General features: G+C 40.2%; 1 protein-coding gene across 1 annotated transcript; it reads right to left on the bottom strand.

The window, feature by feature from the left end:
* Positions 1–23,182: 23,182 nt before the first annotated feature.
* On the bottom strand, positions 23,183–58,613 carry RAP2A (RAP2A, member of RAS oncogene family). The gene is made up of 2 exons (XM_059377741.1): positions 58,210–58,613; positions 23,183–27,059 (listed from the first exon to the last, which is right to left on the bottom strand). Exons 1-2 carry the CDS (start codon positions 58,521–58,523, stop codon positions 26,822–26,824), a joined length of 552 nt encoding a protein of 183 aa, XP_059233724.1. The 5' UTR covers positions 58,524–58,613; the 3' UTR covers positions 23,183–26,821.
* Between the last annotated feature and the right edge of the window lie 13,476 nt (positions 58,614–72,089).

Here is a 72,089-nt window from a genome sequence, read left to right as displayed (position 1 = left end):
ACCATGATATGACCTTAAGCAAAATGGCTTAACTATCACCAGTCTGTTTCCTCATCTCTGTAATAGGGGCTGCTGTAAGAATTAAATTGGTCAATATTTGCAAAATATTTGAAATAGTACCTGATACATAGTAAGTTCTATGGCATTAACTATTATTGTTATTGAATGAGAACCTTTCCTTACCATCTTTTGTGTTGAAATCTTCTTGGTTATGCTTGGAAGACCTCTTACTCCCAGATGAACCCTCCTTTTTTTTTTTTTTTTTTTTTTTTTTTAATTAAAGGACCACTAGGTCCTTTATGGCATCAAAACCTGGTATGCTCTGCAGAGATTTTCATATTGTGTCATAATTCCTGGTTTAATTCGACTGTCAGTCAGCAAGGGTAGAAAGTGCCCATACTCACTCTGTGTCTTATGCTAGAGAAGGCAGCTGTGAACAAGAAAGGCCTAGTACTGACCTTCATGAGAATGGAAAAACACAGCTTGAGCTGGAAGTCAAATGTCTTCACAACTACATTTAATTTACAATCAAGCCACTTGAGAAAATTCAGCTGTAAGCTTGGCCTTCTTTTATCAACCTGAGCACAGGGCAGCTAGCTTCAATCAAGCTGTGACTAACTCAGACTTTTCCCATCAAGACCCTTATGTTCTCTCTGTAGGTTCCCTTGATATGAGAGTAAATAAACTATCACAGGTCCTTAGCACCTCTACTCTGGGAGAGTCTTCTAGAATGAATGTGTTTAATGTGCTTAGAATCAGGAGAAAAAGACTTTGGATTACTTTTTCTATAATGAGCATATACTGGTTTTCTTGGGAGAGCTAAAGATTTTTTGATTTAAAACAAGTTTACAGTTGCGATAGAGAGCATCCTTAGTTGACACTAATCACACTCAAATAATGTGCCAAAAAACAAGTGGGAAAATACTTCCAGGTCCATGCTTTCTTTTTCAACTTTGAGAACTCAGAGCCCCAGGATGAAGGCGTAGACAACTGAAGGTCATTCAGGCAGGTACAGGTGAGAAGTAAGAACATGTACAAGGAAGTTGAAGATGTCAGCAAAAATACTTTGACCATAAACCAAACCATAAGATCTGGGGAAAAAAAAGCATTTATAATGGCACAACATTTCTTCACTTGCTTGGTTTGGAACACCTTGTAGAAAGTTGAAGTCAACACTTAAAATCTAACTAAACCCATCCATGCCCCTTCCACTCTCATTCTCTAGCAGAAAAGAAGGTACCTGCTTCTACCAAAAGGATCAATGGAGGGTAATGCTTGATTTACCTGGGTCTCCCACATCAGCCTTTTTTTCTCTTGTCTGAAGTCTGGAAAACAGAGTCTGTATTCTACTTAATTTTTATGTCCAGAGAGCCGTGCATGTGTCTTTACATAGTCATTGTGAAATAAGTGATGGGTAAATGGGTAGATGATAAAATTTGGGATGAAGGAGGCACCAACTTACAAGTAAGCCACAGAGGTGAAAAATACAGCATAGGGAATAGAGTTGATAATATTATAATAACGTTCTAAGGTGACTGCACTTACTGCGGTGAACACTGAGTAATGTAGAGTATTGTCAAATACTGTTGAACATCTGAAACTCATATGACATTGTATGTCAACAATACTTCAATAATAAAAATCCAAAAGCCACTAATTATGCAATATGTTACAGGAATTTAGAGATAAAGCTCAAAATTTATTTATTTTTTTATTTTAAAAATTTGAGATTAAGGAATAGAGTTAAGACAACTGAAAGAATGCTTTCACTATTATTTACAATAAAAGGTATAAGAAAAGGAACACATTTTCTGTACCTAAGTGAGCTCTATTTAGGACATAAAGCTTTTGAGGCTCAGGGGGAACATCTATGGGTCCTGGGCAGTTATAAACTTTTGGGCTCATGGGTAAAACTGAGGGTTTGGACTAGGTGACCTCAGGTTACCTTCAAGTTCTGTGATACTAAGCATAATGATTAAGGATGAAGCAGACTAGAATTTACCAAGGTCCAACAATAGTTTAAAATCTGGGAATGCTCAGTGTGCCGGGTAGCTCAGTGAATTAGGCGTGGGACTCCTAACCTCAGCTCGGGTCTTGATCTCAGAGTCCTGAGTTCGAGTCCTGAACTGGGATACATGCTGGGCAAGGAGACTTCTTAAAACAAAACGTGGGAATGGTCAGTCATCAACAAGCAAGAAGGCAACTGGGTTTTGATTTATTAAAATATCTAGTTTTCTGATGCCTTCTTCCACTCTTACAAAATGGTGTGTGCCATTTATGCTTAAATTGAAGTGAATAAATTGATTTATCTTTAGCAGATTGGTCTTTCGATTCTTGTCCAACACATTGCAAAACTGAGCTGGACGTTATTCTTTTAGTATCTGCAGCTGGATTCTAAGAGAGCCTGGGAATGACTATCAAGAAATTTTTCAACGAGGGCAGGCCTGGTGGATTGATGACCTCATTTACCTCTAAGAGATAAACAAGATTTCTCAAGTCTCTTTCAACCCTTGGATTCTTTGGTGTTTTAGTTTCCGCCTTCCACCTTTGAGCCAATGTTTCCACTGTCCAGGCCCTCCACTTTGCAAACTCTATAGCTCTCTGTGCCAAAACCAAATGCTATCATTTTCCTCCCCCTGGACGATTAACTCCCACAATCTTGGACCAAAATATACATCTAGATGCCAGCAGTGAATGCTTTAGCTCCTCCTTTATCAACATTGTCCCTCTGCCCAGGGCTTAAAAAAAAAAAAAAAAAAAGTCAGAAAGATCAGTGCCAAATAATACTGAGCTTTCCATATTGGTTCTTCTTCTTAAAATTAATTTTGTTACAGACTTATGAATATTTTATGTGTATTGTCTCCTTTTTTTCTTCCCCTAGAGTTCCCTAACTACTTTCTATCTTCTCTAACCCTGTAAAGACAAAGGGTGTGAATTTAGGATTTGTTCTGCCATATCCTATTTATTTGCCCAAGCCCAGGAGATTTCTGACTTTCTAAAGGTCAGTGTGTACATTTACAACACAAATACCCAAAATAAAAACACCACAAAATTTGATTTTTATTCACTTTTCAAGGCAACTGTTCAAAACAGGCTCATTTAAAATATCCAAGTCCTTTTGTATATCCACATAGTCACTGTGCCCCGCAAAATCTGCCCCAATTTTTTTCTGATCTGGTACAGAAGATTCCCGAAGTATTGTAATTTATGTTTCTTCAATAGCTGTCATTATAACATTTGTTGTCACGAAGTCTTCTCCAAAAGGATACAGAGAGCCATAAAATGAAAACGACCGGGCTTTCATTCACTGTTTAATGCCAGCTGTTAATGCCAGTGTTCAGTGGACAAGCTGAGACACCGTGAGACCTTGAGCTACCACCATTGGAATCTACAGAGATTCAGATACGGTCTATGATTCACAATCTGAGATTACGTTCAGAGCACTTTCAGAGAAGGAACGTTTTATTAAGAGATTTGAGTTAGTTGGGAGATGTGTCCACTGTCTTTGGTATTTATGGTAATATTGGTGTATCAGAATATCCAGTTTACCAGAAAACTCCATTTCTCACTCTCCTGGGGAGGAAGGAGGAATGTGGTGGGGCCAGCAGGGCAGGGCAGGAAAACCTTAAAGGAGCCAAACCAGCAAGTCAAGCTTTGAATACACTCCCTGGTCTGTAAATTCCAATTTTAGCCATTTGGGGTTTTTTTGGTTTGTTTGTTTGTTTTTGTGTGTGTTTGTTTTTTTTTTAAGATTTTGTTTATTTATTTGACAGAGAGAGAGAGAGAGCGCGGGTGCGCGCGCCCGAGAGAGGGAACACAGCAGGGGGAGTGGGAAAGAGAGAAGCAGGCTTGCTGGGGAACAGGGAACCTGATGTGGGGCTCAATCCCAGGACCCCGGGATCATGACCTGAGTTGAAGGCAGACACTTAAGGACTGAGCCACCCAGGCACCCCTCGCTATTTGTTTTTTCTCTAACTCTATCATTAACCTAGTTTTATTTGTGCAGCTGCGAGAGTATATTTTATATTCTAAATATGACACATCTTTAAATTGCACATTGCTTTCTATCTTTCCAAAATTTGGTCCCCGAAATTTAGTTCTCTGGGGGCAAAGCCTGGGTTTTCCATTGCTAGCCACAGGTATTCCAGGAATTACTCAAAACAACTCTTAACAATTGTCCTCATTGTTTAGTTGAGATAACCAAGGTTGGTAGAGGTGAATTAATGTGGACAAAGTCAAGATCTACAGTTACCAAGTGAGTAAATTGGATTTTTCACCAAAATCTGACATGTTCTGAGGGACATATTCAATGCCTTAGTAGTATAGGAAATTATTATATACAGGTACTCTCTAATTTTCATTTGATAGAATTTTCATTAACAGGAATCCAGATAACTGTGACTCCCAATTATTTTTTTAATTGAATTTCTTTTTTAAGAGAGAAAGAAAAATTACAGGAGTGATGACTTTGTTAATAGCAATTAAAACATAAACATGTATATATACAATTTCAGGGAATATTCTTTCATTCCCCAGAAACATATTAGATCTAACATTCTATTCTCTAATATTATAAGTATTATAGAATGATTAATATTTTCAGAGATAACCCAAGGCTTTTAAATAATTCAAATCAATGTCAAAACATTAATTAAACTAAATAATATTAACACAGGGAAGTAATCTTTTCTATTTCAATTCATTTAAAGAAGGTTGAGATTTCATGCTTTTCTTTAATTTCTTGATTTTTAGACTAATTGTTAGTCTATAAATGTTACTTTTGTAACATTTTCTATTGTAAACAAATAATTACTTGTAGACTATTTAGAAAACATAGAGAACAGAAATTCAACAAACCACAGATACATTTATGTTTTCTTCTTGTCATAAATAGATATAGGTACCTACATGATTTTAACTTACAAAATTGAGATTATACAGTATATATATTCTTTATTCTACTGTGATTATTTTATCATGTCATTTGTAATTCTTCACTTGCATGAGTATAGATAGCCTAAAAATTCTCATGTGGGTAATTTTACTTAGTAGTTTCTTTTTTTTAATATTTGAGTTGATAACAACTGTGATAACACAGCAATTAATATATTTATTTCTATTTTTTTTTCTAGGTTAGATTCCTAAAAAGAGAATTATCGAGTCAGAGACAGAAGCTTTTTTTGAGGTTCCCCATGGGGAGAGTAATCCCCAGGGGGATTACTCCTCAGTAATGTTGCATCATTCTTCACTCCAGGATCTACCTCACCACACCATTACTGGCAATGGGTATTACCGTAGTCTGTGAAGAGTCACAGTCTGGCTTTGTTGTAAATTATTTGCTTTATCATGTTTGAAAAGCGATTCTTTTTTGGTTCATGGAATATTTCCCTAAAGGTTCTGTCGTCTAATGTAATAACAGGGAACATGTGGTAGCTATTGTGCTAAGAGATAAAATAATCTCTTAATTCTAACCACACTTTGTGTGTGTGTGTGTACATACAATATATATATATACATATATACAAATATAAAATAATAATATAATATTATATTATAATATTATATATTTATAATTATATTATATATTGTATATATAGATATATAAAATATATTATATGAAAATACAAAATATAATTATAATATAGTTTATGTTATAAATAATAATATAATAATACTTGTATACATATGTATACATACACATATAAATAATAATTTTGAATATGAAAAAGATTATCTCAGAAAAGTTAAGCCACTTGTCCAAGATAACCCAGCTAGTAGTTGGTACAGTTTCAACCAGGTCTGAGTCCAAAACATATAACATTTTATTTATGTATTTTTCATCCGATTCTTTAAGATCAGGTACCCAAGATTCACACCTTCCAACATTTCTCTTCATTATTAAAAGGTTCTGATCTCTTCCTTTCCAATTGTTTTCCAGATGAACTATATCATCATCTTATGAATTCCTTCAACCTTGGCATTTGACTGATGTTGCGTTAAGAGCATACATTACATTTAAGAAGCATGACGTCTGCATAGTACTGGCTTTTTCAGCAATGTCATGTCAAGACATCTCTCAGTCACCTTATTTAGTTTGTGACTTCCTTCTGCATATCTTTATGACCGTCCCTGTTTAGGTGCTTTGCTTTGCTTGCTTTTATTTTTTCACCCCAATAATGAGTGGGATCTTTTCTTTGTTGTATTTTGATTGACTATAGTTAACATTGAATTGTGTACATTTGTGTTCCTTTTTATTATAATTAGTTATAATAGTTTTCTAATTAATTTTCTAAGGTTTCCAAATAGATGATGTGCACTTGCAATGTTTTTTTTTCTAGGTTCTATTTCTTTCTTTCTTCTTTGATTTTAAAAATGTATTTATTTTGAGGGGGAAGCAGCAGAGGGAGAGGGAGAGAGAATTTCAAGCAGCCTCCGAGCCAAGTGCAGAGCTGGTCACAAGGCTTGATCTCACGACCCTGAGATCATGACTTGAGCTGAAATCAAGAGTCAGAAGCTTAACTGATAAAGCCACCCAGGCACCCCCTCCTAATTTCTCTTTCTCATCTATCTTTCTCTATGTCATTGAATAAAACTTCCAGAACAGTATTAAATATTGATGATACAGTAATTAAAAGAAACTTCTTTTTTTTTTTCCTTTACTGCCATGGAATTATTTCTAGTATTTTGCCTTCAGGTAGGTGTGTGTGTGTGTGTGTGTGTATGTGTGTGTGTTTAACTGTGGTAAAACATAGAGATAATGCAGTTGGTAGAAATCCCACTTTGACTTTGGCACTTTTTTTCTTAATTTTTAATTTTATTTATTTGACTTTGGCACTTTGTCAGTTTTAGTTTTCAGTATTTTCATGGCCAATTTAAAGGGGAATTAAAAACAGGTATATGGACCTAAAAACTTGCTGCTATTGTAACTCTGAAATTGAACACATAAATTTTAGAAAGATTCTCAGCAAATGATACAATATATTATTGCCTAATTAACTTAAAAATTCAATTCACTTTTCTAAGCATCTCAGTCTTCTGAGGTAAAATTATAATTGGCTTTTCCTAATTAAATTTATCCCACACTCCATTATTTTTCATTATACATGCTATTTCCATCTCCCACTAGAATGTGTAGTTTTCTAGACCTGGACTAGAGGAAGTCAGGTTTGGAGTTAATCAGAAAAAATGTCTTGAACTGAAAGCCCACCATCTATCTCACTCCAGTGCCTTAGAGAACCCACTGATTTCTGCTATACAGCAAGAGGAATTGGTTCTGGCTGTTGTTGTATCCTGAGCTTTTAATGACATCATGGTAAAGTCAAGCCACAGGACTATAAGGAACCATGATAATATATATATATACATATATATATATTTCTATATCATATATCATATTTATATAGTTTAATATATTTATTTATTTAATATATAGATTATATCATATATTAAAATATATATTGTTTAAAAATTTTTTAAAGAGCATTTATTTGCCAGAGAGAGAGAGAGAGAGGAAGAGCACAATTAGGGAGAGGGAGAAGCAGGCTCCCCACTGAGCAAGGAGCCTATTGTGAGACTCTATTCCCGGACCCTGGGATTATGACCTGAGCTAAAGGCAGATGCTTAACCATCTGAGCTACCCAGGCACGAAATTACAGAAAACTGTGATTTTCTGAAGATAAAAATATATAGGCTTGTCTATCAATGGATGAATGGGTAAAGAAAATCTGATGTATGTATATGTGTGTGTGTATAACATACAGATATGGAATAGTTATATGTTACACACATATGTGTGTATAACATATATATATATATATATATGTAAAATGGAATATTATTCAGTCATAAAAAGAATGCAATCTTGCCATTTGTGACCGCACACATGGACTTCGAGGGCATTATGCTAAGTGAGATCAATCAGAGAAAGAAAGATACCATATGGTATCTCTTATATATGGCATCTTAAAAATGCCGATAAACAAGAGAAGAGATTTTTGGTCGCCCGACAGATGCAGAGGGTGGGGGTAGATGAAATGGGTGAAGGCGCTGAAAGATACAGACTCCCTGTTATAAATAAGTCAGTCATGTACAGCATTTGATTGCAGTTAACGATACTGTATTACATATTTGAATGTTATTTAGTCGATTTTTAAAGTTCTTACCACGAGAATAAAAATTTTGTAGCTCTGTGTGGTGACAAATGGGAACTAGAGTTATTGTGATGATCCCTTTGCAATAGATGCAGATATTGGATGATTATGTTATACAGCTGGGACGGATAGAGCATTATGTGCCAATTATTCCTCAATTTTAAAAATATAGGCTTGTAGTGGTGGATACATTTCATTATACATTTGTCAAAACCTATAGGATGTGCAATATCAGGGGTGAACCCAATTGTGAACTATGGATTCTAGGTGATAATGACATGTAATATAGGTTCATTGATTGTAACAAATGCAACACTCGTGTGTGGGGTATTGATCCTGGGGGACACCATGCATGCGCCGGGGGCAAGGAGTGTATGCGAACTCTCTATACCTCTGCTTATTTTTTCTGTGAACCCAAAACCGCTCTAAAAAATTAAGACTCTCAAAATGTAAAAAACATATAATGTTATATATCAATTATATCTAAATAATAAAGAAAGAAAAGAAAACACACACACAGTCCATCTAGACTTAATAACCACCAAGCACTACCCTGATGTCATGCCCAGAGAGCACATGGACTCCAGTTTGCCTCTGCTGAATGCCTAGCATCTTCTCAGGGACATCTTCCGTGTCGTGGTGTACGTCTCGGAACCCAATGGGGCTAATTCTTGGGGACAGTTGTCTGCTCCCTCATCAGTCTTGCTGCCTCTCCTTCTGCTTCTTCTATTCCTGCACTTTCATCACACACATTTTCCCTGCACTGACAGATCTGAGGAGGGTCTTTCTGAAGCACCTCATGAGGGTCCTTTCTTCATGGCTCCCATTTTTTTTTTTTTAAAGCTCCTTGCCATCCATTGGTAATATTGCTGTGCCTAAAACTAACAAAAACCCTCATCTTCCTGTGATACTCTACATAGGATTATTTGAAACCCGGCCCTTTTGCCGAAGATCCAGAAATTTATCATACAAACATTAAGCATTGAAAAGAAGAAGTGGTGGGGATCACAAGACTAACCACAGAACAGCCCCCGCTATGTGGTTGATGGTAACATTTGGTACACCACACTGTGTGTCCTGTTAGGAATCCACAGAAGCTCTCTGGAGATTAACTTAAGAATGTTTTGAATCCTATAGTTTTCTTTTCCTCTTGACTTTGCACCCCAGGGACCTCAACATCAAGTATGAAGAGCTTAGCTTTTAGAAACATAGGAGCATCTGGCATTCATTGTGAATAATAACAGTACCCTTTTTTTTTTCTAATTATTTTTTTTTATATTCCCTTTGCTTTTATTTCCTAGTCAATTTATTTGGTATGATTCCTGCAAGACTCCCCCCCAAGAGATCGAAGGAGAGTGTATTACTTTTTAAAATGACGGTTCAATTCTCAGCATGAGTGTCTCTAGTTTTGCAAAAATTTTTTTGAACAGTTTCATTACCTACTGTCCTCCCTCTGCTTTTTGGTACATACCTGGGTCATATCAGCTCCCGATATGCAACACTACTGCAAAGTTAGTTTAACTCAAGCATAATCGGGAATCAAAGTTGTCAGAAAAGCGTGTCATGTGGTGAATTCCAGAAGCAAGTAAATATGACTTGGTTATTTACCACTAACACTGTTACTACCTATACTATTTTTTTTTTTCATGTTCTGGTAAGTACGTATTTTTAAGAAAAAATAATCCAATGATGAATTTCTTCTGGAAGAAAAACTTCATAAGACAGTACATGAATCAGTCTGAATGTTGCTACACTCATCCTGTTTTTAACTGTTTTTGTTTTAAGGTGACCATGGAAACATGGAACAGCTAATAAATCCTGGATAATACTCACGCTGCATTTGATTTTGCTGTCATCTGGTACCTGCTCTTAATGTTGGGTGATCGCAGTACATAATTTACCGGATGGCAACAGTAGGTCCATGTCCTATAATTTTTTATTCAGATCTGTAACAGTGTCTCATATATAATAGATGCTTCACAGTTGTTGAATGAATGAGTGTGAGAATAAAGGAATGAGTGGCTGAGGAGGCTCAAGCTTCAACAGGAGCGTTGGCAAGACTGTTGAAGGGAAGGATGTTCTACTGTGGGCAACTCCGAATCCGTATTAGAAAACACCTGTTCAAAAGAGCACCCAGGTTTCTCTTAATGTTGGAGGTGCTGGGACAGAGCTTTAGGCTTTCTGGCATTCCTGTGAACAGATATATTTAAAGCTGAATCCCTGGGGCACCTCGCTGGCTCAGTCAGTAGCTCATGTGACTCTTGACCTTGAGGTAGTGAGTTCAAGTCCCACAGTTCGGTGTAGAGATAACCTAAAAATAGAATCTTAAAACAAACAAACAAAAAGGCTGAATCTATCGCCTAAATATTTGTAGGCACCTGAATTTTACCTGATGGGCCAGCTGATCCCCCTCACTCTCCAAGGACCAGATGAGAGCATGCTGGAAATGAACCAATCTGCAGGGAAGGGAAACAACTCAATATTCAAGCTCCATGTCATAGATGCAGGACTGGCTGTATAGTTGAAAAGCCTATTGGGTAAGTGTTGAGACCCTTTCTCAAAAGTATATTAAGAACTGCGAGATTGTGGCAACACAGTAAATCAAACATGGAGTCCTTCTTAAGTGCAAGTCCCTTTAGGACGATGCAGAATGCAAGCCCATGAAACTAGCCTTGCATATGTGTTCTTAGACTCTTATTATTTCTGAACAAAGAAAATTGAACAGGTCTGGTACAAACGATTGTTATTTTATTGCAGGGTCGTTGAATAGAAATTTCTGCTATCTATCTATCCAGCCTAATACATAGTCATCTGTTGGATTCTCCCAAAATGGGTCTGTGATTAAAGGAGCGAGACTGATACAAAGCAAATGGTCAAGCAAAGTTTTATTTCGTGCCAAGCATCGAGAATCAAACCCACCATCAAACAGACCGGTCGGGGCTGCCTCTTACAGAGAGGGTGACCCTCCCTGCCTCACAGACTAACTTTTATAGAGCAAAGGCCATGTGGTTGGGCCTGGCCACACACAGGTGGCCAATATGATTGCAACACACAGAGAAAACTGCACAGCCATGCTAGGTCACACACGGGTGGCCAGTTGAACTACAATTTACCCCGTAGTAGCTATTTGAACTAGCCTATCACCTTGGTCAGAATTGGCACCCAAAACGCACCCAAAAGGCGGGGCCCACACTCCTTGGTAGCTAGGGAGACCGTATGCATACTCCACTGATTGGATGTCTCCACCTGGCCGGACTCATCCGCGCATCCGGGCTCTGTTATCTCTATCTGACCTGACCCACCCTTGTATTTGGGCTTTGATACCTGGGACTGCTTTCCCAGACTCGCTTTTAAGTAAGTTCCCGGGGCGAGGGGGGAGGGCAGGGTCAGTTTAAGTTTTACTGCATAAACAACACAATCACTGTTTAACCCAGAATGGGGCCGCTCTGGCTAAATAGGCCCTTACACATGGACTACCTACCACTATTGAGCACTTAAACTGTGGCCAATGTGACTTGAAATTCAAGTAGGTCTACTTGTACTTTAAAAAGTTGTACTTTAACTGTATTTAATTTTAACTAACATAAATTTAAACAACTACATGCAGGTAGGACAAATGGCTGCCATACTGGACACAGAAATTTAATGAATCAACCAACCTCTACACATAAAGAAAATAGTCCCATATAGAAAGAATTTGTAACACTTTGCAAAAATGAGAAACAAACAAAGCCATTTATATGAACTGTTTTGAGCAATGACAGCAGCTAACTTCGCGTGATATCCCAGTGGATGGTGGCAACATAGCTTCTAAACTTCTAAGCAGAACAAGAAATTTCTGTAAGATCCAGAACTGTGAAATTTGGAGCAGATCCCTGCCTCCAAAATTTCCCAAGGAGAGAGTTTCCATGGCAACCAAGGATCCATCCAAATGTAATTAAAAGTGAGTGACTAGGGGAACTATACTGTTCAGTTCTAGTACATTTTACCTTTAATTATATTTTTCTAAGCCACTGATGTGCTAAAATGTCAGACAGTATTTGTTCAGAACTGAGGCTGATAAGTCATTGTAGGAAGACAGAAAAGAGGACACAGTCATCTTGGAGAAGCAATAGGAATTCTGCAGATACAATAAAACAAAAAGAAAAGACGTATTCTTTTGCTGCTTGTTGGAATTCCTTCAAGGAGTGGTGAGAAGGCTGGCCACTATGTTAGGGTTTACCACTTCTTAGTATGACATTTCCCCATTGAGGGATCCTACCAGTCCTTATACTCCAAAGACCCTCCTCCCTCGAGTCCTAGGAAGCATCTGCCCTCCTTCCCCAGGCAGGTTCCAGCATCCCAGCCAATCCTGCCCATGGGCTGTGGGTTTCTTTCCGCCCTTCCCTCCTCCCCTCAAGGCCATGGTCATGGCAGTTTCTGGAGACCACGACAGAGGAGTCCCGACAGGCACTAGGACAAATATTAATTACCGGTCCTGGTTTAAAGTTAATGACGAGAAATCTCTTGTTGCACATGATTATTTGTGGCAACAATGAAAAAAGGTTTGTCATTTAACACTATTATACAACAAAATACTACTTGTATGAGTGAATGAGAGAAGTGTAGAAAATTTTTAGTTTGTTTTTAGTTGTAAATCACATGTCCCTGAGTGATGAATGAAAACACCCAGAGTTGCTAAAGTGAACTCATTTATTACGAAAAGGCAACCAGAGCAACCATGGGACCAAAATCATTCTCAAGAGGGATACTGTTCATGACTTAAATGCAATCATCTGGATTTAGGAGGTAGGGCAAAGCCAGCTGCATGGGTCCGGGGAAGATTCAGGTGGTGATTGTAGGAAGGACTTTAGGGTTTGAAGCCTATGGCCAAGAAAGAATTCTTGAGGTGTCTTTGGTGCAAAAATGTGATTTTATTAAAGCACAAGGACAGGACCTGTGGGCAGAAAAGAACTGCCCTGGAGTGGCCCATTATATTCTTTCAAGTTGGGAGGGGATAGGGATAATGTAAGCCTCCCAGGTGTTCCAGAAACAAGGTTTCCAGGATCCAGAAGGGGCTAGCTATTTTTAGGAAAGGTCGTTTATCACTGCTTAGTAGAAACCCAGTCATGAGATCCTTTCAGATGTATATCGGTGGGGCATATGCCTTGGGGGTGATTGCCAACGTGTATCTTGGGGGATTTAGAGATAAAGGAAGTTTCCAAAGGAATTTTTATTTGTTAAGTAGACACTGGATCCTGAGGGAAGGGGAGACCCTCAGGCTAGGATTGCCTGTTGCCCTTAGCAAGTGTCAACATTGAGGCAGTTGCCTCCCCGGAGGAATGTCACTCTGCCTGTTTCAAAGACTTGTCAGTGGGCTGTAGGTAGTAAAGACATTTAATAATTTTTCTTCTGCCTTTGTTTCCCACATCAGTGGCAAACGAGACAAAAGGGTGGTGGGGAGGGAAGTAGGGAAGGGGGAGGGGAGAGAAAAGGGGAAGGGAGGGAGGATAATGAAATTTGGAATTGGTTTATGGGGACAGTTGATTATCTATCTTAAATGTTTGACTGGGGTTCACAGGGTATAAACTCTGTAAATCGTATATGCTCTCTCTTTTGCCACTGGGCAGTAGTACCCTGGGACATATTTAGTTTGTACTGTTCAGCCATAAGGGTGGCAAAAGCTGGACAATTTGAGCAGGGAATGTTACAGGAGCATCACTTATGTTAAAGGAAAAGCCCTGACTTAATTCATTGATTCTCAGCAGGAAGCGGGTGGAAGGGAAGGTTTCTGAATTTCCAGACCAGGGGATAGACCAGCTTTTTCCTATACATATCCACACAGACCTTCTGCTGCATTCCTTAGGGGTGGAGCTCTACATTCCTTCCTTTTTTTTTTCCCCCGGACTTCCTGTATGGAATACATTTTTGCTAATGAGATCACATTGTACCGGTGAAGAACAAGGAGACAGGGAAAATGTTGAGGCACTGTTTCCATTCTTTTCTTCTTAAAGATGTCTCGCTAGTCTTCTTAAATGTAGCATCTCATTCTCACTCTACTATTTTTGTCTTTTGAGACGAATGTTTCTGAAGCCACCAGACCTATTCTTGTGGAATGTCTCACAATGTGGATTTGCCTGATTACTTTCCCATGAGTAGGTTCAGGATGTTTGTGGCAAGAACACCATACAGGTGAAACAGGGTGTTTCCTGTTGCCTCACAGTAGGGGCCCACGATGGGTTTCATCCCACTGTGGGGGGTGCTAAGTTTGATCGCTTGGTGGAGTTCCTGTCAGCTTGTATTTCCACTGAAAAGTGAATTCTTTCCCTTAACAATTAATAAGTATTTTGTGGAATGAAACACTGAGACCATTTGAAAGGCCCATTTCCCTATAACCTTTCTACCCAATGGTCTTAGCATTTTTGATCCTTGCCTGTTTCCACTTTTCTTTGAAAAATTGCAAAATGATGACTTCTTGATTCTATCAGTCTTTCTATATTTATTAACTAGATCCTCCTATTTAAAAAATGTCAACTCCCCCTTATTTTTAGTGATATTTTAATGTCACTATGGATTCTTGGATTTGGGTTTTTTTTTTTTCTTTTTTGTTGACCATCATACCTTTCTCTTAGATATATTTACTAATCTAGTGACCTGTGAAACACTAGTCCTGTGAAATGTTCTGAGAAAAAAAAATTCTATGATCAAATAATTTAGGGACAGAATGAATCTAATATCTCTCTTTAAGTTATATAATATACATTAGGATATTAAAGACTCCAAGGAGTTCTATAGTAGAAAACCTGCTTCACTTTGTTTAACTGGGTATTTCTCAAACTTATTTGATCATGAAATTCTTTTTCTATCTAACACAGACTTAGTAACACAAACTTGGTAAAATACATTTGGGGTTACAATGGCCAAGAGTCAAACCTGCCAATTAAATATTTCAATACTTCATCAATAATATGAAAAAAAGACTAATTAATGATGGTAGCTCATTCTTTACTCGTTCAACAAACTCTGTATGATTAAATAATTATTCTAGGGGCACCTAGGGATGGTGATCGACTCTTGATTTCAGCTCAGGTCTTGATCTCAGGATGGTGAGTTCAAGCCCCATATTGGTCTCTGCGCTGGATGTGGAGCCTACCTTAAAAAAAAGAAAAGTAATTATTCTACGGTGATTCTACACATAAGGTCAACTCAGCACACCAATGAGGAAACAGGTCAAAACAACCCTGAAGTAAAGAAAGATGTCTTTTAAAGAATAAACATAGCTATACAAGAAAAGATTGGTACATTGCCTTCATTCAAATTAAGGACTTCTGTCAAGAGACTCTAATAAGAATGTGAAAAGGCAACTTCAGATGAGGATGGTATATCTGCAGATACATATCCAAGAAATATAAAGAGCTACAAATATACAAGGAAAAGACAAACAGCACATTTAAACAATGGGCAAAGACCTAAACACGTACTTCACAAAAAAAGATAACCAATGGCCAATAAGCATATGAGAATTATTGGCTTTCGAGAAAAGCAAAGTAAAAGCCACAATGACATACCGCTTCACACCCACCAGAATGACTCAAATGAAAAATACTGACAGCACTAGGTATGTGTGTGGGTGTGTGGAGTTGGTAGATGCTGTGAGGCACCGCCTGGATTTCCTTCAATAAGGCGATTGTTGCCCCATTTGCTGACGGTGCTAAAGGCCTCCATCTCCCAGTCCTTCAGAGACCATCTAGGCTGCATCTCATCCAAGGTCACTGTGTCTGGTGGATGGAGGGCATAAAGGATTAGCCAACTTGACCTAAGCTGGGACAATTCTGAGGGGCCATTCTAATTCCCCACCCTTCTCCCAGGTTGTTGTTAACCCTGCATGAGAGATCCCAATGGCACTTCCTAATAAAGATTCCACACCTGAGCTCTGTCACAGATCTTGCATCCCAACAAACCTATCCTGTGACATGAGCAACTGAAGTTGTCACCCATTGCTTGTTAACGTGTAAATTGGTACAACCACTTGAGAAAATTGTCTACCTAAGCTAATTTACAAGCCTACCTGGGATCCAGGAGTTCCATTCCTAGGTATTTACCTGGGAGAAATAAGCACTTTGCCTCTCCACCAAAGGTTAAGGGTAAGAACGCTCATAGCAGTTTTACTCATTACAGATCCAAACTAGGAAAAACCCAAAGGTCCGTTAACTGCAGATTTTATCAATAAAGTGTGTTCATAAACAAGAAAACTATACAATGATAAGATATAACAGTCTACTGCTCCATGAACACTAAGACTTACTCTCACAGACATAATGTTGAGCAAAAGAACCTAGACACAGAAGAGTACATTCTATATGATTTAATTTGTATGAAGTTCAAGAAGGCAAAGGTAGCCAAAGGTGAAAGAAGTCAGAACAGTAGTTACCTCTGGGCTGTAGGTATTGACTGAGAGGAACACGAAGGAGCCCTCAGGAGGGAAAGAAATGTTCTATATCTTGACATGGTTGGTGGTAACATAGGTAAAATTCCATTGAGGTATAAGGACAAGTTTGGGTCATTTTACTACAGGTATGTTATGGGTCAGTTAAAAAACAAACACATCTCACACTGTAAATTCTTTATTAGCCCATTGCAGAAACTATTTTGTAGACTATTTGGTTTGGATAAGGTCCCATTGTGACCAGTGATATTGTCATCTCCTGGGATTAGTGGGGGTGGGAGTAGGGTTGATAATGAAGTAGTAGAACTGATTTGTGCATTGATTAAGTCCTCTGTGGCAGAAAAAATAAACTTTGGTGCTTCTGGTCTGGGGGAAAGAGAAGGACCCTCCAGGTCTAATAGTCCTAATTAGAACAGTTCCTCCCACTCAAATATCTACCACCAGATCTTATCAGCTGCTTCTTAATTACCAAGGCTCTCTGACAGAGAATCTCTGTAGGAAGGAAAATAATCTTATTTCATGGGCCTGTTAGGAAAGTGCATAAACCAAACCAGTTAATCCGCAACCGGGTGAATGCAATGAATTGACAGTTAGACTTAACCTGCTTTGTTATTGACAATTACGAACCAAGTCTACAAAGAAAAAAAATCAGATATTGACAATTCTTAAAATTTAATTTTATTATTTTGTCTATCAGTCTTGAGTAAGAGAGGTTAAAGGTAACAAGTTAAAACTCAACCCTCCCATCCCCTTACTGCAAATAGCAGAATAGCTTCTAAAGTCCACCAATGGAAGAATACTCTGTTGAAATGCTAGTTTATCATTTAATGAAGACCAGTCAATTTCCTTTGAAAACTGTACTGGTATGGTACATGTGGGAATTGTATTTGGGAATTGATCTGGGAAAACAAGTTGACAAATATCCCAATGGGTATTTGGGAAATTATCTTACTTTAATCAGAAAACTAAATTTAACTTATGTCTATGTAATATTACATACTTATACATAATTAGTTCCTGTCCTTCTAGTTAGCATTATGGTTGATAAGGGCTTCATATATGTCTGTGGTGGAATGGAAGTTTTTCCTAGATATAGCAGTATACATGATAGTAGGGGAGGAGTTGAAATCAAGATAAATGCGGAAAAAAAGAGCACACATTAAAATTCTTAGGATTATGGGTCATAATTTTCTAAGTAGGGTGATAATATGGAATAAAATTCATAATAATATGTAGTAGGCAGCCTTCTAAGGGGGCACCCAATGATCCTTGCCTCCTGATATTCACACCTGTGTTAGTCATAGGTCTCCAAAGAAACAGACCAATAGGATGTATATAGGTAGATATGTGTGTATGTATGTATCTATCACCTACTTATATAGAAACTTATTACATGGAATTGACTCATGAGATTATGAAGACGGGCAAGTCCCACCCAAGACCTGCATTTGAGTCAGCAAGCTGGAGACCAAGCAGAGCCAGTCTGAATCTGAAGGTCTGAGAACCAAGACAACCAACAATATGATTCCAGTCTGAAGGCTGGCAGACCCACGGCCTAGGAAGAGACAATGTTTCAGTTTGAGTCTGAATGTAGAAAAAGCCGATATCCTAGCTCAAAGCCTCTTAGGCAGGAAGAATTCACTTTTATTTGGAGGAAGGTCAGCTTTTTTTGTACTGTTCAGGCCTTCAGTGTCTTGGAAGAAGTCCACACCCATTAGGGAGGGTAATCTTGATATATTCAGTCTACCAGTTTAAATGTTAATCTCATCCAAAGATGCCCTTCCAGAAACACCCAGAATGTTTGGCCAAGTATCTGGGCACCCCATGGCCCAGTCACAGTGACACATAAAATTAACCTCCCTGAGAATCTTGTCTGATTTCTTTCTCTTGAGTGTGCGCTGAACATAGACTCGATTTGAACTAAGCAAATAGGGCAAACGTGGCGAGGTATACCTTCCGAGATAACACACAAGACAGTGATTCTCTTTTGTTCATCCGCCTCTCTTGCTCTTACCTCCCAACTAGGATGAAGCCAGCTGCCATGTTGTGAGCTCTCAGTGGTGAGGCCCATATGGGCAGCCTCTGGCTGATGGCCAACGAGGACGTAAGGGCCTCAGCCGTAGAGAAACTGAATCCTGCCAACAACCACTGAGAGATTGTAGAGGTTGATCACCTTGAGTGAAGCCTCCAGATGCCTGAATGCCCAGCCCACAGCTTGACTCCCGGCTTGCGAGTGACCAGAGCCATGCCTAGACTCCCGCCTTATGGAAATTGCAAGATGACAAATGTTTGTTGTTTTAAGCTGCTAAGTTTTGGGGTCATTTGTTACACAGCTATAGATAACTGATAGATTATAAATGAACTGAAACGTAGTGAATAATGAAGCAAATGAAATAAATTGAGGGAAAACATATTTAAACTTTACTTACAATAAAGGGGTTACTGGGCTCTAGTGGAGAAAAAACTGCCCCCTAACTCATGCTGGTTTTCACTTCCGTCTCTGTTCCATGCCCAGAAGGAGGATGGCTGCCGGAGGATGTCAGATCAAGCCCCCTTTAGCCATGATGGCACCTCCAGGATAAAGGCCAGGGTCTCCCCGCTCTTCCTTGTTCTCCCTTTTTGAAGTGGGAGGAGTCTGGAGGCAGTTCCCCCAGGGTGTCCTCCTCCTGTCTGCTGCCTCCCCTTCCCCCAGTCAGACCCTGGGGGGGTGGGGGGGATGGGCCAGGGGAGCACCGTGCTAGGTTCTGGACCAAACTTGCTTTTCCTCTTTCGGTTCTTCTCACTAGCAGAGGTGTTCTCACCAATGCATTGTGCAGGCAAGAGTCAGGATGTGGATTTGGGCTTCAAGATAGATGCTGACAGAGGCCTTTGGTCTGCTTCTCCTTCTGGGCTCCTCTAGCAGACCTAGGTCTGTTGGCATCCAGGCAGCATACCAGAGCTCAGCACTGCAGCTTTATAAGGAAAGCTCGAGGAAGTAATTGTTGTTCCCTCCCCCTGGTGTTTTACGTGTGTGTGTGTGTGCACGCATATGTGTGTGAGTTTGTGTGCCTGTGTCGCAGTTTGAGTGTGGTTTCACACAAACTTACACCTCCCCCCCAGGGATGATGTGGTGTGGATCGAGGATGGAATTCAAGGATTCCTGGATATTTTGGACAATATTCTTTCAATGACACCCCTAACTCGCCATCTCCTGATATGGGCCAAGGTCAAGGACACTGGCGAGTCAGCATTTTTCAACGTAGTATCTGAACTACAGCTCCCTCTGCCCCTTTCTGTTTTGCTGGTGTCCCCAAACTAGCACAGTGCTCCCAAGGCCCACCTTCCTGGAGCCAGCCCTTGCAGATCCTGTTGGAAGCCTGAGCATTTCCTTGGGAAGTAGACATGCCATAAGAGCAGAGCCCCAGAGCCCTGCCTACCACCATCCACCCTCATCCATCGACTCCTCAAAGTTCCCAGGATGGATTAGTTCAGGCAGGTCGCACAGGCTTTGGGAAGAAAGAACAGAGCCAGCTACGGCCTCTGCGGGCTGTGCCCAGGACTTTGGTGTGGTCCAGGTTATTGGAGTTCTGGTATTTATAAGTAGGGAAATAAATTATTTCTTGCCAGAGAGCTCATCTGTATCTGCCTTGATGGAAAGGGAAAGGCCAGTAGACGAGACTGGTACTATAGACTGAATGTCCGTGTTTTTGCAAAATTTGTTAGTTTAAACAGAATCCCCAAGGAGATGATATGAGGTGGGGAGGCCTTTTGAAGGGGATGAGGGTGTACGGGTGGAGCCCTCACGAATGGGATTGGTGCCCTTAGAGACCTCAGAGACCTGCCTTCCCCCTTCCACTATGTGAGGCCACAGTGAGAAGTCAGCAGTCAGCTGGAAGCGGGTCCTCACCAGACATCAGACCTGCCAATCTTGATCTTGGATTCCCCAGCTGCCCGAACCGGAAGGAATAAACGTTGGTTGTAGCAGTTACCCAGTTTATGACATTTTGTTGGAGCAGCCTGAATGGGGTAGGACAATTGAGATGTCTTGGATGTCAGGGATTAGATGTCTCTGTCTGTCTATGTATCACTGCACCGCATCTGATGTAAGAGTTACCCCTGATGAACAACGGCTGAGTGAACTGAGGCGCCTGGGTGGCCCAGTTGGTTAAGTGTCTGCCTTTGGCTCAGGGCATGATCCTGGGGTCCTGGGATCGAACCCTGATCGGGCTCCCTGCTCAGCGGGGAGTCTGCTTCTCCCTCTCCCTCTGCCCCTGCTTATTCTCTCTTGCAAATGAATAAAATCTTAAAAGAAAAAACAAATAGCTGAATGAACCTGAAATCAGTGGACACCATTCAAGAGTAAGAATGAACAGCAGGAAAAAAATGATCTAAAGTTAGAACTTGGGTCTGCACCTCAACTCTGCCACTTTATCAGTGTAACTCTGGGTGATTCACTCTTAGTACTTAGCGCATTTCTCGAAGTGCCATGGAGTGATTTATCCCTCTACCTGTGTGTGTGTCTCCACATGTATGGATGCCCGGAAAGACATTTACACCAAATGTCAACGTGGTTGTTTTAGAGATTTAGAAATTGAGTGGCTTTTCCCCCCTTTGTATTTTTTTAATCATATGTTTTTTTTAAATATCTGGTTTTTATTTTTATTTTTTTAATTTTTAAAAATACTTTAAGATTTATTTATTTATTTGACAGAGATCACAAGTGGGCAGAGAGGCAGGCGGGTGGGGGGGGAAATCAGGCTCCCCGCTGAGCAGAAAGCCAGATGCGGGGCTCCGTCCCAGGACCCTGAGATCATGACCCGAGCTGAAGGCAGAGGCTTCACTGAGCCACCCAGGCGCCCCTGAAATATCTGGTTTTTAAAGATAAAAATGTAAACCATATCCTAAATACTGTCCATGTAAACATGTAATCATATGCTAAAACAATGAAATCTTTCATATTTCTGAGCCTTTGAAATGGGTATTTGCAAAAAAAATTCCCATAAACCAAACCAAGTAATCATTCCTTCAGTTTCTCTTTCTAATTCATGTGTTAACTAAATAGATCTTTGTATTTGCTCTTTTAAGCACATAGTCTTCTACCTTTTTCTTTACTAATAAGTCTTGGAGGAATCTGTAGAAGGTAATCTGGAGACCACTGTTCTAAGAAAACATTGAAAAAATATATATATCACCTTACCTGGAGAAGCAGCAAATCTTTCGAAAACCTATTATTTCATAAAAACAAAACAAAACAGGAGAAAAGTTAATATTACAAAATGAGAAACCAGTTTACCTAACAAATGAGGTGTCTCTATGTCTCATTAATTTTTTTTTTCTTTTGAGAGAGATAGAGTGCACATGCGGCAAACACAACTTGGGGGGCTGGTGAGTGGGAGGAAAGGGCAGAAAGAGAGAGAGTGGGGGAGAATCTTAAGCATGTTCCACACCGAGGATGGAGTCTGACATGGGGCTTATCTCACAACCCTGAGATCATAATCTGAGCTGAAATCAAGAGTCAGATGCTTAACCAACTGAGCCACCCAGGTATTCCTGTTTTATTAGCATTTACATGTAAAATTAGGGGAAAAGCTAGCAGTTTTTTTACGGAGTCTGTGATCATTTCTCTGCTTTCCAAGTCCTGGGGCGTCAGACGGGTTCCAAACTGGGTGGCCCTTTAATTCTCCAGCTACCTATAGTTCCATTCACGGACCTCTAACAATCAATAAAGTGCCACTTGCTCCCAAGTACTTGCTTAAAATACTACTTTGCAGCCATAAAGAAATTCTCCCAGTTGAAATTAGAATGCAATAGGTTTAAACACTTTACAAATGCTTCAAATGAGATTATGAAGCGAACCGGCATGGCATATATTTATCATACCAAAGCATAGGCACATTTTCCTTTAAATATTTGAGATTCTGTCTACAGTGCCCCTGTTATATTCATTCAAATTATTCTGATAGTCTAAAACAATGAAGCCTCTAAACTGGTGGAATGTTGCCAGAGGATTTCAACAGAGTTTGAAGGCGACCTAACCAAAAGGCATAGTTTAAATTGGCTTAGGGAATGAATGGGCTCCTTATCAGAGCAGCTGAAGGCTGTCCATAATTAACAGCATCTGCCAACATTCACAGGGCCCCATATAGAACAGACAGGCCCTCCAGCCCCGCAGGCAGCAACCTCCAGCTTCTGGCACCTTAAGATCCACCCGACCTCAACAAAAAGACAGTCCAGACCCATCACTGGACTGATACATTCTAGTGATACTAGCAGGACCACAGGGCCACGGCTAATTAATGTTAATTATCTAGAACAATTCTGTTCACATTAGCACGGAGGCTTCAAATTAGCCAACTATCATAAAAAATATAAAACACTGGTTATGGAGAGAAGGTTATATTAGTAATTTCTGATTTTAAAGTTTCTCTTGTGTTATTTTTAAGGGGCATGAACACGATCGGTTAACCTCCCTTTTATCTGTTGCATTCTTGATTTAATTCAGCGTGAATACTTCTGTATCAAGAGTATTAAATTTGTTCTATGGCCATTTTGGGTTGTTTCCTTACATTTTGAACACATTTCCCTCACGAACATGTACAAAACCAAGCCAAATCACACAAGTCCAAAGGAAGTTTCATTAAATAAATTTATTTGTTAAAATAATTTAACTCCAAATACAACTGTTGAATTTGCATTGAGTTATAACTACAATTCATGTTTTAATCGAAATGTCAAGGTTTAACAACTGACATTGTTACAAAACAATAAACTGTTGTTCAATTTTAAATGGTCAGTTGTATTAGAGCTCAGCAATTAACTGTGAACTATATCTCTGGGAAACCCCAAATCAATAATGATAAGTCTGTCTCCAAAACCCACTGCAGTCATTCTTGAAACCCTGATCAAGATTTAATAGATGCACAATGACATGTTAATTTAAAAAGAAAGAAAAAGAAAGAAAGAAAAAGACCCCCACAGTCTTTTTAACATTTGATTGGCAAAGGAGACAAGTAAAGCTTAACAGCGCGAACAACAACTAAAAAACAGAACAAACCAACAAGAAAACCAACAGCAACAAACAATACGCACTTTTCACATTCAGACATACGCTGACAACATTCCCACTGGAAAACTCCTGAAAACAAATGGCAGACATCCTTAGGCAACATTTCCTTATAAAGAAAAGCAAGTATCAGTAGTTTTACCACAGAAAAGTGATGGCAACTCCTAAGTGCTTAGTCAAAAGTTCAGTTCTAACTCTACAAACCAAAGGAGAAAATCATCGAAGCACCTTTCAATAGTTAAAATTTTATGTAATGCTTTTGATCAATGCTGGCTTGTTTGGTGTAAATGGAACGAAAGGAAAAGGCATCAGTTACCATCACTATCACAGCTTAAAAACACCCCCCCACCCCCCCAAAAAAAGATGCATCATAAAAGGAAGGAAAAAAAAACCTTCTAAAAAACGCTGCCTTTGTCGGAAGTGAAACAAGACAAAATGAAAACAGAAGAAAAGCTTATCACAAACAGCTAAAGAAAAAGTGGGTCTTTGGATCAAACCATAACATTTTTTAAGGCATGTTAGAAAACGTTCACGTAACTAGTTGCTCGTCTGATCAGGGCATAAAACCAACAGCGACGCAAGGTCACCGACTTTTCTCTGTAGCCACTGTGACATCATGTCACTTGACCCTCCTGTTCTTCAGCTTGTTAGTAACATCTCCACAAACACATTCCCTCAAACCCAGTTATATTCCTACCCGATGAAACACCAACAGGAAGAGCACAAGAGGGTTCCCATGTTTCTGGGGATCTTTGAGGCTCTGTCACTAAGCACGGAGGGCTGTGTAGAAACACTGATCAGGCAGCCAGACTGGTTCTTTGCAATGTCTATACAGTAAAAGCCCGCCTTCTTGTCTGACACAAACACTTCCGAACGAAAATCCGAAGGGTTAGATAATCTTTTCCACTTTAAGTTTTTGACATTCCTTTCATATCAACTTCTTTTTCTTGTCTGCATAGCAATCCGTAATGTAAAACTGTAGTCCTTTAGATGTTTTTAATACTTAATCTTAGTTGTCATAAATTGCTGTTAAATATGGAATTCTAAAAAAAAAAATCATTCTGAGAAGTTAGAGGCTTCAAATCTCAGCTGATTCACTAGCAAATATTTCTATTTCTGTGGACAAATCATACTTCTTGAATCTCGGATTTCTCTAAATGTTTTGAGTTGAATCAACTGTGACATACAGAGCTTGGTTCCAAGAAAACAGGTTGGAACTTTCTGTCCTGTAAACGAGGTGCTTCCCCGTTGGGGGTTGTAAGAAAACACTACACTGAAGAATGCAAATATTCACAATTCAAAGCATCTTTCACGATCACGGCCTGGTTGTATCCACGAATCTGTTTTCTCATCTGTGAAAAGCACTATCTACCTTTCTGTTATCCTCTAAACTCAATGCCAGTTTACCAAACACCTGGGAGCCAGCAATGATTTCCATAATGTGTAAAAAACAAAAACAAAACAAAACAAAAAAACCCTACACAAATAATTTAAAAGGAAAAAAAATGCTTGTGATACACTATATCCTGCAGTACGGAGTCTGAGTATAGGCAATTATCTCTGACTTGTGCCAAATTCTTAGGAACAATAAACACACATGCACACACAAACACACACTCTTCGCTCAGGTACACACATAAGACCAGAGGTTACTTGCACAAGTGTGTGAAGCCAACAGAACGTGAGGCAAGTACGGGGATCGCAGGCTCAGTGACAGTGCAGTTCCGAAGGCCAAATTTCTCTCCAGAGGATTAAGCTCAAGGTACGCTCTTCAGCATTTACAACTCTGAAATTGGTTGAAAACCCTTCTATGCTTGATTGTAAAAACTTAGGAATAGGTTTTTCCTATGCCATTAGTCATGCAAATGATAACTACTTCAGGGCTATGAAAACCAAAAGTGCCAGAGCTCGGAGCACCTTTTCAAAACAAAATACTTACTCTAGCTTTATTGGCCACTTCAGTAATCAGGGCAAAATTGTTATAAGAAAATCTTTATATAATTCCCCAAGAAAATTAAAGATAAAAGGTTTTTTTATGGGATTTTTTTTTGGTCCCTTGCCTTCCACCCTATAATTTACGTTCTACTTTTAAACCCAAATTATTTCCCATGGTTATTCAATTTTTCGGTGCCTGCAGTAAAGCTCTGCTACAGGAAACTTGATTTTGAAAGCAGGTTAGCCAAGAATCACACCACAACCATAGCCCTTAAAGGCAAGAAGGACTTTGCTGCTTTGATGAATGTAAAAATGCAAGATATTTGTACTGTCCTGTGAGGTTTCCGCAAATGGGAACGTGTGGATGCAACATGGCTTCATTTTCCTTACGCGATGGTACTAGTTCATTGACCAGAACACATCTTGCGAGTAAGGCTAGGCAATCTTCCCGTGACAGTTGCTTCCTTCTTGTTCAGTAAAGTGATTAAGACCACCCCTGCTTCGGGAACAGAGGGTGGGCTCGGGGTTTTAATGGGGATCAAACCCTCTTGAGAGCCTCCATCTTCTGCAGCCAAGCAGGTGGTTTTTACACATTCTAAAGCCAGATTCTGTTCTTCTACACGACCTGTTCTGACTTCTGCGCGGGTTAGTTCTGCGTCACAAATTAGGATAACATCTACAATTAAGCATCAATTTTGAGAAACGGGAATATGTCAGCTGAGGGAAGATTCACTCCCTGTAATGCTGACGGCAGGCCAGCTGTTGTTAACTTACTTGACGGGATACATTGGTTAGAAGCACTATCTCCAGTCCTGAAATTCAGTACTCTCCTAGGAAAATATTTCTCCTTTACTTAATTTTTCTTTTTTTAAGAAGACAAAATATTTTAACTGTAAGCGGTCATAGGGATTCTTCCGGTTTCTCTCTCATGGTTACTTTTAATTTATACAATAGTTGCTTCTGTCAACCCAGCGACAATGCCATCATGGCTTCTGGAGGCGATCACCCTGTAGATCGATCGGCTATGCCTTAAAGTTGCAGGTGCACACAGGAGACGGAGGACCGTGGTGAAGACCGGAGTTCCTGAACCCAAATGTTACTCAGAGATATCAACTGACAACCACTGCTCGATGCTGAATGGGGGGGGCTGTTTCACTGTGGATTCACACCACACATCCTGCGCGCTCCGCAGTCAGGCAGACGAGGTGTGTGTCACCTGTGGTGGCAATGTCACCTGTGTGTCCTGTCCAGGACAGCCGTGTTCGAATGCTATTGTATGTTACATGCAGAACAGCATGGGTCGTCTTTGTCGGGCTGTGCCGCATAGTTCATCTGCCTCACGATTTCTGCAAAGAGTTCATCGACCATTGTTTTGCTCTTGGCGGACGTCTCCATAAAGGGGCAGCCCCACTCTTCCGCGAGGGCTCTGCCTTCATTAGATGACACTTCTCTCTCACTTTCCAGGTCCACCTTGTTCCCCACTAAGATGACTGGCACTTTCTCATACCTGCAAGACAGTAAACGACACACATGAAGTGCGGAAATCAGCAGGAAGTTCAGCGGCCAAACCACATTTTCTCTTTTTTCGTTCTATTCTACTACACATTATTCCCTTTCATTGAGTGAAAAATTTTTTGCTTCACTTGGCTTGACATCTACCTGAGGGCATTCAGCAGCAGAAGTGGATCATAAATGGGTTTTCTGAAAATGAGGTTAATTCATCAATTATACATCTTTTAAAATCAATTTACCTTTCCAGATATATTTGGAAAATCATTCTCAGAATCGCAGAGTAAGTCCTGTTAGGTGGATTAATTTTAATTTTTTTCATTCTAAGAGAAGCTTACTCAAAATTCAGTTGATGAGGTAATAGCTCTACTGAGTAAACAAACAATTTATAATTGTCAGCAGTTTACTCTGTTCCATAGACATCCTGGTCATGTGAAAATAGTTCCGGGATGTGAAAAAAGATAGGAGAAATCATTAGGAGAGAAACTATCAAATAAAACTACACTCTGTGCCTTTATTAAACTGTTGTAGATTGGCCAGTTGAAGGACCATCATGAAAATCCTTTTTAGCCTGATAAGGATTAAACTTTTCAATCATTAGCTTTATTTGATGTTGTCTCTTTTTTTCCTTCTTGAACAGAATGGGTGGGTCATAGGCAGGAGGCTTGTGTCGCCTTCCTCCCTGTCAGAGGTAGAAACCTAAGCCCCACTGAACTGTATTTAAGAGTTCGGGCCTGATGTGGATGGAACTAGAGGGTATTATGCTGAGTGAAATAAGTCAACCAGAGAAAGACAACTATCATATGATCTCCCTGATATGAGGAAGTTGAGAGGCAACGTGGGGGCTTTGAGGGGTAGGAAAAGAATAAATGAAAGAAGATGAGATCAGGAGGGAGACAAACCCTAAGAGACTCTTAATGTCACAAAACAAACTGAGGGTTGCTGGGGGAAGGGGGGTCAGGAGAGGGTGGTTGGGTTATGGACACTGGGGAAGGTATGTGCTATGGTGAGTGCTATGAAGTGTGTAAATCTGGCGATTCACAGACCTGTACCCCGGGGCTAATGATATATTATATGTTAATAAAAAAATAGAAAATTATTAAAAAAAAAAAAGTTCGGGCCTTTGGGAGGTGATGAGGTCATGAATGGTGCCCTTTTGTACCTAGAAGAGATAGGAGAGCTCTCCTTTGTCCCTACTGCTGTGTGAGGACACAGCACACAGATGAGTCTATGAACTAGGGACGCGGACCCTCATTGGACCTGGAATCTGCCAGCGGCTTGGTCTTGGACTTCCGGCCTCCAGAACCACAAGAAATGAATTCCTGTTCTTTAAGCCACACAGTCTATGGTATTTTTGTTATAGAGCCAGACAGACTAACATAAGGGGACTGTGAGTTACAACATGAACAGGATCGATTAATAAAGATAAGAAATGATATGAAAGGTTAAGCAAGAAGAAAGGCCCTACATCATATTGGCACCTAAAGATGATTCTCTTTTCGATGCTCACTCCCCATTTAAAAATACATGGTGCTATGCTGCATGTTTATTGACTATTTTTGTTTACATTTGTTGTAAGAAATGTTGCTAATATATTTTCATAAAGCTATCGTTTTTACTCTAAACACCACTTCACAAGCTTCTTGTGATTTCACAGTAAAAATCAATGCGTGCCAGTGTGTGTGTGTACTGTCCCCTAAGCAGGGTGCATCTCTAATAAAGGAAGCAAACTGCAAAATCGCACACCAGTGATAACAACCGTGACTGGACACAGCAAATCGGCTGGAAAACCGTCAGGTGGTCGAGACTCAGAGTTTTATTTTTTATTTTTTTATCATTCAGGAAACTGATTGAGGGTCGGTGGTTCCGATTAGTGAGAATACTTGCACAGCTCTACCATCCTGCTCAAACGGGTTTCTCCCCTCACTCTAACTTGTAAAGTAAACTACATTCCCGGCAAAGGCTCACTTTCTTCTGGGCACTAGATGGCATGGAAAGCGGTTTCAGCAAAAGGGCACGCTCCAGGCAGCGTGCCACGTGGCAATCTGGAACATAAAAACAACTGAAACATGTGTGGGGATAACAGTATTGACAGTTAATCTAGAGCTTGGGTAGCATTTCTGCAGGAAATGGATTTGGACAATTCCCACTTCTAGCAGGGACTTTGTATGAATTTATGGGGCATCGACTGTGATGTCGTCCTATAGAGTGGTTCTGAAAACAGGACACAAGGGTCTTTTGCACCTTCCAGGACTCTTACCTACAAACATCTCTGCATAGCCTGTGGACTTAGGAAAGACAAGTGGCAGCAAGAGGAAGCAGTGTTACAGACCCCATGGCCGCTCTGCACACAAGCCCTCCCGACCCGCTGTGCGGAGAAGCCTGGCAGGAGCTCCCACCGCCAGTCCCCAGCAGGACAGTGTCACTCCCCTATGTGACTTGCAAAGATGTAACTGCGTTTCTTTTTTTTTTTTTTTCATTTTTCTCAGGAGTATAGATGCCACAGTATGTTTGACAACACTTGGTTTGGCAGTGAGTTTAACATAAATATTAGTACAATTTGGTTAATGTATTAGTTGAATTTAATTAGGTTAAAAGTAAATTTCAACCTCTGTTTACAAGACTTAACAAAATAGACAGTGATAAGACATCCCTTTCTGTTATGAGGTAAGCAATACCTATTTAAGAGAATATTTTTTAGTTTAAATACAGTAATACATCGTGTTTTATTTGTAAAGAGGCATTTCTTACACTCATTAAAAAAACCACAAATAGGGGAACCTGGATGGCTCAGTGGATTAAAGCCTCTGCCTTTGGGGTGCCTGGGTGGCTCAGTGGGTTAGGGCCTCTGCCTTCAGCTCAGGTCATGATCTCAGGGTCCTGGGATCGAGCCCCACATCGGGCTCTCTGCTCGGAGGGGAGCCTGCTTCCTCTCTCTCTCTGCCTGCCTCTCTGCCTACTTGTGATCTCTCTGTCAAATAAATAAATAAAATATTAAACACACACACACAAAACCCCCACAAATACATGGGTTTTCAAAATTCATAAAAATACCAAATCATTAACAGTTGTATGATACACAGTTTGAATCAAGAATCTTAATGTTCCCAACAGATTCTTCAAAGGTAAATCAGAACACTGTGAACACAGGTCCCTATGTAACGACATTTGATGACTGTCAAATGAAGATGACAACTTAGTATCAGGGAGCCTGTCCATCGTATCGCCATTTGAACAGTCAGTGGTCTTTTCTAAGAGCCAACACACTAAAAATGCTAGAGAGATCCAGACTGATATCCTCAGAAGACTTTCAAAGACTAAATAAGGTCTTCGGGGAAAGGTATTATGTACATTCCAGAAGAGCAGACGGTGAGAAATTTTTGTCTCTTTCTGTTAACATGAAAATATGACACCGGAGAAAAGATTCTAAAGCAGGATTTGGAGGCTCAGCTTCCAGCCCTGCTTGCGGAGACTGCGAGACTGGGGAAACCATTCACTCTCCTCACCTGCGTTTCCCTTGTCAGTAAAGATGGAGAAAGAGTATCTGTTCCCACTCACCACGCGGGCTGCTGTGAAGCTCAAGAGACACCCTCGAAACGCGTGAGTACCCCACCCCTGCAGGGCGGCGCTTCTCTCCCCTCCTCCCCCTGCTTCTCCTGGGGTCAGAACAAGAGAAGCTGATGGGGGTGAGGAGCTCCTGGGGACCCACGGGCAGAATAGACTGACCCGGGGTCACAGATGGAAGCAGCCACCTGCCACCAGCCTTCCCTGTCTCTGGACCCCATGCCCAGCATGAGGGTAACCGGGGACAAGCAAAGCAGGAAAGCCTTCTCCAAATACAGGTATCCATAGGGGAAGGGAACGTGAGCCTTCGGGTTGGGATGGGAGAATGGGTCCCACGTGTGGGGTGAGATGTAGAGAAACTGGATCCGCGTGAAGGCAGGCAGGTGAGGAGGCAGAGGGAAAGCAGCAGAGCCTTGCGCTGATGGAGTCGAGGGGGGCGTGGGGAAACCGTCCGCACTGGCTGGTCCAAACGGTGTCCTATAACACCAGCAAACGATGCCAGGCCAGGACTCAGTCCCAGAACTGCTTCCAACTAGCTCTGTGAGTTTAGAAAATTAATTCATCCCGTGGCTCTCCAGTTTCTTGAACCATAACGTGAGCTGGATTAGGTCATTTCTAAGGGGCTCTTGAGCTAAAAATCAGAAGCTAGTGGGCTACTCCCATAATCACCCCATGTCATTTACCCAGCAATTGCTGAGAGCTCAGCACTCTTCTCACCATGACCCCGACAGGCTGATCTCTACAAGGGATATGAAATGCACAACAGGACTAAGGCCGAAATGTAGGGGAAACCTCAGATCTCGTTGGGGACAAGACCACGCAGTAGAGGCTTCCAACTCTACCAGTGGAGCGACTCTGGCCAGTGAGCTGGGACTCGGAACCTCAGCTGTGGGACAGTCTCAGCCGTGAGACTGCGGAAGGCCCTACTGAAAGCCGGCCGCAGCAGCGTCAAGAACTAGCGAGAAACAATCAAGGCATCATATACTGATGCATCCGCTTAACACACAATTATTTGATAAGAGCCTACTACGTGCCAGACACTGTTCAAGACACTTAAGATACAAAGATCTTTGCCCTCACAGTGATGACAATCTAGCCAAGGAGACAGACATCTGACAACAAACACAGTAAATAATTCCTGAAAGGGGTCAAGTGCACTGGAGGAAGGAAAATGTAGGTCTGGGCGGGGACTGGGGCACAGGTGCGATTTGAAATTAGATGACCAGGGTAAGCCTCGCGAAGCTGGGAGCGAAGATGTGACGGAAGTCGGGAGTTTGCCTAGTGGCTGCTGGGAAAGAGCATTGCAGAAGGACCTGGAGCAGACAGTATGGAAGCAACCCTCTACTGCAGGGAACTAGCTCACTGGAGGCTAAAGAGAACTTGGGAACCTGGGTGGCAGAAGTGGCCTTGGAAGACAAATGGGACATTTACGACAGGGTCAACTCTATTATTTAGGAAGCCGAGGTGGTGGGGTAGCAGGTGACGGCAGTTCCCTGTTCGAGATTTGTTAACAGTCCTACAGGTCACCTTCGATTCCCCCACCACCCCCTGCCAACATCATTTGGGAGTGAAACCGAAGATGCACAATTCCAACAAATATTCAGTGGCCGAATTGCTGTTAACCTGATCATGAGGATAAGCACCTTGTCCACGTCTTACACACCAGCTGCTTTCTCTTCAACTCGAGCAGATCTTCCTTGACATTTTTCTTTATGAACACAAGCAGGGGTACGGTTACGCGGCTCAAGTAATCTTATTTATGTCTGGAGGCTGCAGACCAACTCGTTTTACCAACATGTCTTTTCATACTGTTTCTCGTATTCATGAGCAGGATTACATAACGTACTGATAAATAAAACTGGTTCTTTTAAGCAGGTCTGCTTGATGCACTGAAGGGAACACCAAGAAACACAGACCCTGGCAGCACCTAGCCGTGGACAGGCTTCTCAGGGAGGCAACTCTGTAGACAGTTTGAAACATCTGATACCTTCCAATGGTCCTTATTGTTTTCTCCTTTTTTGGGATTTGGTAACTGCCCTGATACGTGTGAATGTGTGTATGTACCTCTAATTTGTGGTTGTGTCGAAACTTGGCCAATCACCGAAAGTACTTGAGAATGAACAAATACCGATCCCCAGGCTGTACTCCAGAGCTACTGAATCTGAATCCGTGGGGTCAGGACCCGCAAAGAGCCTATTAAAAATATGTATCTATATGTGTAAGCTCTGAAGACTAATGGTGAGGTTCAGCAGGGTTGCAAAATCACTGGCCTGATCTGCTGCTTCGTGACCCCAAATAATATTGTACTTGTACAGTTGACGGTCTCCCACTGTGGCAAGTCCAGAACCCATTCCTCCTTCCCTTCACTGATCCACCAGTGAGAAGCTGCAGACAGAAAGCACTCATGTCAGCCCCTTTAACTGTCTTCGCAGGGTGCCGTACTGTAGCATAGTCAAAGAAGGTCATGTTTCATGTGAAATTTTATCATGCTTTCTTCTTAAGTCACTTTTTCACAAGCAGGTTAAAGCATAATTCTCTCTGTATTCAGGAATGAACATCAGAAAGATTTTTACAGGTTCCCTTATTCAACCTTCTACCCGTGTTAAAAATCCCATCTATTGAGCAAGTCTCAAGGCAAAATGTCAAACCACTCGATGCTCCGATCACTTCCATGACAACCCCACCAAATGGTTATATTTGAACATCATTAGTGATGCGGAACTCCCATCTCAAACAACCCGTTCTGTCCTTTCTGTCAGCTCTGTGAAACGTTAGTGTTAAAAAGTCAATGTTAAAAACTTGATCCCGATCTCATGAGCCGTCATTTGTACCATCTTAGCCCTTCTGAGAGGTTCTAGTTCTTTTACCCTTTTGAATATAGAAATCTTTTTTCTTTTCTCCAAATGAAAATAGCTTTTCTTTCCCCTCTCCCTGGTCAGATTCAGTAAGCACCGTTGACTCTGAACAATGTGGGAAGTGGGCCGCTGACCGCATAGAACATCTAGCTCTTCTAAAGCTACGAGTTAGCCTACTGTTGACTGGAAGACGTACCAAGGACATAAACAGTTGTTTAACATGTATCTTGTATATGTATTATATGCCGTATCCTTACAATAGAGTAAGCCAGAGAAAAGAAAATGTTAAGGAAACCATAAAAAAGAAAATGTATTTATAGAACTACACTGTATTGAAAAAAATCTGCATATAAGTGGACCCATACGGTTCAAACCTGTGTTGTTCAAGGGTTAACTGTAATACATAATGACAAAAATCTCTAGCAATATTTAAATAGGTGAAGAGGAAAATGAAAAATGTTTTTAGTCTCATCTCCATGAGAACAATCTATTTTGGTCGACAGCCTTCCAGACTATCTTCCTATATGAATCTATATAAACATAGATATAAATTCTTGTAAAAGGCAATTATACAAAGTATATTTGGTAGCTTCAATGTTCGCTGATATCATGAAAATTTCTACTTCAATAAACGATATACATTTTATTAAGGACTAAGAAGTATTATATTTTATAGGTTCTATACTATAGCTGTATTATAATGTAATTATTCCTTCCCTATTATTAGTACATACAAAGGGCTCCCATGCCCCATTTTTATTTTTAACTAACACAAACAGCCATCTGATGAACTACACCGAGAAGTGTGATTTCCGTCTCAACGGTATATACGTGTGTTTATGTGTGTGTGTGGTATAATCTTTGAACCACAAAAATCCCATTTCTAAGTTAGCACATCAGACTGTTGTGTACACACACAGAGTCTTAACTGACATCCCCAAATTTGGGGGTTGTCAGTGCTTAATAGGGCTTAAATTAAGAGTGCCTATTTCCCCGCCCTTGGGGTTGATATTTTTAATCTTTCTATAAAGTACTATGGCAGTCCTGAAGAAAAAGGTTTGTTTTTGGCTAGGAGGTGATGGCTCCTACCACATCTTGCGAGCATGAAACATCAGCACTTCTCGTAAGGATGGAAAACATGAGCTAAGTAAGGCTGCTCTCTTCCTCCAGACTGACTTGTTCTGAAGTGACTAAATATTTCATCGTAAAAGGGCATGTCTGGTAATTTAGATTGAATAATGAAAGGAAACCACAATCCTCCTCTCTGACTTTCTCTTAGTTTCAGAATGCACGCTGAAGAAGAACCGAGAAAAATGTGTAAATGTGATACAAAAAAAATGAAGGAGAGTAAAAAGATATCCAAAGCTATTGGGGATAGTCCATACCAAGGTGAATGAAGACAATCTGCTTTCCAGGAAATCAAGAGCTGACACTGTATCAGAAGAATGGATTCCTAATAGTTTGTGAGGGACCAACCAATCATGACAAGGCAACTCAGGCATTTTAAATGTATTAAAAAGCTATTTGAGGGAGAAAATATTTTTACATCTGATAAAGGCTCACCTTATAAGGGATTATAACCCAAAATATATACAAAGAAGTCTGGAAACTCAACAAAAGGAAAACAAACAACCCAATAAAAAAAGGAGACTAAGACCTTAACAGATACCTCATCAAAGAAGATACTCAGATGGCAGATGAGTGTATAAAAAGATGTTCCACCATCATCGGTCATCAGGGAGATGCAAATCAGAACAATAATGAATACCACCACACAGCTATGAGAGTGGCCCAAATCCAGAACATTGCCGCTACCAAACATGCGGGTGAGGACGCGAAGCAACAGGAAGTCTCATTCACTCCTGGTGAGAATGTGAGCTGTTAAAACCACTCTGGTGGTTTCCTACAAAACGACACATACTCTTATCATACAATCCAGCAATGCTTAGTGTTTACCAAAGGAATTGAAAACTTACGTCACACAAAAACCTGCACGGGGATGTCTGCAGCAACTTTACTCCTAACTGCTGAAACCCGGAAGCAAACAAGGTGTCCTTCGGTAGGTGAACGGATAAACTGTAGTCTATCCAGAAAATGCAATTGCATTCAGCATTAGAAAGAAATGAGCTATCAAGCCGTGAAAAGACAGGGAGGAATCCTAAATGCACATTACTAAGTGCAAAAAACCAACCTGAAAGGGCTACATAGTATGATTTCACCTATATGACATTCTGGAAAATGTGAAACTATGGAGACAGTTAAAAGATCAGTGGTTGCCAGGAATTGGGATGGGGGGAGGGAAGGGACAAATAGGTGGGACACAGTATTTTTAGGGCAGTGAAAATACTCTGTAGGATACCACAATGATGGACTCAAGTTACTAAGCATCTGACTCCACAGAATGTACAACACCAAGAGTAGACTTGAAGGTAAGAGTAAACTCTGATTATGATGTATCAACGCAGGTTTATCAATTGTAAGAAATGTACAATTGTAACAAATGTTTGTTCAACAAACCCCACTCTGGTGGGGGTTGTTGAAAAAGGGGGAGGCTATGCATGTGTGGGGCCCGGAGTTATATGGGAAATCTCCTATTTTTCCTTCTCTTTTCTCTCTGCCCACTTTGCCAGGAAGATGGCCACAGCTTTGAGTACCGTGTGGCAGAGCAAAAGGTTACTAGCCAACTTTAACTAATTAATGTTTATAGAATACTCCACTCAACAAAATCGAAATACATTCTTCCCAAAGTGTGGGGAACATTCACTTGGATAGACCATATTCGGGCTATAAAAACCATAACAAATATCAAAGAATGGAAAGGATGCAAAATATGTTCTCAGACTGTAAGAGAATGAAATTAAAAATCAGTAATGGGAGGATATTAGAAAATATTTGGAAACTGAACCATCTACTTCTAAATAACCCATGGGTCAAAGAAGACATCACAAGGAAAACTAGGAAGAAAATGAAAATATAACACACCCCAATTTGTGGGATACAGTTAAAGCAGGTCAGAGAAAAATCGCAGCCCCTCCTCAAGGGCTGACATTAGCTTTCCACTGTTAACCATATTGTACCTAAACCCTCTGTTTAGCTCTTCAGCTAGCAAACTCCTGCCTTTATATCTAATTCTTACTTTACACAACTTTCCAGACAGAATCTTCTGCTCCAAATTGTTTCCTTGGTTATGGCGGTCATTTGACTCTAGTGGCCCCCACCAAATTGCTATTATTTTTATTATCTTATAATTTTTTCAAGTTTTTATTTAAATTCCAGTTAGTTAATATACAGTATAATTCTAGTTTCAGGTGCAGAATTTAGGAGTTCATCAGTTCCCACCCATCAGATTCTAACTACCATTCAAAGCTCAGGTATAATTTCATCTCTTTTAATAAAAATCTTCCCTTACTTTTGTAACAAATTAACTCATTTGTCTGAATTCTTATTTACACTTCAATATCATTAGGAATTTGGGATGCACAGATTTTCATTAATATCTCTCTTGAGTATCCACGAGGCATTGTGTGAGGGACTGGGGCATAGGAGACAAATGAGGTCCCTGACATTTATATTTAAGTTGGAGGAAACACTATGAACAGACAGACAATGTAACTAAAGATGGTGATGGCGGTTACAAAGAAAACCAACCCTGATTATTATGTAGTAACTGGGGCAGGCCAAAATTAAATTCCATGGGGTGATCAAAGAAGGCATTTCCGGGAAGATGGAAATCTAAGCACAAGCTTGAAGATTTGGAATGAACCATGGGGAAAACCAGGAATTAAACATTTTAGAAGAGAATGTAAAAATACAGGCAGTAGGAAAGAATCAGGCTTATTTAGGAACAAACAGGAGGCAGGGATGGTTACATCATAAAGAGCAAGAGGGCAGGGCACGAGGGATAAAAAAGACTGACGGCCACTCTTCGAAGAACAGGAGAAAACCGCTGAAGGCTTTTCCGCAGGGAAGTTACACAGCCTGTGTGTGCGGACATACAGAGAATGGGTTTGGGGGGCCCAAGAGTAGCAGGAGGACAGGGCACAGCTGCAGTGTTCTAGGCATGAGACAAACGAGGACTTGAGCTGGGTGATGGCAGCGACAGTGAAAAGGACTTAAGATATAAAATCTAGTTGGAGTTTGTACCAACAACACATACTAACAAACCAGTTGAAAGACAGTAGTTTTGACCAAATAAATAAATAAATAAATAAATAAAGAGAGAGAGAGATAGAGAATTCAGAAATGATTCATAGGTATTTTTATAAGTATAGTTTTATACTTATACCATGAACTAAGAATGGTTAAGACCCCAGATGGAACTACCCAATGGCTTCTATTACCCTGTTTCTAATACACTTTCCCTGTGACCATGTTTAAAATGATCTTGGTTATCAAATCACTACTTCTTACTAAGATTTTGGTTTATCGTAGAGTTCTTAATAAACATGAAAGACCATCTCCTCTTAGCTTCAAGTTTACAAAATGATAATTTTCGGCCTATAAGTTTAATTTTTAAAAAATTCTACCCAGGTTATTCACTTCATGTTTACCTTAATGTTATTCTGGATTTCCACCTTATCATTTACTGACTATAAATGTGAGTCTCTTTAAAGACTTATGTTGTTTCTTTTACTGTGTAAGATAAAAATCATCTGCCACTCAAATTTTACCTTCTCACAGATCTTCCAATATACTCTCAAATTACTATTACTAAAAAGAAAATGATATTTTAGCTTTCAACTCTTATGAAACACTTGGACACTTTATCTTGGAAAGTTTGTGAATGAAAATTATGCAACAATATAATGTACATTGTTTAGCTCTTTCTAAATTATTACTTTAATAAAGTCTTCAAGAGTCTTAGAAAACGATATTAAATGGGACACAAAAAAGAACCATAAAAGGAAAGGTTAATGAACTGGACTTCATTAAAATTAAGAATTGATGGGATGCCTGGGTGGCTCAGTGGGCTAAAGACTCTGCCTTTGGCTCAGGTCATGATCCTGTGGTCCTGGGGGGGATCAAGCCCCGCATCGGGCTCTCTGTTCCAAGGGGAGCCTGCTTCCTCCTCTGTCTCTCTCTCTCTCTCTGCCTGCCTCTCCACCTGCTTGTGGTCTCTGTCAGTCAAGTAAATAAATAAAATCTTTTTTTTTTTAAAGATTTTTATTTATTTGTCAGACGGAGAGAGAGCGAGTGAACACAGGCAGACAGAGTGGCAGGCAGAGGCAGAGGGAGAAGCAGGCTCCCTGCCGAGCAAGGAGCCCGATGTGGGACTCCGTCCCAGGCCACTGGGATCATGACCCGAGCCGAAGGCAGCCACTTAACGAACTGAGCCAGCCAGGCGGCCCAATCAATAAAATCTTAAAAAAAAAAAAAAAAAAGAATTGATGGTCATCAAAAGAAACTACTAAGCAAGTGAAAAGGTAAGCCAAAAATTGGGAAAAGGTATTTGCAATACATGTATCTAACAAAGGACTTCTATCAAGAATGTATAAAGAATTTCTACAAAAGAAAACAACAATTTGCACAAAGTAGGTTTAAGTGCTTATACCTTGAAGTTTGAATATTGTGCTTTAAAAAAAAAGAATCAATTGGTTTAGTCAGGTAATTCTTTTTTTTAAAGATTTTATTTATTTATTAGAGAGAGAGCAAGCACAAGCAGGGGGAGAGGCAGAGGGAGAAAAAAGAAAAAATAAGAGCACAGCCAAATGGTCAGTAAGCACGTGAAAAGGCGTTCATCACCATTACACAGCAGGGAAACAAAACTAAAACCACAATGAGGTACCACCAGAATCTTACCAGATTAGCTAAAATTAAACACTGCCAGGATCCGTGGAAGAGGAAATTGATACAGCTACTTTGGAAAACCTCTGGGCAGTGTTTACTACTGCGGAACGTATGCATTTACAACCCAAGAATTCCACTCCTAGGTATACACCAAAAGTGTCCATGTATGCGGCCAAAGAGACGGGCTAGAATGTTCACAGTGTCATTGACCATAACAGCCCCCACCTAGGGACTACCCAAATCATGCCTGGGAAAAAGAATGAAAGCAGGGTGTATACCTACAAGGGGAAGACCACAGCTCAGGGAGGGATTAACTACTGTTCTAATCGCCATGAGTGGATCTCACAGGACGCTGAAGGACAGAAGCCGGCAGCTCGGGACTAGACACAGCTAAACTGTTGGTCTGAGCACAGAAGTGACAGAGACAGAGCACGAGGGAAACTGCTGTGTTGCTGCAAATGTCTGGCCCGCACCTTCCTCCAGGAATTCGTCCCACTGGACGCCTGAGATGGATACACATTACTGCCTAGAGATGTTACCTCCATAAAAAAAGTAAATTGAGACTGCAAAAAAAAAAAAAACCAAAATCAATAAATCAGATAATTATCCAAATGATTTCTGCATTAAAAGAGGAACAGAAGATAACCTTCAAGGCAGACTGAGCAAGCGTGTGTGTTAGCTACGGGGTTTAAGGCACATCAAGCACCTGAGTCAGCCAATCAGTTAAGTTCATTACTCAGCTGAACGCGTTAATCAATTTCAAATTTCTGTCCAAGTTCTATGCTGTTTAATTTATATTCAGAAATGGCTAAAGACTGAAAGTGAAAGGAATACTAATACTAAAGTACATGTCATTGGAAATAAAAAATGATAATTTTGAACATTTTCTTCACTCTCAGATCTATAAATTGGATCCATCTGACCACAGTTCTTTTCAGGCTTATCAAGATAACCACAGCACTTCAAATAACTCTATTAAAAAGAAAAAATACAGGAATGACTACACATTTTTTTTTATTTCTTAGAAATGGAGATTTTCTACCCCAGTAATGTGTTATTTGTAAAGGAATGTTTATGACAGAAGCCTAAAATCTTGTTAAAAACCTAATGCAAAAAATTATCTGACTAGGGACACCTGGGTGGCTCAGTTGGTTGGGTGTCTGCCTTCAGCTTGGGTCAGGATCCCAGGGTACCCGATTCGAGTCCCGCATTCGGCTCTCTGCTCAGCGGAGTGTCTGCTTCTCCCTCTGCCTCTCCCCCTGTTTGTGCTTGCTCTCTCTCTAATAAATAAATAAAATCTTAAAAAAAAAAACTGATTCTTTTTTTTTTTTTGAAGCGCAATATTCAAGATACCCCAAGTAAGGTAGATGAAAGCAGTGATGGGTTTATATTTGATATTTTAATGTGTAACTAAATTTCAATATGTATTTTAATATATGTTCAGTCACCGAATCAAAATATATCATTTTTAAAATCTGTCAGCAAAATATGGGATTTCCTACATAAGTTAAATAGCGGGGAAAATTCAAGCTTGGATGCATATATGAAGAACACACAGCTTTCATCTATCAAAGGAACATGTTCAGACATAAAACGTGCGTTTTACCTTTAGTGAGAGTTGCAACCTGAAATCTGTGCATTTAAAAACAGGTCTGACTATTGTACTTGAAGAGACTACACTGAGTCAACTGCTACAGAGTATCAAGTTTTCTGAACTGTTACATTGATAACCAAGTTAAATTATAGAACACGTCTTCTTGGCACCTCTTCCTTTCAGAACTTCCGGCAAAAATGTTTATGAATGAAAACTCAGGTCTCTGGTACACGGCTGAAGTTCAATTACCCGTACTGTTTCAAAGCTACTTTTGAATGAAGAAGATCTAAAGAGGCACCAAAGCTCTGAGAAGCTAAAACTTTCAAGGAAAGTTTTAAATGATGATTGCAAGTTTTTGGTTTTTTTTTTAAGATTGTATTTATTTGTTTGACAGACAGAGATCACAAGTATACAGAGAGGCAGGCAGAGAGAGAGGGGGAAGCAGGCTCCCCACTGAGCAGAGAGCCCGATGCAGGGCTCCATACCAGGACCCTGAGATCATGACCTGAGCCAAAGGCAGAGGCTTAACCCACTGAGCCACCCAGGTGCCCCATGATGATTAAAGTTTTAAATGATGAACAGAGAAGTATTAGTCCTGGGAGATTGTTCTACTGTTGTAGTAGGATAGCAAAACAGTTCTTCGTTTCCAAATCACAATACAAACAGCACCCAATAAAACTGAAAGAAAAAGCTAACCCCCAAGTCTAACACATCAGATGTCTAGAAAGCTTGGGCTATCAGACCAATAGAGTTAGGATTTCTTCTCTCCAACCACAAAGACCTCGGGGGAAGAACACATCAGACATTGATTCCAACTTGCAGTTAAAGAAATTACTAACTGTTATAAGAAGCCTCTGTGGGAGCCAGCAAGGCAGAATGGCTGGTAAGCAAAAAGCTTCCAAGTCTTCAACAGTCATCAGGTTTGGGATGAGGGGCTGGAACGGGTTGAGTACAGGGAGTACAGAGCAAGGATTACTGGAGGTGAGAAAATCGGTCCCTTCATTTTCATTCTTGCTACAGAAACCCTCCCATTTCCAAAATAACTCACGCCTGGACTGCACCAGTCTCCTACCTCCAGTTTCTCACCTCTGTATTCTAACCTTTAGGCCACTTCCATAATAATTATCTTCAAACACTGCACACAGTTTTCTCCCCATCTCCCTGGACCACTCCTTCAGAAAAAGATGTGTTGGCTGTGCAATGACTAGACAGAGCTTATCCCTAGGTTAAGAGTCAAGGTCAACCACAGTTTGCCCCCTGGCAAAGGGAGACAGAATTGCATTGGGGTTTAGCGGACCTAGAAAAAGCCCAGGTCTGCTCCCTTGGATGTCAGGTGACCTTTCTGAGCTGGAGGTTCCTTATTTGTGACACAGAAATATTAAGGATACTCAGATATTATGTTGGGGGAACACAATGGTGGTGATTTTACTAACGATAGCTGGCATCTGTACAAGGCTTAGGGGGTGCCAGACACTGCTAGGCAGTTTCCATGAATTAGCCATTAAAGTATTATGGATACTGTAAAACACTATGGAAATGCTAATTATTCTTTTCTAAGCTCGCTCAAACCATCTGTTAGTTAAGTCAGTTCTGGAATCTTAATTGTGGTGAGAGATCTGTGAAAATGTACAAAGAATGTTCCACAGAATCTCCTCTCCGCTACGTCGCACTCCTGTTCGCCTGTCCAGGACGACTCCATCTAACCATCTATGGAAGACTGATCGATTCTAGAGAAAAACAGGAGAGATATAGTTCCTTCTAGTATCAGAGGCTTCTAGTATCAGAAAAACAGGAGAGATCTAGTTCCTTCTAGTATCAGAGGCTGGCAACTGCCCATCTTCTCCAAGCAGAAGTATCTTCTCCTATTCCAGTCATCACCTCACTCCGAACACTGCTAAGTCATTAGATAGGAGCCATGGCTTGGAAGCCCTAGTGAGAGAATGAAAGAAAACAGAAAACAATACAAGACAAAACTTCTGATAGAGCTAGGAGCTCTAAGCTCTGGGATAAAGTCTGGTTTCTGTTTTACACCAGCTGTGCAACCTCTGAAGTTACATCTGGGCCCTCAGGAAACAAGGGATAGGAATGTTTTATACCCGTGAAGTTTTATCGCCAGGGCTGGAATCGATCTTTACAGACATACAAAACAGACAAGTACATGATCTTCGGATATGACAGTCTGCATGAGGACCACAGTGGAAACGTCACAGAAACGACATCCCTGGTCACCAGTGTGAGAAAAGCATTTTTGGATGAACACAGAATATTTTATTTTTTATTCTTTATCATACCTTATATTATTAGATACTGAAATGCTTAATCTGATTTGTGGTATGGGGGGAGGGGGTATCTCCAGATATTTGGGGGGGGTAAAATGGCCAAAATGCAAAACAGAATGACCTGAACAGACCTGTATTCATTAATTCAACAAACTTTCTGTGCGCCACGTGCCTGATACCAAGATGGAAGCAGTCTACCACCAAATGCACGCAGAGAAGGAAACTTTTTTGTTAAATTAGATGGCAGTCTATGTCAAATATACTTAGCTTTTCTGCTGAAACTAAACTTTAATATGTTATATTCTTTTCATTTTGGGGGGGGGGGTTGGGTGGGGGGGGCAGGGGCAGAGGGAGAGGGAGAGAGAGCATCTCAAGCAGGCTCCACTCCCACTGGGAGCCTGGCTCGAGCTCGATCTCACAACACTGAGATCAGGACCCGAGCCGACACCAAGAGTCAGACACTTAACCGATGGTGCCACCCGGGAGCCCCCACTAGGTCATATTCTCAATAAAATCAAATGTGATCCTCAAAGTTAATTATGTGTGGGTGGGAACACTAAAATGACATAGGGCAGATAAATTATGAGGGCAGATAAATGTGAGGACAGGTGGCAGGTGCTCACATCAATTTGCCACCTTTTAAGAGTTAAGATACATCAATTCATTCACTTATCATGTATCTTTGATAAATATTTTTTAAAGATCTTCACAGAGAAATCCAAAGGATCAACAGTACTCTTTTATCAAAATAACGTCTAAAGTAACCGGTGTACCTAAAAATGTTATGCTGTTTCAGGTAACTTCTGCTGCATAAAAAACTACCCCCAAAACTCAATGGCTTAACATAACCATTTTACTATTTTTCTTTTCTTTTTTAAAGCTTTTATTTATTCGACAGGGAGAGAGAGAGATCACGCAAGCATAAGCAGGGGGAGCAGGAGAGGGAGAAGCAGACTGTGCTGAGGAGGGAGCCCCACACAGGGCTCGATCTCAGGACCCTGGGATCATGTCCTGAGCTGAAGGCAGATGCTCAACCGACAGATCCACCGGCCCCTCCATTTAATTGTATTTCATGATGGTATGGGTCAGGAATTTAGGCAGAGGTCAGCTGGGCGATTCTGTTCCATGTGGCACTGACTGGGCTCAGTGGTGTTCAGTGAGGGCTGGGCTGAGCAGACGGTCAAAGCCTTTCCAACGCATGTACCTCTGGGGGGTATCCTACCACAGGCCTGGAAGGCTGGTGGGCTGGCTACTCTCCCTCGCGGTCTCAGCCCTCTTCATGGGTGCTCCAGCACGGTAGCTGGACTTTTCTCATGGCAGCTCAGGGCTCCAAAAGACCCTGGTGGAAGGTGCTGAGTCCTCTCCGTGATTAGGCCCCAAACTTGCTTCGTATCACCCTGCCATCCTCGGTTGGTCAAAGTGGTCACGGGCCAGTCCAGACTCGGGGAGCGGCCAGGCAGAGCCTCCTCCTGAGGGAAGCTGAGCTAAGACTCTGCAGCCATCTTTAACCAAGCGTGCTCAGAGGAAATGATGTCATCTTTAAAAACTGAATAAAAGTTCCAGTTTACCAGGATTTGCTGATCCCCATCAACAAATGGAATACAAAAGGACGCTGGTCAAAGAAACTCTATGTAGACTAGATATCACAAATACGCATGTAAAAATGGGATTTAAATGGTGATGGGTTCTAAAAACAGGGAATTTGAGGTAAGAGTCTAGAAGGACCACAGAATCTACTGCCCAGAGAGACTTCTGAGATGGAAATGGGCATTGATGAAAAATGTGCCATGGCCACAGGCATGAGCTGTCCCCCTAAAGAGAGACACGAGGTCACCACTGGAGAAAAGGGATGAGATCAAAGCAGTGATATTTAATCAAAGGAACAGATAGAGGAGATTGTTCGGAGCCAATCAGTATGGCCCAAAAGAAAAGCTTCCAGATTTGTTATTTTACTAGGATGTGCTGATGAGAGTCCTGGACCAAATCTCCTTCCCCCAAACCATCTTTTCTTCCATCCACCTCCAAGTGCTTCTTTCAATCAAACCCGACGATCTGGTTGGGATGGCCTTAGGAATAAACACTGTCACCAAGAGCAGCCTTTCCAGTGCCTGGACCTCTGGGAGGCAGCCGACCCAAATCAGGGTGCTGACTTGTTAGGTGCCGATGGAAACAGGCCACACCGGCTGTTTCCCCCAGGGTAACTGCTGCTGCTGGCCACAGCACTGTCCCTGCTGAGCCCACACCCCGCCGGAGGGTCCCTCCCGCCCAGCCACTGAGATGGACACTCTGTGTAGATCCTTCCTCACTAAGGAATCAGCTCGCTGAAACTCGCTCATGGCCATTGGAGAGCGAGAACAGACAGTTTATGCAAACTTTACTGACCCTCCATGCAAGACCACCGAACAAAAAGTTCTGTGTCGTAGCATATTCGTCCGTACGCATGGACTGAATTAACCACGGAGAGACTCTTTTCTCATCTCTTGCTCTTCAATATAAACTAAGGAAAGTTATCTGAATTTCCAGGCAGCTTTTATGTATGTGTACATCGATGTATTTAACTCCTCGTCCTACTGTGGGCATCCAGCCCCCCACTGTACCAACGTCACTGGGGGCCAAAGTTCACTTGAAATGTTGGTTCAAAAGCAGATAAAGGATGGTCTTGAGGGTATATGGATCATTTGGGTGGGGGATGGTATTTTGGACAGTATAATTTTATATATACTATATCTGGATATTTATTTTGCTAAATACTAAAACAATCACAAAACTTATTTTTTATTTCTTAATCTGTATTAGACTATCCTTGATAATCAACTTCTATCTTTAGTTAAGCTCCCAACTATCTTCCCTGAGGACTAGCTATTCTACGGTTTTTTCCCTCAATTTTCCACAAATCAGCTTACTTTTCTAAAGCTTTCTAAAATAATAATTCTGCTCAAACCATTCTATAACCAAATACAAACAGAAAGTAAGATTTCATTTCCAGGGAGGATCAAAATATACTAAACATAACAAAGTGAATACAAAATTGTTGGCATCACTCTTATAAATTTTTAATTCTACGAGTTACAGTGCATGAAAAAGTCCTTCAAAAAGGTAGCCTAGTAAAAGCAATGTTTTCTGGTGAAAAAATATTTTGAAACTTAATGCACTTTGCCCCCCTCTCTATGTACAATTCACTCAACACTGTCAAATATATATATTCAATTACAGAACATTTTGGCATTCCAGAAGGATAAATACTATCTTGTACTGATTTTGCATAACACCCAGAGCAATGTAATGCAAAAAAAAGTGGGTTAAACCACAGCATTTAATGTCAACAGTGATGACTTTTATATAAAGAGAGATAAAACTTCTGAAATCAATTTATTAAAAAGCTGTCAACATATTTCTCTCTCTACACTAGCCTATCTATCTACCTGTCTTCCTTCCTTCTTTCTTTCTATCTATTTATCTAACTAAACTGGCCAGAGAGTGTTAAAATTATCTTCACCCCATATATAGTTTTTGGTATTTATAAAAGGGTCTATTATCATTATGAACTTAAAGACGTGGTATTTAACAAATACTATATGTCTCATCACTTTTTATAAAGTATTCCTCACACTTAAAATACATGTACTAAAAATTATCACAATTCTTTATGAGTCACAAAAACATACTGTCACCATTTATAGCTAACACAGTCTCTAGTGGAAGGCAAAAACAAAACATTCAGGGTCTATGCTATAATTTCTGTAACATACTGTACTAGAAGCTTCAGACACAGATGAGAAAGCAGTGGAAAAAAATGGAAAAACACTACCAGATTGGTTAGTTTATCTAGATATGGTAAGGCAATTGAATCTAATTCTTAAGAAATCATGTGGCACTATACTGTTTTATAAAGTCAGATAAATGCTGGAGTTGCATTCCCAGGTGCATGATTTTGGGGGAAACTTTACTATGGATATTTTAGAGTCACTACATAAAGAAATAGTACATCATTACCTCCTTAGCATTACACCCATATTACAGATGAGGAAGTTGAGGTAACAGATAACATTAACTTGCCCCAAATCATGTGACTACTAAGTACTGTGACTCAGCTTTAACCAGATTAACACTTACCGTCTTCCTAATAAGATCAGTATGCGCATAAAATACTAAATTAGAGCAATTATCATATATGCAGTATTTGTTACACTCACTGGAAACCTAACAGTGGCTGTATTTAGAACTTAGACTAAAACAACAAAATTCTCCATCCCAGAACACAGAAAAACACTCCAAGAGTTCACTGACAGAAAGCTGTAAAAATACTCGATAAAGAAGAAAATACTAATATGTACTGAATTATTGTAGTATTTCCACATCTGAATTATTAATTTTTAAGAGTTCCTCCTAGAAAAGAATGAGAAATACTCCTTAATGTTTTAAGTAAATGTTTATGATCTTTCTCTTGGGTACTTCTACCAAGTGATATTAAGATATATATAATTAAGACCATCTTCATCTATTTCTACTGTCAAAGGCAGAGCTGAGTCAATGTCAGATGCAGCAAAGCTCTAATAATTTAGTGATGGCTAATCCTGTAATAAGCCCACATCCCAGGCTGACTCCTACAACCTCTCTTCCTGTTTTAGGTTATCACAAGGAAGGAGCTCTCCTGTCTTACCAGAATGAATAAAATTCATTTTGAGAAATAGGTTCCCATATTTCTAATATGCACAACCAGCAGAAATAAATGCTTCTTCAAAAGATTGACTTTACATGTCTTTTTGTTTAGTGACTAAATGTTATCTTTCTCTATAATGGAGAGAGGATTTACTAACTCATGATAGGAAGCATTTCATTTTTGCAGCATTTATATAGGGTTGTTGGAAACTGGAAAGGCAGGAAGAAAAGATAAATGTTATTTCCGACAATTACAGAGATAGTTCTATTTGTTTTTCTTCAAGTACAAATGTTCTAGTATAGCAGTTTTCAAATTGTGTGTGATGAGATCAATTGAGTGGCTCAAGAGGAATGTATAAAAACCATGAAATAAAATAAAAAGAATAAAATGGAAAATATAGTAGCAACATAACAAGTTTATTATTTCATGAAACTTATATTTAGGCTGTGTGTACTGTGTCGCAACATAAAATGTAATTCTTACTGAGGGCCACGATTAAGAAAACATGAAAGCCACTGCTAAGGGAATACACAGAAGTAGAGAGATGGGCTAGTTTTTTCAATTCTTTTGGTTTCTTGACAGAATTAACAATTTAAAAAACTGCAAGATATGGATGAAAGAAATTAAAGAAGACACAAATAAGTGGGAAGATATTCTGTGCTTCTGGATTGGAAGAATACTCTTAAAATAGCCGTACCACTCAAAGCAATCTACAGATTCAGTGTAATCCCTATCAAAATTCCAATGGCATTTTTCACAGAAATAGAATGAATCTGGAATTTGTGTGGAACCACAAAAGACGCTGAATAGCCAAAGCGACACTGAGAAAGGAGAATCAAGGTGGAGGCATCACACTTCCTGATTTCAAACTACATTACGAAGCTATAGCAACCAAAATGGTAGGCATGGACATAAAAACAGACACACAGATCAATGGAACAGACGAGAACATCCAGAAATACATTTATGCATACACGGTCAACTAATTCACAACAACAAAGCCAAGACTATACAATGGGGAATGGACAGTCTCTTCAGTGGAAGTATGGAAAAACTGGATAGCCACGTGCCTAAGAATGACCCTGGACCCGTATCTCCACCATATGCAAAAATCAACTCAAATGGGTTAGAGACTTGGACATAAGATCTGAAACCGTAAAACTCTGAAGAAAATAGAAGGGATAAACTCCCTGACACTGGTCTTGGCAATGATTTTCTGGATGTGATACCAAAACAAAGGTAACAAAAGCAAAAAACTAATAAGCAGGATTATATCAAACTAAAAAGCTTCTACAAAGCAAAGGAAGCCATCAACAAAAATGAAAAGACAATGTATGAAATGGGAGAAAATATTTTCAAACATAGATCTGGTTAATATCCAAAGTATATAAAGAACTCATACAACTCCATAGAAATAAAACAACAAACAATCCAATTAAAAAATGGGCAGAGGATCAGAAAAGACATTTTTACGAAGAAGACATATGGATAGGCAACAAATATATGGGGATGCTGCTTTAATCATTAAGGAAATGCATCTCAAAACCACAATGAAATAACACCTCACACCTATCAGAATCGTAATTAACAAAATTGCAAGAAACAAGGTTGACAAGAATGTGGATAAGAGGAATCCTTGTGCATTGTTGGTACGAACGTAAACTGGTACAGCCACCATGCAAAACAGTATGGAGGTTCCTCAAAAAGTGAAAAGTAGAACTACATATGATCTAGCAACTCTACCTCTGCGTATTTATTTGAACAAAATCATTATCTCGAAGAGCTATCTGCAGCCCATGTTCACTGAGGCATTACTTACAGTAGCCAAGACACGGAAACTACCGAAGTGTCCACGGAGGGATGAATGGATAAAGAAAACACGGTGTGTGGGTCTGTATACACCCATATCCACACAGACACAAACAGAATTATTATTCAGCCATAAAGAAGAAGGAAATCCTGCCATTTGAGACAACATGGATAGACCCTGAGGACATTATGCTAAGTGACATAAGTCAGAGAAAGACAAATACCATATGAGCTCACTTACATGTGGAATCTTAAAACCGAAGAAAACAAAAACCTGAACTCACAGAGAACAGATTAGTGGTTCGCAGGATGTGCGTGCGTGCGTGTGTGTGTTCTAAGAGAGCGAGCGAGCGAGAGAAATGGGTAAAGGCAGGAATAAAGTACAGATTTCCAGTTAAGATAAGTAAGTCCTGGAGGTTTATTATACAGCACGGTGACTATAGTTACAGTACTGTGGTATATATCTGAAACCTGGTAAGAGAAAATTGTAAAAATCGTCATCACACACACACACACACACACACACACACAAAATTGCAATGATGAATGGTGATGGATGTTAACTAAATATATTGTAGTCATCATTCTCCAATGTATATACATATCAAATTACATTTTATGAGTAACACTTCTAAACATTTTAAATAAAAGTTCACAATGTTTCACATAATTCTAAGTGAAAAAACTTAAAACAAAATATGTTATATGTCAACTATCTCTCAATAAAAATGAATTTTTAAAAAACACAAAAATTATAAATCATTTTATTGTCCCTTCAAGTATCAATTTTGGTATGTATTCAAACCTGAAACATATTAAGAAAAGATATCAGAGAAAGTAAAAAACAGAACAAATTGAAAATAACAATCTACCCAATTCTGACCATAAATGTTTTTGAGCATTTTGAGTAAAAAGAATGTATACTTTAAAGTGTACTTAATTTACACACTGTCATCTATTTTAAATAGCTTATTCAGACAGAGTTTTGAGCAATGTGCAATATCTTCAACATTAAGTAATGAAATGAACCAGATTGCAAGACTCCCAATGTTGCTTTGTTACTGGACTTACCAAACTCTGATTTCAATTCAATATGCTGTTGCTATTGGATTCAGATACCCAATAATTTTATTCTGACTCACAGGCCTAAAATATTCTTATTTCACAGTCGTGACCTTCAATTTAAACTGAAATGTATTAAAAATCCGGCTAACACAGGTGTTTTATTCGGGTTTTCCTACAAGAATAAAAGGTGAAGTAGTTGGAATATTGGGCCCAATAGTTCCAAAGAGGTTTCAATCTTTTGAAAGTATACAGTTAAATCTATTGTTAAAATCGTCTCAACTAGGGATCTGCTATTTTTAGATATTTTGATAACCTTAAACTTTACTAACATATTTACATTTTACTTATACACTATGGAAATGTAGATGTCTAAAATCATAGCATTACCATTATTGGTATTATTCTACGGAAAGGCACAGTTGGATCTGATAAGCGTAAAGGTATGTTTAAGAAACTTTTCTTTGTCAGACTGAGAATAACTTTTAATATAATGCCCCACAATTGTGAAAGTAACAAAAAGGCAAATACATAGGATGTATTTCTGCATGCTCTTAAAATTTCATGGTCCATTTCCTACCCAAATAGTATCTCTACATTTATACTTGTTTTTCCATTAAAAAAATTTTTTTTATTTCATTTTTTAAAATTGAAATTCAATTAGCCAACATATAGTACATTTTTAGTGTTTGGTGTAGTGTTCAATGATACATTAGTTGCAAGACATTTTATTCTGTCTCTCTCAGTTTTATCTCATACTAGAATCTACTCATATCCAAACCCAAATATTTTTCCAAAAAAGGGTAGAGTACTCACAATTCTTTTTATTCCATAGGCCAAAAAAAATGTAATTACCTAAGAAAATAGATGTAAGTACCTAAGAAAATAGTACTTAATAACACACACACAGAGAGAAACAGGTAACAAGGAAAAGTGAAAAGAGAAGCCAAAAAAAATATAAAAAAAACAAAACCCCAACCAACCAACCAACCAACAAAAAAAACCCACCCACACACACAAAAAAACCTAGAGTAGAATCACACGTCCTTCCCCAGAGGTTTAGGTTTGAAGACAATGGCTAAGAAAAAAAACGTGTGACCAAAATTACCCTCAATTAAAAAACAAAAAACAAAAAAACCCTCACAAATTAAGTATGGTGTACATGCTTTTATGTAAAGTTCATTGCTGAGAAATACATATATAAATGTATAATCTATGCATTTTAGTGTGCCATATATAACTTCCTGGAAGAGGACACACAGAAAACACTCAAATGTATTACTAACTGGAAAACTTGAACAAACGAGAAAGGATACCAGCTTTGCTGGATCTTCCTGTCGGCTGAGTCATCTAGAGACACTGTCAGTTCCTCCATCTCCTCCTGGTATCTACCTGTTCATGACTTGACCTTTTCCTAGAAAGGCAACGTCATCCACTTGCCTGGCGGCCTGAGTAGTTCCCACTGCATGGTCAGCGAGGTCACCTTCAAATCCCCCATTTGTTCCTGCTGGAGGAGTTTATCCATATGCAGAAACAGGTGATATCTTGTCTGTGTACAGTGGAACAGTGGCCTATTTAAATTACTTTTGCCCCCTCTCCCTTTAAAAAAATATATATACATACAGTAATGATCCCTCTGATTACAGATTTCACAGACCCAATTATCAGCAAATCTTAACTAGGCAAGATTTGCAGGTCACAGGCTGCTCACTCGTTAAGGCTCGTATTAAAGCCCGCTGCTTCCCTCGGGGCTCCCACCAGGGAGAAGGACCGTGCGCTGGAGCCGAAGGGAGAGCATCTGCTCTGTCTGCAGAGTGAACTTCATTCCAGTCTCGGGATGGCAAAGAGAAAAGCCCAGTATTGTAATGTTCTAATTTTATAATGCAGCAAATCTGCGTTTCCCCTCAGGAAGACACCGTTTGGGGATATAAAAAGTGACTCATGGCTTCTAGGTTCTCTGTATCTGGGAGGCCCAGCTTCCAACAACAATTCTGGCTCCTGGAGGTATCCACCTCGGGAAGGGGCATCTGTGGAGGAAGGATTGGTGGGAGACCACAGAAATGTCACTTACTTGGGACAAACATTGGATACACTCCTGGGTTTCGGATCCACCGCACCAATCTGTTTGAGGGTCAAGATCTATGTGTGGCAACTGGCCACCTGCCTCTATTTTAGAGAAGGTTTTTATGGCGACTTATCGTGAGGAGTAAAAGTGCAAATGATCAGTTTGGTCACTTAAAAGTGATCACTTAAATGATACAGAAAAATTAGTAATAAAAGTGGAAAAAAAAAGTTACTAATTTCGCTTTGGGTAGTCAAATCAGCTGCCTCTTCCCATTCTCTTTTTCCCAATCTTGAAATGCCCCAGGCCTTCTAGCCCATACAGTAATGTGTGAAGCCTCCTCTATGTATCTGACAACTCTCAAGTTTCTCCTTGGCCATCCATATTCATCTACAATTTCTGGCCATATCCATTCATTTCTCGCTACATAACGTACCCATGAGGTCTCATCTGAACTCTGGGGATGATCCTGAGTCCTTACATTCATATGAAAGTGTTCAGGCTTTATTCAAATATTCTAATTACTTATTACATGCATCTATATGCATGATGACCACTGCCAAGGCAGAAATAATGGCCCCCTACCCCTGCTATTTCCTGCTCACTCAGGTTCAAAGTGTCCAAGGTTACTTTTGACCCTTCCCCCTCCCTCTTCAACTAAGTTTAGTTCATTCTTTACAATATTATTTTGATAGTAATTTACAATATTATCGCATCCCTCCTTTCCTTTCTGTTCCTACAGACACCATGCTAATTCTGAAGCGTTCTACTTCACCTGGAAACTAGATAGATGATCACAGTATTGCATGATTATTCCCCCTGACTCTTGTCTGTGCCACTAACCCTTCTATCACATCACCTCCATGTTACCATTTCTATACCCATTTTGATCATGGTCCTTTACTACAAGATCAAAATGTAACCTTCTTAGCTTTACAATTTCTTAGCCTGACCTCCCTTCTCTCAAACTTCTAAATGAATTCCTAGTTTAGCCAATCTGGTCTATTGAACAGCCAACAAACACACTCTACGAGCTTCCCATGCCACTTCCTCCATCTGGAAGACCTTGTAAACTCTTACTAAACGTCACCCTTTCCCTTGTTACCTTAACTGGGTACAAGTACTATGACACACCATCTACTCCATGTGCAAAAGGGACTTGGAAGAATCATCTCTCCATCTATAAAATCGAATGTCTGGGGAAACTGAGGCCAAAGGACAATAAAAATAGTTAGCTTTCCAAACACTAGTTTTCTTTCAACACATTTTTCTTGAGCATTTCCTCTGTGCCAGGAGCTGTGCTAGTGACATATGACTAGAGTTTAATGACAAAGACGGACTGCACGTCTATCATCACACAAGTAATTCAAATTCGGTGTGTGCTACAAGACAAGGGAGTACAGGGTGGCAAGGATGTCTGGGGTATGCACGCTTCGGGGAAGGGCTGAGGGATGAGGTTAATCTAGTGTGGGAAGACAGGAAGAAGTTAACTAACTCAGTTGGGGAAGAGAAGAAGGCTTCCCTGAGGAGGAAGTATTTTAAGTAGGGGAGACAGAGTAGGGATTGAGTGCAAAAGGTAAATGACTGCTCCATGTACAAGTAAAGCCCAGACAGGTACTTTCAAGGAACTAAAAGCAGGAGTGGGTGCTGGAACCTAAGGGAGGAGGAAGATTGCAAAAGGTAAGGCCGGAAAGGCAGAGAGGAGCAGGAGCCTGTTGGGCCTGGGAAGGTCATGCAGATTTCTGGGCTTTATTATGAGAACAATAGGCCTTGGACATTCTGTTCCAAGATAACTTTAAGTCAGGACGACAGCTTATCCTGGGAGGAATGGGAGAAGCAATTACGAAATCAGAAAAAGTTCTAGTTTTATTTCAGTTGAAACATATTCTGTATCCTTATGACCCTTGAGTGTGTGCTCTCCTCTGAAGTCAGGTTGAACAAGGAAAGCATATGAATTCATAAATACAGCCTTTTTAGTTGGTCCGCTTGGCTTGGACAGGAGGTAGTGTATGCGTATGGACGCCTCTGCACCTGTAAACACTTGAGGGGGTACGGGCTTGTTCTGCATTTTCTAAAAGCACAACATTCCATACAAGAAAAATCCAGTAAAAAGCTCTGTTTTACTGTCTGGCCATGAATTGGTGCTATACTTGAAGTTAAATCTTCAGTCTCCTCCATTTTCCCATAAGGCCCTTAATAAGGGAAAATATTTTGAGAATATACGAGCGAAATGTTCCTAAGGGTTGTTTTAATCCCAGTTGCTTTTTATTCTCATCTTGTCTACACCAGGTAATGAATTCCAAAAAGGCAGTCACAAATTTATCTCCTCTAAAATTATATTTATCTCAAGGATAAAACTTAAAAAAGGCAGGGTGACAAGGTTATTAATAAAAGGACAGCTGGAATGTTTGAGTAATTTCTGCGTTCAAGGTATTGTGTTGGACACCTTAAAACAAAATATCTCATTTAATCCTACTAAAGACTTTGAAAGGTGCATCTCTTTCACAGATAAGGAAACTGAGGCCTACTGTTTCCCTGCAATACACCCATTTCAGACCTGTAGTGCCCAATATGGTAGCCTGCAGCCACATGTGCCTTCTGAGCACCTGAAAATATGTTTGAATTAAGATGTGCTGAGTGTAAATGACACATCAGATTTTGAAAATTTAGAATAAAAAGGAAAGTAAGGTATCTCAATTTTTGAATACTGCTTGCATGTTAAAATGGCAGTATCTTATATAGTGCATTAAAAAGTGCATTATAAACTTTATCTGCTGTAATTAAAAAAATAAGCTACTAGGAATTTTTAAATTACATGTGTGGCTCACATTATACTTGTATTGAACATACCATCCTAGACCAAAAACTGGGTACTGAATTTGCCAGTAATAACAAGTTCAAAGGCAGCCTGGTATAGAAGATTACATGGAGTGTAACAGATCTTGGTTTAAATCCTTCCATCAGTGGCCAGTCTTGGGTAAAATACCAAACCTCTCTGCACTTCACTTTTGTCATTGACATTCTGGTGATATTAAATATCCCCAAACAACTGTTGTCATATGTAAAGCAGCTAGTGTGCAGAGGGAGGGAATAATTACTGGATACTTCCTAGAGCAACTGGTTCATTTAAAAACTGAGTCCCAAAAAGAGTAGAAAACTTACTTATTTGAAAATCATGTTTTATTCTCCTTAAGTGGGAGGAGTTAAATTACTAGCCCATTCAATGGCCACTTTAGTATCATATATGCATTATCTACTATCTTGTAATATACATAATAAACACAGATCCTTTCTTTCTATACAAGTTATTTATAATATGTTATAGGCTGGGAGGCCAGCTGATAAAATTTGGGTGAGAAATCAAATGTCAGGACACAGAAGGGCTCAAGGGGTCCTTTATCCATACAATGGATGAACTCCAACGAAAAGAGTTTATGAACTTGACTTCAGTAGATCCAGGTTTTTTTTTTTTTTACATCAACAATTGAGACTAGTGAATAAAATGACACCTGGGAAAGTAGAATTTTACTTTTTTTTTTCTCTCTCTGGGTCATGGTGCAAACAAATACATTTTTCCAGCATTCCAAGTTCAGACTAGCCCACTATTAGTAATCTCCACTAAATCATAAAAGACTACAAAATCATGTGGACTCAGCTATCTGAGGCTATATTGCTATATTCTATCCCCCTAGGCTTTTGTCAAGAAGTGTGCCTTTTATCAATGTTTGAATTATATGTATACATATAAATGTAAAGTATGGAGTAGTTGGAGCATTCACTTTATTATTTGATGTATGTATATGGCCTAAGATTGACATGTGACAATGTATTAGATTGCCCTGTTCTGTATGTGTATGTATATATATATATATATATATATATATATATATATATTTTTTTTAGTGGTATGGACATACTAATTAAAGATTTGAGTTACTTTGATGTAGCCCCTTAAGTACACATTTTTTAAATTTAGCACAAAAACTGCTCTTTTTTTTTTTTTTTATCCACAGCAATTAACTTTAAGAAAATGAGACTGGAGAAGTAAAAAGCTATCAATCAAATTTACAGATCTTGGAACAGCAACAGAGACCATGAAAATATTCACTTCATTCTCGTTTGAAATTTAACAAGAAATAATATACAAAACCTTAGTTTAGCTATTAAAATACATGTGCAATGAGTTAAAAGGGGATGGGGACAGGGCCTTTGATCTCCTATATTGCTTTAAAAATCCACCTCTTGTAATGAATTTTTGAGTACCTACTGAGTACACGTGACTTCGGTCTTTGCTCTTTAACATGAGTGACTCTGACTTACAATGTGCTTGTGTCTACAGTTCACTAACAACTATCTTTCAGTAAATGTCTTCAAATTTAGGGCTAAAGCTAATATGAGGTAAGAAAAAAATTATATTAAATCAAAATTACTAGCAATTATTAGCTAAAAATAAGAATCATACAGAACAATGTGTAGTAATTAGACAAATTTGCTAAAACTTTGAACTAAGATATTACATTTCTGATGCCTGAAATTATAGGAAAATATAAACTCATTTAATTTAAGAGAAAACAAGTATTTTAAGCCATTTAAGTTACTAGCTGTATTTGCAAAATACACATTAAAAAAAAGAGTTCATATTAGGAAACACCTTGTTTGCATTAACTTTAAATTAGCTAGTACTTTGGTTACACATTTGAAGAAACTTCTGTTTTGTTTCCAGGAACGCTTTTTTCCCTTTCCTTCTTTTTTTTTTTTAAGGAGTAAGGCAGTTGGATTAAAAAAAAGTTAAGCCACATTCTTTAATGCAGATGGAATATCAGTGCTCCTATATGCTTATAACTCTCTCAATCTCAGGGAATTATTAGGATGATTAGGATGTCTTCAAATAATAATGTCTTTAAACTTTCGTCTTAATGGCACAGTTCATTTTTGTAAAACGCCTGGCACCACTCAATCTTTTAAGAGAGAAGAAAGGTCTCTTTCCTCTGGACTTGACGTTTTTACCATATACATGTGAGCAAGTTTTGCTGTCAAATATTGCCAAGGTAGATTTTTTGCTGTTGTTCAATCTAAAAATGTCTCCACTATGCCTGCACAGCTCCCCTCTCCCCAACACAAACCTACCCAACCCTCTCCCCCACTGCAAGTTTTAAACTTTGTTTCCTTTGGGGTTCTGCACAAGTGCTACTAATAATATCCAAGAGACAAAGAGCTGTTCTGTAGGTTCACGGGATGCCAAATTTGAGTTGTGAAACAAAGCACTCAAATTTGAGATTCAAGAAGATGATGGTGGTGATGCCGGCAAAAAAAAAAAAAAAAAAAAAAAGATTACAGCGCACGAGCCCCCAGAGCCCTGTCCCCAGACAGCTCCCCCTGCCCACGGCCACCCAGAGCACGGGGAGTTCTGGCCCCGGGACGTCGGCCGCCGGCAGCACCGCGAAGCGCCCTGCCCGCTCCCCCCCGGCCCGCTCACCGCTTCACTCGGATGATCTGGTCCCGCATGGGCTTGATGTCCTGGAAGCTCTGCTGGTTGACGAGGCTATAGACCAGGATGAAGCCCTGGCCGTTCTTGATGTACAGGTCCCGCATGGACGCGAACTGCTCGGTGCCCGCCGTGTCCAGGATCTCCAGCACCGACGGCGACGAGTCCACCTCGATCTCTTTGCGGTAGAAGTCCTCGATGGTGGGGTCGTATTTCTCGATGAAGGTGCCGGTCACGAACTGCACGGTCAGGGCGGATTTGCCGACCCCGCCCGAGCCCAGCACCACCACTTTGTACTCGCGCATCGTCCCTCCGCGGCCGCCGCCGCCGCCGCCGCCCGCGACATAGACCTACGCCCGCCGCGCTGCGCCCCCGGACCCTGCGTCGGCCGCCGGCCCCGCCGCCTCCCGCGGCCGCCCCCACCTCCCGGCCGCCGCGGCCCCCCGGGCGCCGGCGGAGGGAGCAGCAGCCCTGGGCATGGGCCGAGCCGGGCGGCAATGCGGCCCGCGGGCGCCGGCAGGCACGGAGCACGAGCAGCGAGCGGGAGCCGCCGGAGCCACCGGAGCCGCCCGAGCCGCGGGCCCGCAGTGCCGCCCGCCCACCCCGCCCCTCGCGCCTCCACGCCCAGCTCCCCGCCCGCTGCCGCCGCCGCCACCGCCACCGCCGCTTCCTCGGGTGCCGGAGCGCGCGCCCGAGCGAGAGCCGCAGCGCTGCCGGGGGCGGGGCCCGGCGGCAGGAGGCGGGGCTCCGCGGCGCAGCCCCGCCCCTGCTCCCTGTCGCCTAGGCGACTGGCCGCGCGCGCTCCCGGGAGACAGCGCCGCGCGGAAGCCTCCGCTCGCACTTAGATAAACAACCTCCTCTGCCACCCAGCAACAGCCTGCCCCGCACGCCCCGTCGAACCCCACGGCCTGCGTACTGAGCATGCGCAGTTCGTTTGCCTGAGCCCGGAACCTGGTCAACTTGAGAGTACCACGTTCGGCATCTGGGGGAGACAAGATGCTAGCAGGGCCAGAGCAATCTTAATGGGCGAGGCCCAGAAGGAGGTCTCGGTGAGGGATTTTGCTTGACACACTACGCAGTCTCTCAGTACTCCTGAGCTTTGGTTTTATCTTGCATAAACATAATGAGAAGCTTTTTTGAGGAAGCGAACATAAACACAGCGAAGCGAATTTTTGTTTCCAGCGTCAGAATATTGAGGGAGGCGTTGCACGGTCCCTTCGGCCCACTTCCCGAGGCGGCGAAGGCGAGTCCGCGGAAGCCAGGCCCACGCCCGGTGACGTCGCTGGGGGTCCCGCCCACCGCCCCCGGCCCCGCCCTGCTCCAGCCCGGGACTGGTGTCGAGCTCTTCCCACGCCCTCTCGGCTATGGGAGCTTGGAAAACCGGGAGAACGGAGCTCCAAGCCGCAACAGAAGGCCCAGGGACACATCATAGCAACAGCTAGCTGGGGCACCTAGTAGGAAGTTGGGATTCATTCCAACCAACCAGATCACGTTTCTGTACCCCGTGGTACTGTTCTCGGCCAATAGAGAGGCATTTCGTACCACGTGACACCCACCCGTCAGCCAATGGGAAAACCTCTAGTCGCAGGATCCACCTACTCACCTCCCTTCGCCCGGCCAGACTGGGCGTTTGCTCCTGCGCACGCTCTGCCAACCAATCGTAGGGGAGCTGACGAATGACGGAGGTTCGATGTGAGCCAATCAGGACGCGCGATTCCCATGCCACCTAGGGCCGGCGGTATGGAGACAGGGCTGCTGGTGGGGTCCGGGAGGGGCCGGAGCCTGAGGGGCCGGTCGCTGTGCCCTATGCTGGCAGGGAGCAAGGTGTTTTGCAGGCGAGAGTGATGAATTCTGCGTTTAACGTCGTCTCCTTGGCATGCTGCCTAAAGGATGGGCATGGAAATGGTGCTGAGGGATGTGGGCTGAATCGTGGGCTGAATCGGGAAAACAGGGACTTTTGTCTTTAGGGTGAGAAATGTTCCGGTACTTAGGAGACCTACTGCAGCAGTTGGCGCGGGTCTTCCATGCGTGCCTCCCGAAACGTTGTTTTTTTTTTTTTTTAACTACTTAGTTTTTAAACTTGCCAGTTCGGTCTCTGTAGCGTTCTATGTGAGTTGCACTCTCGTACCCACAACGTCAAATCAGGAGAAGCTCTATTTCCAAGTATTCCTGGATTCTATTTTGTAATGCTTGGTTATTGGACTTACCTTCCTTAAACTATGTCCTTCTCAGACCAGTCTACGCCAGTCTGTTACTAAATCACATTTCTCGTGAATAATAAATTTCTGCAGTTCTGTTTGGTCACGACATACCTCTTCGCCCTTTCTCTTCCCCACAAGGTCATCATGTTGAGAGGATGTTGGTCTGAGATCCTGGAAAGACCAGGTGTTCCTTTCCCAGCTTCTCTGTCCGTTATCGAACTACGACAGGGGTGTACTTAGATTCGCCGGGGTTCTGTTGCTGTTCGGCCCCTGTATTAGAACGGAGAACTTATTTTTGCAATATCTTGCTATAGTATAGCACATACCAAGTTTTTGCTTAAAATAATTGAGGGCAAGCATCATGTCAACATGTGTAAAAAATTGACTCAGGCTTCATTTCTTGATGACATATTGTGAAAGTATGAGAGGTAATATCTGAGCCTCCGGAATCGACAGTGAGGACAGATTGCCCCCCCTCCCAAATATATATATATATATATATATATGAATCAGAAGAATGTTTTAAGATCATGGAAACCATAGATAACTGATTCTAAACTAGTATCGTGAAAAAGTGAATTAAAGTGAAAGGGGCTCACATAGATTCATTGTATCTGAGCTTTCTTGGCAGGGATATTTCAAGAAGATGTTGTAGATGAGTGCAGCGTTCACCTAGCTATTCATAGGTCTCATATTTTGTGTGAAATCTTTATGCGAATTTGAGGTTCCTTTAGCTTTGTAACAGTCACACTTCTTTTCAGAAGACAGACTGTCTCTTTTAAGATCCATATTGTGCATCATGGTGTTAAAATTCCTAGGCTTTTTGAGAAGCATCAAACTTTCTTTGTATAGATCATTACAATCTGTGTAGTATGCTGCATTACAATGGAGCTGAAAAATCATTTATTTTGCAAGTAAACATTTAGTGACTTTTTTCTTTTGAAATTTGCATTGGGATTATGAATCCAGAATGTAACCTTAAGCAACTTTTCATTTCCTAGGTCCCCAGAAGCTGAGAAACTCTGAATTGCAGTGCATCTGATAGAAGTCACACAAAAAATACTGAGTGGGCTCCCTAGTTACTCCATTTAGCATAATAAAGAGTAGGAGAGCTTTTTGACATTTTTCAGGGTGTTTTCTCTGACCTTGCATTACTGTTGGCTTTTCTTGATAAGGAGAAATATACAGACTGCAGCCCTTAGGGTGGTTGGCTCATTTTATTTCTCATCTTGATATTTGATACTCATTTTTGATGAATTCACATTCATTTGACATTCATTCTCAATGTTCATTCTCAGCGTTGCCATAAGGGTAGATTTTTAACCACTAACAAGCAAAAGAAACATAGTAAGTAGGGCATATTTTCTTTCCTATTCTGTCTTATATGATGATACTTACCTAATTTGAGACTGTATTTGAAGTATTGGTGGAAGGATTCGCTGCCATAAGAAAAGATGTCAGAACGTGTAGAGAATTTTGAAGATTTGGTTGGGAGATGGATGTCTGTCAGGATCCTGATTCCTTAATCATGTTCATTTTTATGCCAGCATGAACTATCTTTCTGAGAGTGATTTTAGAAATAAAAACCTATGTCTCCATTCATTTGTTCGTGGGCAAGACAAAATCACATGAAATTGAATTTTCTCTGAGAGCTGTAAATCTGTATGATAGTGAAAACTTAACACCGTGCACTGACACTGTAGGGTCTGTTTAGCTTCTGAAGGGCATTATTGGAAGAGAAAAGAAAAGAAAAAAAAAATCTTCATTTCTCCTCTCCCCACTAAATCCGAGAGCTATATCACCTATGCCCAGATACCCTCAACTGTCACACGTGTGTTACTATGGAAACCCAGCTCCTTTCTTTGCTTTTGTGAAAGATGTTGGGTAAGGTGGGATGAAATGGGAAATCCACTGTGTTCGGGGACTTTCTGACTAGAGCAGGAGGCAAATATGCAAAGAATTTAATATAAACAGGTTAGGAGAGGATGTTTGCAATGTTAGCAGTGCTTCTTGTCTATGAAGCCCTGATTTCTGTTGCTTCCTATTAAAGCCTACATATGTGTGATTAACCATAAAGGGGAAGGGCGAGTCAAGTACATTGAGAGCAGAAGACATTTTCTTGGCCTCTGAGGCTCCTGATACAGTCCAGAAATGAAAGTATATATAAGCAGTGGAAAGGAAGGGGCTAAGTAAGCTTGTATCTCTTTTGAAAATGCAATTGTCTCAGCACTTTGGAAAAGAAAAAGAATGCAGAAATGAAGTGATTATGTAAACCAGTCAATGAAAGAAACTTTTGGTTGAAAAAGTAAATGTCGCTGAAGGAAAAGGCTTAATGATTAAGATATAGGAAATAGAAAAACACCTGAAGAATCTTGAAAGCTTGAATGTTCAGAGGGAGCTAGAGCTCCAGTGTGGTTTGTTTAAGGTGGCTGAAGAGTAAACACAATGTTGCTGCATCCCCAGCAGTATCCCTTTCTTCTAGCCCCCAAGTATGGGATGAATCAGAATTAATCATTAATGGCAGTCCTTTCCTCTCTCCCAAGTTAGTCCTGCAGTAGGTACATGACCCAGTTCTCATCAGTGGAACTGGAAGAAGCCACTGGGACAGGGGGAGTCCTAGGATTCTGACAAGAATGAGTAAATACGCCATTGTTTTGGTGCCACTCCTCTTGCTTCCTGCTTTGCACATTGAAATAAGAGAATGTGGCCACCATCTTTGGGCTGGTATGCCTTATGGCTGAGGTTGCAAACCAACGACCTTAATTCAGATGGCTAAGAAGGATGAGAAGAATCCAGGTCCTGGAAAACAGTATTGAAGTGTCATGCCAGTACTGGAAAGGCCCACCTTTGGACTACTAAGTAAATGACTAGCTTCCTTTGGTTTAAGGCTGTGTTAGTTTAAGTCCATGAAGTTTTCTGTGTCTTTGCGTCCAATACACCCTAACTGCTATAGAAAGTGTGAGAGATTCGAGACAAAGTGGTATTTTTTTAAAAAATAGCGAGCATTTGTGATATTCTGTTGGGTATCCTACTGATATCCTGAATGGCATTCCAAAGACATTATAGTATTAATTGAGCACTTATATTATTCTAGGCTCTCGGGATACAAAAATAGACAGCCAGAAGAGCTTGTAGTTATAGACATTATAAACAGAAGAGACTGACCTTAAACAACTGATTATACTTTACATTATATAATAACAGCTTATAATTCATGCTAACAAGAAAAAATGAAAGATTATAAGGATTTAATAATAATAAAGTAAAATATTACAAAATATATAACAAAAATATATAACTGAATAAAATGATAAAAACAAATACTTTCAAAGATGTGATATTATGTGTACTTCATACATGAGTTCTTAGAGGTTAAGAGAAACAGAATAAACTGAAGTGCGTTCACTAAAGGAAAGCTGTCTGAAGGAAATTAATATGGAACTAGGTTTTGAATGGAAAACATGGAATCACTTGATTATTTAATTCTCTAGAGCAGTGCCATTCTAGGGACAACTATCGGGGGGAAAAAAAATCAGAGGCTTGAAGTCTCAAAGGCAAGATTACAATAGTATAGAAATAATCCGGGAAAAAATAATACAGAAGAAAAAGTAGAAAGAGTAGAAGGGTTTGTTTGAAGAAGTTAAGGTATTATTCAAAATGATGAATAATTTATAATGTGGGCATCACGAAAGAATTGTCATAAGAAGTAATTATGGACTTGAGGGCATCAAGAAGGTAGAATTCAAACTTCCACAAACAGAAGTAGAAAGAAAAATGAGGGGTAGCAAAAAATGAAGACAGGCAGCAAAACAGTTTTCACTTATGGTTATTTTTTTTCATGGTAGCTGTTACTGACATGCATTCTGTAGAAATGAATGGAATTTGATTGAAAAGAAAATTTTCAATAACCAGTAATACATAAAGATAGTCTTTTAGGTAAATAATGTAATTTAGAATGTTTTTCCTACAGTGCCTTTTTGTACCTTGTCATAGAAAAGTCTTTTTAATAAAGAAGCTGTAAGGAATAGTAAGTTACAGATTAGTGACACATTTTGGAAATTTTAAAAAACCACTTAGATATGTCAAATGTAATAGCATAACAACAATAATAAATACTTCTAACAAAAATCAGAAGTTTGTCAGATTTTATGTGGTTTCTGGTCAAATATGGTTGTAATATTTTTCTAGTGCTATTTTATATAAGAATATTTCTTAAAAATTAGGCCACCGTAGGCATATGAACATATCTTGGTATCGTTTATGATAATGGAATTAATATTTATTGTGCTTTGCCCTTTTGCTCCAAGAAGCTTGTTGTTTTAGATAAAACATGTAAAACCAATTAAGAACCACCATGCAAATATGTGATATGAAGATGCTGAACTTGCATTATTACTGCTCCTTCCTCCAAGATCATGGAAGCAATGTAGATGGTACACCACCATCAAATGAAGAAAATTATGAGAAAACACTGGTAATGAGGGGATTTGAAGTAACTGTTCAGTAAGGGGACTGAGAAAAGAGGGTGGTAGTGGTTTAGGCCTTGGACAATACTGCAGCCACACTGCAGAAGAATAATAAAATAGGAAAAGAACTATTACACATGTGCTCGTGCTTCTCACTCCCCATTCCTTGGGAAAATCAGTGCCTGCCCCCGCATGTGTGGTGACACAAAGCTTTGGTCCAAGTGGACTAAGGGGGAAGATCAAGGCCACACAGGGGCTTATAAGGACCTTGTAAGGTGGTTGTAAGGAGCCAAGAAACTCCTTAGGTCCTAACCAACTTGGGACATTTGACCACTCTCACCTCCTTCTCTTACTTACTTCCCTGGGCTCATGACTTTCAACCTAAGAACTATTCCTTCTGATATGCTTCTCTCCTCTTGGGGGAAACAGAAAACAAACTCTAGATCTAGAGAGTGTTTGGCATGATTATCCTAGATTTGGGGTTCTCTGCTCTAGAGTTCATTTATTCTCATCCCTGAGCAACTTGGTGTGACTCAAAATGGGGTCCAGAAAGGTGATCAACCATTTGGTTTACCTGGGACTGTCATGGTTTTAGTCCAGCATCCCCAAAACTCCCCTCAGCCCTAGTGGGTCACCCTACATCCATTCTCATATGCATTTCCAGCGGGGGTGGGGGGGATGAATGCACATGACAAGATTATTTTGAGAAGTAAAACTATTTCAGAAGAGATAGAAAAGATTATAGATTTCATCAGAAGTGTAACCATTAGAATGGACCAAGCATTTAAATTTAGCCCCCAATAAACAGGCAAAAAAAGATAAGGGATGATGTTAGACATATGAAAACAAAGAAATACAAGAGCAACCAAGTGGACATACTACAAATGGAATGTCTAGTCGTTGAAACAAAGAACAAAGGAGAGTAAGATGGCAGAAGGAATACAGTTAAGGAACACATAAGAGAACTGGAAGACCAGATTGAGGTCATCTCACAGAAAAAGGAAGGAAACCCAAAGAAATAGAAAAAGAAATAATCAAGAGATATGGAGAAGAGAAGGGGCAGCATACAGATAATGAGAATCCCCCAAAGAAAATGACTTCTTAGAGAAATGGTAATAAGAAGTTTCCATGGAAGAATGGATGAATAAACAAGTAAAAGACCTCAGGGGGGAGGGCCCATGGAGCCTGAAAGTGACCTGGAAAACCTATACCCACAGACATAGTGAAATGTGGGATATCTAAGACCAAAGCTTTTAAAAGTTTACAGTATGAAAGATTAACATCAGGTTAAATATTAGATTTCTTAATAGAAGCATTAGATTCCAGAAGAACAATAGAATGGAGAGTTTTAAAATATTGAAGGGAGAAGAACTAGAAACAGAAGTTTAATATGGAGCCAGAGTGACATTCAGGTTTGGGGATGAGATACAAATGCTCGTAAGTGTAGAAGGCCTCAGAATCCCAGAATACTGCTACACAGAGACCTACGCTGACAACGATGGATAACTCCACTCTCGTAGTGCATCTTTTCCTCTCAATTACTGATAACTCAAGCAGACAAAAACTTCAAGGATACTGAAATTCGAATAGCCCATTAACAAAATCGGACGGGCGGACGTATAGAGAATTCTACATACAACCTATGACTAGAGCATCCACACTTTTTTCCGAGCACATACAGAACACTGGCAAAAACTGATCATATGCTGGATAATAGAGAAAATCTCAATACACTTCAAAGAATAGATATCATTCAGATTCTGAATTCCTAATTATATCAGAACTTTAAAAATGGTGAAAAGACAAATGAAGAACCACATATATGGAAATTTAAAAAATTCATAATGCTACATAACTTGTGGGTTAAAGAAGAAATTTAAAAACACTTGGAACCCGGTGATCATGAAAATACTATCAAAACTTGTGAGAGACAGCTGAGTGGTTCTTTGACGGAAATTTAGAGACTTAATGTGTGTACTAGAAAAGAAGATATAGGGAAATCCTGATCTAACCTTCTCCCATGGTCACACTGAGTCTGTAGCTACATATGGGACAGTTGTCTCTTAAAAAAAAAAATTTAAAGGTGATGGGTGGGTGATGGCTACACATTGGGCAAATGAGAAGAGAACTACACTGAAGTAGATTGGAGAGGCTGGAACATAATTCCTCCATAAGCCCCACACCTGGTACAGTGTCTCATCACAAGGGAGAAAACCCAAATCCAGAGCTTCTTTCTGAGTAGTGAAGGGTTCAAACCCCACATTGGAAAAGGAAACATTAACTTAAGATATATGCACCCCCATGTTCATTGCAGCATTGTCTATATTACTATAGCCAATAGCCGAGATACACAAACAACTAAATGTCCATCAAGGGACGAATGGACAAAATAATTGGGGTGTGTGTGTGTGTGTGTGTGTAGTGGAATATTAGCATAAAATGAATGAAATCTTGTCATTTGTGAATTTGTGATGACATGAATGGACTTTGAGGGTATTATGCTAAGTAGAGTAAGTCCGGACAGAAAAAGACAAATACCATACAATCCCCCCTATTTGTGGAATTAAAACAAAATTTTTTAAAAACAGTCTCACGGATTCAAAGAACAGATTGGTCAGTCCCAGAAGTGGGGAGTTGGGAAGTAGGAAATACGGGTAAACTGCTTTTGTTTTAGACTAAATAAATTGAATTTTTTTTTTTTTTTTAAAGAGAGGCGTCTTACAATTTATCGGACTGATGTGTCTCAAAAATAAGAAAAGCCTAAAAAATTCTCATAGCCAAGATGAACCTAAAGACACATGAAAATGAAATGTAATGTAATATCCTGGATGGGGTTCTGGAACGAAATAAAGACATTAGGTAAAAGCTAAGGTAATCTAAATAAACTATGGACTTTAGTTAATAACAACATGTAACAAAAAAGAAAACTCTTGGATTTTTAAAAAATCACATTCCAAAATAAAATATATAGCAGAAAAAAGTAAAAAGAAACAGGTAACATTAATATTTAAAAAGTATTTTACTTAATTCAATATATTAAGATATTATCATTCCATTATATAATCCAGACAGAAATTGTTAAGATATTTTACCTTTTTCCATACAAAGCCTTTGAAATCTGTTGTATATTTTGCACTGAGAGCATCGGGACTGGACACATTTCAGAGGAGCGATAGCCGTATGTGGCTAGTTGCTACTACAGTAGTGATAGACGGTGAATTGTTCAGGGAGATGCGATTTGAGATGCTGTTTTATAGGTCATGTTGACGAGACTAGAGGGTGGTTTGGATGAAGGGCTGATGGGAAAGAAGAGGAATCGAGGAAAACTTCCAGATTTTTGGCCTGAACACACTAGTCTGCGTGCAGTCTGCGTGGTTGTGTCAGATTTTCAGAGTGGCTCTTCTGTGAGTTCTCCAGACTTCTGCTTCACTGGTTCCTTCTCATTTCCAAGTTTTTCTTTTTCTTTTTTTCTTTCTTTCTTTTTTTTTTTTTTAAGATTTTTAAATTTATTTACTTAACAGAGATCACAAGTAGGCAGAGAGGCAGGTGGAGAGGGGAGGTGGGGGCGGGAAGCAGGCTCCCCGCCAAGCAGAGAGCCCCATGCGGGGCTTGATCTCAGGATTAGGGGATCACAACCCTAGCCAAAGGCAGAGGCTTCAACCTACTGAGCCACCCAGGGGCCCCTCCAGATTTTTCTCTGAATGCCATCTCTTTCGAAAGACCTTCCCCGTATATTTCCCCAATCACACAATCTAATCCCTACTTCTAGAACATGGTGTTAACTTACTGTTTTACTTTTTTCTACACTCATCATCATTACCTGAAATTATCATCTTGATTATTTGCTTATTGTCTGTCTACCCCACTAGAATGTAAGGTCCTGGTCTATCTTGCTCCTTGTAATCCTCAGTATCTAGATCTGTGCCTAGTACAAAACAAACGCTTAATACATATCTCTTGAAAAGCTAAAAGGAATGTAGATAAAAAATTGTAATTCTCATCTAAAACTTAAAAGATCAAATATCAAATATTTGAATATCAAACATTTCAAAAGTCAAAAGAGAATTAAGAAGACACCTGTGTTAGAGAAAAAGCAAATTCTTACACAACTCACATCATGCTACTTAGTTTCTGACATTAGCATTCAAGGAATAATTCTAGACCACCAACTATGTGCAAGGCACTCTGCTAGGAGTAAAAGGTGATGTCTTCCTCATCAGACAGGTAGATAGGTAAACAGAGAGATGCAACCAGACAAGATTTTAAAGACTAGATTTTGCTTTGAAAAAGTGGCTTACAGAAGCGTAGGTGAAACATTATTTAGGGTACATCTCCATGTATGGTCAATTCTCTAATCGCTTTTTCTTCCAGTGTATGTTTAGGTTGTAAGTTTCACAATTCTTATCATGCTTCTGTGGTTAACCTAATGCCTTCAAATGAGAACATAATTTTCCAAAATATCTTTTCCCATTTGAAGTAAGGGCAAGTGCTAGTTTCTTGCTGGGTTGATACTATTCTATCTTTTTGACACAGTGGGAGAAATGTCCTTTTTTTCGGTTCGTATAGCAGCATGTACTGGAGATAAAATTTACTACTTACTACTTGTGACCCCTGGTGTAACCCTAAGCAGACTTCTGTCTTAACACCAACAGCGCGCGCTGTTGTACTGTACTAACTGAAGATAGCAACAGTGTTAGGTTCATTGATTTTTTTTTAGCACAAGGGGTACATTGCATAAAACATTGTGGGAACTCATAAAACATTTGCAAATGAATGAACAATTGAATGGACTATAACTTTGCTTCTAAAAATCCTGTCACACAGAGAAGATGACAACAGCGGAAAAGAATGGAGAGTTTTTCAACATCAAGGAAAGGAGATACAGATGTTTCTCTAAAACTAGCCTTATCCCCGAAGAAACTCTCACCTCCAAAATAGTAGGCAAGGTAAGCGACAGTCTACAGGCTTGGACTTAGAAGTGCCGGGCATGATTTTGGAAAATCAACTTTTCTATCTACTGATTGCTACCTGAAATTTTACACCTACGGTTTTAGTCTTTCGATGTGAAAGCTTTTTTTTTTCCTCCCCACAGTTAAAATACAAATGGGAGAAAGGCAGTTAAATTGTACTGTCTTTCTATAAACATTGCAGCATTCAGCTATGCTCACTTGGTGGGAAAAGAAAATAAGGAAAATAAAATAGAAGAAAAGAAGTGAAATGGCCCAAGTATGTGCCCGGGGTTAGCGTGAACAGGCCATGGGCACCCTTCGTATTTTGTGTCGTAAGGTAACTTTTTTAATGCTAGAGTTGATCTCTTCACGTGGTATAACATGACTAATAACAGCCTTTACAGTTACTAGATTCTTAAATTAGGTTCAAATAATATCTTATTTTCAGGTGACTTCAGGAATTTTTCAGACTTTGAAGCTGTATCGCCCATCTCTTTGCATCAATTTCTTCTGCTTCTCACACCATTACGCTCCATGGCGGTTTGGGACACCCTGGGGAAGACAAAACATTCACAGCGGAAGGCCAGCCCGCCCGTCCTTCTCAGCTGCCAGCCAGGTATTTTGTCAAAGAAAGTGATCCATCCTCCTTTTCAGGGTTCTCTCCTCAAAACCCATCTTCTTGCTCGCTCACAGAACAGTCCCTCCTCTTTTATTATTGTCCTACTTAATGCTTCTGACACAGCTTCACAAACTATGAGCACTTGATGAGTAATTAACCAGCCTGAAATGGCTGCACTAGTTGAGAAAGAGAAATCGTGTTTGTTTCAAACTACTACCTCCCTGCAAAAGCGCTGGTGGCAGAATGGATTGCAGTTTACATCTGAATGAGAGAAGCTGAGGGACCCATTTCAGGGGTCTTTAGCCCTTTTTATTTTCCTTGGCATGCCAGGTAGTGGAGGAGAGTTAAACAATTCCATCATGCAAGTTGCCTTGAATTCATTCTGTTGGGGGTCCGGCTCTGGAATGTATTAGTTGTGTTTTGTTTTTTAAATGAAAATTTTTGGCTACTTCCCATGCAAATGTTCCAACGAAGAGATGCTACAACACATGTAAATTATCTAAAAAATATTAATCTGTCGAAGTAATTATGTTGTATGAGCAAGAATGAGCTCCAAGAGTAAAGTGAATATGTCAGTTCTGCACTATATGCTGACAAAGGGAAAGGAGCTGAAATGGGCAGCTTAGGGTGTTCTAAGGTTATGATTATGGTGCTCAAAAGAAAGCAATCCAAGTAAAATTATTGAGAAAGGAGACCAATCTATAACATATGTTGCTAAGGTTTTTATACTGAGAATACAAAGCTCCAGGGGCTTAATGCTGTCTGTATTAGGGTCGTAGACTGAAGCCTGGGGTTTTTCTATCTGGATTTGTGACTAATGGAGTGGGCTTGGGCTGAGGCTCAGTAAGACGTTTCACCCTGGCTTGGTGAATTACATTTGCATGGGATTGGGCCTGTTTATAGGACTCCTCAAACTCTGGCTCTCCACGAGCAGAAAGAAAGACTACTGAGTCATTCAGATCACTAGCTTCCATCCAGATATCTATCATCAACCTATTTTGTGTTTTGTTTTTTGTCTTTCTGGGTTTTGGGGGGTTGGGTTTGGTTTTACTCTATGGGTTCCGGGAAGGACTGATGTACATTTCATAAATATATATAAGATAAACTTAAATAAAAATGAACTATAATGATAAATTTTGTAACTTTAAGAGTTAAATGTGATCTTCCCAAGAAATGTGAACATTACCTGTCCAAAAAAAGTATTTATAGAAACTGCATTTCACATTGAAGTACACATTAAAGCTTCACCGGGGCGTTCACACTTGGTCTTGCTTTATGTGTATGTGTCTGTGTGAGGGGAGGGGTGTGCCCAAGAGCCACCCAAGTCTCACCAGTTAAGAAACTGGGGGACAGGGGACGCCTGGGTGGCTCAGTTGGTTGGGCAGCTGCCTTCGGCTCAGGTCATGATCCCAGCGTCCTGGGATCGAGTCCCGCATCTGGCTCCTTGCTCCGCAGGGAGCCTGCTTCTCCCTCTGACTCTGCCTGCCACTCTGTCTGCCTGTGCTCGCTCTAGCTCTCTCTGACAAATAAATAAATAAAATCTTTAAAAAAAAAAAAAAAGAAAGAAAGAAACTGGGGGACACAGGGGTGGGTGGCCTTATGTTTATTGAGAATGTGTATATTTAATAAATATCTC

This window comes from Mustela nigripes, chromosome 15, assembly GCF_022355385.1.
Source record: "Mustela nigripes isolate SB6536 chromosome 15, MUSNIG.SB6536, whole genome shotgun sequence".
Classification (NCBI taxonomy): Eukaryota; Metazoa; Chordata; class Mammalia; order Carnivora; family Mustelidae; genus Mustela; species Mustela nigripes.
This window is presented reverse-complemented; position numbering and strand designations above follow the sequence as displayed.

What these genes read in the sequence shown, in the direction of transcription:
- RAP2A (XM_059377741.1), bottom strand. Translation starts at nt 58,523, where the DNA reads ATGCGCGAGTACAAAGTGGTGGTGCTGGGCTCGGGCGGGGTCGGCAAA. An exon ending in CAGATCATCCGAGTGAAGCG is followed by an intron (nt 27,060 to 58,209) that starts GTGAGCGGGCCG and finishes ACTGTCTTGCAG; the next exon opens with GTATGAGAAAGTGCCAGTCA.